Raw genomic sequence first — 72,089 nt, 5'->3', positions numbered from 1 at the left:
GCTCTGTGAGATGTCTCTCATGATTGCGGCTCAGCAGCGCCAGGTGTATCCTCATTACTACCCTAATCCTGAGCTGTGCAGGTCTCTATCTAAAATTTTTTTCCAGATCTCTACATGTTACATATATATATATATATATATATATATATATATATATATATATATATAGAGAGAGAGAGAGAGAGAGAGAGAGAGACACTGATGTAGTCATTTTCTACAATGGATTCGATATGACATTCAGACAATTGATTGCTAAAACCTGGAGAGAAACTGTGCATCAGGAAAAGAATTGTCCAAAGTAGTAAAACCTCAAAATCATTAGCTATATGCAGCTCCAACAGGACAGAGCAAAAAAGGCTTGAGAAGGAACTCATCAAGGAGACTCTCCACATGGACAGGCACCACAAGATTCCTAGTCTGGCAACAGACACAGGGCAGCTGGTAGTTCCCAGTGCAAGCCTCAGGGCAAAAACATCTCAATCTTTGAGATATTGTGGACCACTCCTGTTTTAGAACGGGCGACCCTTCTATGACAGTCAAGATTGGCAATATTCCTTTTAAATTTTTGATTGACACGGGGGCAGAAAAGACGATTTTAAGGCAAGAAGAGGTTCCCCAAGATTGGGAACTTATCCTTGGACCCAGTTTACATGGAATAGGAGGGATGACCAGAGCATTTTACACACGAGACTCGCTCATGTGGGAAGACTCAGAAGGTTCTACCGGACACTTCCCCCATTTGGTAGCTAATATTAGCACCAACTTACTGGGCAGGGAACTTCTGGAATGTCTTAATGTTAGGATATCCACAGACACCTCTGCAGAGCTTAAAACTCATTCCCGTGATACCAGGTCTATTCAGAACCCCCAATACTAAATGCCACTGTTCGTAGCCAAACACCCCGCTTAAGCTGGCTTTCTAATGAGCCTGTCTGGGTGGAACAGTGGCCTTTACCTAGGGATAACCTAAAAATTTTAAAAAAGCTTGTCCGAGAGCAGTTCTCCTTGGGACACATATATCCCATGAGGCACTTGGAAAAGACTTTTCACAGCCATCAAAACACCCTCTTTCAGAACCCTGGAAGCTTCCGTTTTGCATGGAAAATCTGGACACTGGTGTGGCCATCAGTACCACAGATCCTTTACATTTGTCCCAATACAGGGAAAGCACAATGTGTGTGCCAGGGGGATAGAGTTCCACTTCTCTTGATCTGGGCTCTCATGGAATAAGGACAAGGTTGCTGTGCAGGAAATTGAGGAGGGCTGCATTAAGGCTGAGTGTCAGCCTCAGAGCCCTGGAGAATGGGAGTCAAGCACAAAGGGCCTTGACAGCTGCAGCTGGTGATGGAAATATGTCTGTTACCTGCAGCTGGATCACTGTCTCCTCAGTTCCCCAATGTACTACGCCATATGCAGGAGACCTAATAATCCAAAGGGCAAAGAAAGGGAAATTTCAACACCAGGAAGTCCGAGATCAGGATGCATGCACTGACTTCCATAAGGGCCCAGTGAAGAAGGCACGTAGAGAAAGTCAGAGAGACAGAATGACAGTGACAGAAAAGGACTGAAAATCTGTGTTGACTAGTGCCAGAGCACTGAAGACAAACCCTCCATGACCATGCATACTTCTTACAAGTGGCATTGTTATTTTATGTTTGTGAGGAAAGGTTACACTTAGAACATCTAGGTCTTAGCCCACTCTGAGAAGCAACACTTGGCCTGCAGCCCACTCTCCAAAACTGACCTCGCCTCTCCAATTTGGAAGTAGTCTTAGTGATGCTCCAGCCAAGATTTAGGCTGGCGTATTGCACTCTCTCATCCAGGCACAGACTGTTCTGTGTGCAGGGAACTGCACTATGTCTATTTCTTCTTTGATTTAAAGTTTTGTGATAGGACTCAGTGGACAAAAAGAGCAAGAGGGAAGTAGATTATTTGGCACCGGTAGTTTCTGCTGAGAGAGATTTGTAGAGTGATAAGAGGTATACAAATGGCTCTGTGAGATGTCTCTCATGACTGTGGCTCAGAAGGGCCAAGTGTATCCGCATTCTTACCCTAATACAGAGCTGTGCAGGTCTCTAGCTAAAAAATATTTTCATACCTCTACATGTTACACACACACACACACACACATATATATATATATATATATATATATATATATATATATATATATATAGAGAGAGAGAGAGAGAGAGAGAGAGAGAGAGAGACACTGATGTAGTCATTTTCTACAAAGGATTCGATATGACATTGAGACAATTGATTGGTGAAACCTGGAGAGAAACTGTGCATCAGGAAAAGCATTGTCCAAAAAAGTAAAGTCTCAAAATCATTAGCTATATGTAACTCAACAGGACAGAGCGAAAAAGACTTGAGACAGAAATCATCAAGGAGTCTCTCCAAATGGACAGGCACCACAAGATTCCTAGTATGGCAACAGACACAAAGAAGGTGGTAGTTCCCAGTGCAAGCCTCAGGGCAAAAACCTCTCCCTCTTCAGTGTTTTTACATCTGAAAAGAAGCAAAGTGACCAAGGGCCAAAGAGAGCTACAATGGTGTCAATACTGAGCTGTAAATCAGAATTTACCAAGTGTTTTGCAAAAACTCACTTTATTATAAACTCTGAGTGAAACTGGCAAGGAAATGAGGAGATAGAATATGGCTTGTGTCAGAAAGACTTACAAACTGAGGCTCCAGTAGCCTAGGTGAAATCACCAACACAACAAGCCAGAGCTCAGCAGTGCTCTGGTAACTCTCTTTGTATATCTGTTCATGTCAGTAAAATAAGTATATAAGTAAAATATAATTGAGTGAAGACAGAGTGTGTGAGAGCATGTGAGAATTAGAGACAGAGAAGGCGAGAGAGAAATAGATTAGTTGGAAAGAGACCAGAATTCAAAAACTTCCTACACTGTCTTCATTGATGACAGGTTTAAACCTGGCTTGCAGAGATTGTAAGGCAGCAGCTCTCATTCCCACAGACCCCAGAGAGCCCCAGTCTTCACCATATGCTGTACTACCAGACCTGACAGTAATGTTTGTATGTGTGTGTGTCTGTCTGTCTGTCAGTTTGTGTCTGTGTGTGCTTAGAACTCACCTATGGTAGTCTCAGAGCATGGGTGGCAAGGTAGCCAGCCTCACCTGAAACTTATGTACAGCTATGTACAGCGAACCTAGCTGGTTAGGGAAAGCCAGCAGGCCAAGATTCTGGCTAAGCAAGAATGCATATGCAAAGGGACTCTCATGTCTAGCTCTCCTGAGATCCAGATTCAATCTCATGCCTCACTATCATGCAAACACTGCCAATGGGGAAAGCTGGGGCACCCGTCAAAATTCAGGGGCAGGACCCTGTCCAGTGTTTCCAGTGGAAACACCTGTTACCACTTGGGGCCTGAGGACATACTCAGAAATCCCTCCAGAAGCTAGCAGGCTGGTAGACCTCCTGACGTCAGGATATCTGTGCTCCTAGTTGGGAGGGCATTCTGGCCAGAGGTGAGAATATTCCCTAGATACAAGAATGAATTTCAGGTTTCAAAAGGATTTGAAACCCAGGAGGCACTTGGAAAAGACATTTCACAGCCATCAAGACACCCTCTTTCTGAACCCTGGAAGCTTCCGTTTTTCATGGAAAATCTGGACACTGGTGTGGCCATCAGTACCACAGATCCTATACATTCGGCCCAATAGAGGGAAAACACAATGTTTGTGCGAGGGTGGTAGAGTTACACTTCTTTGACCTGGGCTCTCATGGAATAAGGACAAGGATGTGGTGCAGGAAATGGAGGAGGGCTGCATTTAGGCTGAGTGTCAGCTTCAGGGCCCTGGAGAATGGGAGTCAAGCACAGAGGGCCTGGACAGCTGCACCTGGCAATGGACATATGCCTGTTACCTGCAGCAGGATCGCTGTCTCCTCAGTTCCCCAATGTACTACGCCATATGAAGGAGACTGAATAATCCAAAGGGCAAAGAAATGAAAAATTCAACACTAGTAAGTCCGAGTTCATGATGCATGCACTGACTTCCATAAGGGTCTAGTGAAGAAGGCACGTAGAGACAGTCAGAGAGACAGGATGACAGAGACAGAAAAGGACTGAAATTCTGGCACTGTGTTGATCAGTGCCAGAGAAATGAAGACAAATCCTCCATGCCCATGCATACTTCTTACAAGTGGCATTGTTATTTTATGTTTGTGAGGAAAGGTTACACTTAAAACATCTAGGTCTTAGCCCACTCAGGGAAGCAACACGTGGCCTGCAGCCCACTCTCCAAAACAGTCCTCGACTCTCCATTTTGGAACTAGTCTTAGTGATGCTCCAGCCAAGATGCAGGCTGGCGTATTGCATCTCCCTGGTCCAGCCTCAGACTGTCCTGTGTGCAGGGAACAGCACTATGTCTATTTCTTCTTTGATTTACAGTTTTGGGATAGGACTCAGTGGACAAAAAGAGCAAGAGGGAAGTAGATGATTTGCCAGCGGTAGTATGTCCTGAAAAAGATTTGTAGAGTGATAAGAGGTATATGTATGGCTCTGTGAGATGTCTCTCATGATTGCGGCTCAGCAGCGCCAGGTGTATCCTCATTACTACCCTAATCCTGAGCTGTGCAGGTCTCTATCTAAAATTTTTTTCCAGATCTCTACATGTTACATATATATATATATATATATATATATATATATATAGAGAGAGAGAGAGAGAGAGAGAGAGAGAGACACTGATGTAGTCATTTTCTACAATGGATTCGATATGACATTCAGACAATTGATTGCTAAAACCAGGAGAGAAACTGTGCATCAGGAAAAGAATTGTCTAAAGTAGTAAAATCTCAAACTCATTAGCTATATGCAGCTCCAACTGGACAGAGCGAAAAAGGCTTGAGAAGGAACTCATCAAGGAGACTCTCCACATGGACAGGCACCACAAGATTCCTAGTCTGGCAACAGACACAGGGCAGCTGGTAGTTCCCAGTGGAAGCCTCAGGGCAAACACCTCTCCCTCTTCAGTGTTTTTAAATCTGAAAAGAAGCAAAGTGACCAAGGGACAAAGAGAGCTATGATAGTGTCAATATTGAGCTGTAAATCAGAATGTACCATTTTTTTTGCAAAAAAAAACACTTTATTATAAACTCTGAGTGATACTGGCATGGAAATGAGGACACAGAATATGGCTTGTTTCAGAAACTTACAAACTGAGGCTCAAGTAGCCTAGGTGAAATCGCCAACACAACAAGCCAGAGCTCAGCAGTGCTCTGGTAATTCTCTTTGTATATCTGGGCCTGTGATTAAAATAATTATATAAGTAAGTTATTAATGAGAGAAGACAGAGTGTGTGAGAGCATGTGAGAGTTAGAGACAGAGAAGGCGAGAAGAGAAATAGATGAGTTGGAAAGAGACCAGAATTCAAAAACCTCCTACACTGTGTTCATTAATGACAGGTTAAAACCTGGCTTGTAGAGATTGTAAGGCAGCAGCTCTCATGCCCACAGACCCTAGACTGCCCCAGCCTTCACCATATTCTGTACTACCAGACCTGATGGTAATGTGTGTGTGTGTGTGTGTTTGTGTTTGTGTGTCTGTGTGTGTGTGTCTCTGTGTGGTCAGAACATACCTATAGTAGTCTCAGAGCATGGGTGGAAAGGTAGCAAGCCTCACCTGCCACTTATGTACAGAGAACCTAGATGCTCAGGGCAAGCCACGTAGCCCATTCTGGCTAAGCAAGAATGCATATGTAAAGGGACTCTCATGTGTCGCTCTCCTGAGTTCCCCATTCAATCCCATGCCTCACTATCATCCAAACACTGCCAATAGGGGAAGCTGGGGCACCCCTCAGAATTCAGGGGCAGGACCCTGTCCAGTCATGTTTGGCTGCCTACTCAGACTCCAGGATCTCTGTCCACGGATCAGGGCAGCAGATTACAAGCCCAGAAAAAACCCAGAAAGAGCTCTGTCTCAACATAAATGGGAAATGTGTTCGACAAAACAATAGTTAATGAACCCGGCCCCTTACACCTACTGCTAATAAAGGCAATTGGAAACACCTGTTACCACTTGGGACCTGAGGACATACTCAGGAATCCCTCCAGTAGCTAGCAGGCTGGCAGACCTCCAGACCCCAGGATAGCTGTGCTCCTAGTTGGGAGGGCATTCTGGCCATAGGTGACAATATTCCCTAGATACAAGAAAGAACTTCAGGTTTCAAAAGTATTTGAACCCCATGAGACACTTGGAAAAGACATTTCACAGCCATCAAAAAACCCTCTTTCTGAACACTGGAAGCTTCTGTTTTGCGTGGAAAATCTGGACACTGGTGTGGCCATCAGTACCACAAATCCTTTACATTAGGCCCAATAGAGGGAAAGCACAATGTGTGTGCCAGGGGGATAGAGTTTCACTTCTCTGGACCTGGGCTCTCAAGGAATAAGGACAAGATGCGGTGCAGGAAATTGAAGAGGGCTGCATTTAGGCTGAGTGACAGCCTCAGGGCCCTGGAGAATGGGAGCCAAGCACAGAGGGCCTGGACAGCTGCACCTGGAGATGGACATATGCCTGTTAATGGCAGCAGGATCGCTGTCTCCTCAGTTCCCCAATGTACTAAGCCATATGCACGAGACTAACTAAATCAAAGGGAAAAGAAAGATAAATTTCAACACCAGGAATTCCGAGTTCAGGATGCATGCAATGACTTCCATAAGGGCCCAATGAAGAAGGCACGTACAGACAGTCAGAGAGACAGGATGACAGAGACAGAAAAGGACTGAACTAATTTTCCTGTGTTGATCAGTGCCAGAGCACTGAAGACAAACCCTCCATGCCCGTGCGTACTTCTTACAAGTGGCATTGTTATTTTATGTTTGTGAGGAAAGGTTACACTTAGAACATCTAGGTCTTAGCCCACTCTGAGAAGCAACACTTGGCCTGCAGCCCACTCTCCAAAACTGCCCTTGCCTCTCCAATTTGGAAGTAGTCTTAGTGATGATCCAGCCAAGATGCAGGCTGGCGTATTGCATCTCCCTGGTCCAGCCTCAGACTGTCCTGTGTGCAGGGAACTGCACTATGTGTATTTCTTCTTTGATTTACAGTTTTGGGATAGGACTCGGTGGACAAAAAGAGCAAGAGGGAAGTAGTTGATTTGGTAGCAGTAGTTTGTGCTGAGAGAGATTTGTAGAGTGATAAGAGGTATACGAATGGCTCTGTGAGATGTCTCTCATGACTGTGGCTCAGAAGGGCCAGGTGTATCCACATTAATACCCTAATCCAGAGCTGTGCAGGTCTCTACCTAAAAATATTTTCAGAACTCTACATGTTACATATATATATATATATATATAGAGAGAGAGAGAGATAGAGAGAGAGAGAGACAGAGAGAAAGCGAGACACTGATTTAGTCATTTTCTACAATGGATGCGATATGACATTCAGACAATTGATTGCTAAAACCTGGAGAGAAACTGTGCATCAGGAAAAGAATTGTCAAAAGGAGTAAAATCTCCAAATCATTATTTATATGCAGATCCAACGGGAACTAGCTTAAAAGGCTGGAGAAGGAACTCATCCAGGAGACTCTCTACATGGACACGCACCACAAGTTTCCTAGTTTGGCAAAACACACAGGGCAGCTGCTAATTCCCAGTGCAAGCCTCAGGGCAAATGCCTCTTCCTCTTCAGTGTCTTAACATCTGAAAAGAAGAAAAGTGACCAAGGGCCAAGGAGAGCTACAATGGTGTCAATACTGAGCTGTAAATCAGAATGTGCCAAGTGTTTTGCACAAAATCAAGTGTTTGTGCCACAGTGATTCTGTTGTTCTCTCTCTCTCTCTCTCCCTCACTCACACACACACACAAACACATACTCTCACAGTTACACACACGCACACATCCACAGAGGAACAGGCACAAACGGAGTTATAGACATGCACACTGGACAGCTTCTGCAAGGCAGGGCCCTGGATGAACCCTGCTTCACACTTCCTTGAAGCACGCCCAGCCTTTTAAGGCCAGTTCTGAGCTCCCATTGTCAGGCTTACTTCAGAAGGCCCGCAGAGAGGCACCAGCCATTCTCTGATATACCAGAGGCCTAGGACACACCCAGGACCCCTGCCAAATATCATTGGCCTGTGTGCTTGGACATGCCCAGGAGTGTCAAGGCCTCTAGTCAGTGATTGGTCAGCAACCTTGAGCACCCCCCACACGGCCCTGCAGCATGCTCTTTGGGCAGCCTCTGAAAGGCCCGCCCACCAGCCACTTCTGCTGGAAAGAGATGAGAATTCAAAAACCTCCTACACTGTGTTCATTGATGACAGGTTCAAAGATGGCTTGTAGAGATTGTAAGGCAGCAGCTCTCATGCCCACAGACCACAGACAGCCCCAGCCTTCACCATATGCTGTACTACCAGACCTGACAGTAATGTGTGTGTGTGTGTGTGTGTGTCTGTCTATCTGTCTGTGTCTGTGTGTGCTCAGAGATCACCTATAGTAGTCTCAGAGCATGGGTGGGAAGGTAGCCAGCCTCACCTGCAACTTATGTACAGAGAACCTAGCTGGTCAGGGCATGCCAGCTAGCCCTGATTCTGGCTAAGCAAGAATGCACATGCAATGGGACTCTCATGTCTCCCTCTCCTGAGTTCCCGATTCAATCTCATGACTCACTATCATCCAAACACTGTCAACGGGGTAAGCTGGGTCACCCCTCAGAATTCAGGGACAGGAGCCTGTCCAGTCACATTTGGCTGCCTACTCAGCCCCCAGACTCTCAGTCCACTGCTCAGGGCAGCAGATTACAAGCCCAGAATGAACCCAGGAAGAGCTGTGTTTCAACATAGATGGGAACTGTGTTTGACCAAACAATAGTGGATGAACCCGTCCCCTTACACCTACCCTTTGGTTCCGGCTAAGGCAATTGCTCCTGTGGCCTCACAATCCCTGATCATGGTATACTGGTGTCCACACATCACACTCAGAGAGATTCCCAGAAGTAGGCATGCATGAGTGTTCCATACAAAGTCGCTCTGCTTGCAGGAAGCACAAACTCCCCGGGCCCTTTCTATGGAGAGTCAAAAGAAAGATGTATGCCTCCATTGGCTGAATTAGGAGCTTCCAGTGGAGATCACAGACCCGCACCTCCACTGAGGGCCTGGCTGCTGCTAATAAAGGCAATTGGAAACACCTGTTACCACTTGGGGCCTGAGGACATACTCAGGAATCCCTCCAGGAGCTAGCAGGCTGGCAGACCTCCTGACCCCAGGATAGTTGTGCTCCTAGTTGGGAGGGCCTTCTGGACAGAGGTGAGAATATTCCCTAGATACGAGAACGAACTTCAGGTTTCAAAAGGATTTGAAACCCCATGAGGCACCTGGAAAAGAAATTTCACAGCCATCAAAACACCCTCTTTCTGAACCCTGGAAGCTTCCTTTTTGCATGGAAAATCTGGACACTGGTGTGGCCATCAGTACCACAGATCCTTTCCATTCACCCCAAAATAGGGAAAGCACAATGTGTGTGCAAGAGTGGTAGAGTTTCACTTCTCTTGACCTGGGCTCTCATGGAATAAGAACAAGGATGTGGTGCAAGAAATTGAGGAGGGCTGCATTTAGGCCTAGTGTCAGCCACAGGGCCCTGGAGAATGGAAGTCAAGCACAGAGGGCCTGGACAGCTGCAGGTGGAGATGGGCATATGCCTGTTAACTGCAGCAGGAATGCTGTCTCCTAAGTTCTCCTCTGTACTACGCCATATGCATGAGACAAACTAAACCAAAGGGCAAAGAAAGGAAAATTTCATCACCAGGAAGACCAAGTTCACGATGCATGCACTGACCTCCACGAAGGGTCCATGGAAGAAGGCACGTAGAGACAATCAGAGAGACAGAATGACAGTGACTGAAAAGGACAAATTCTGGCCCTGTGTTGATCAGTGCCAGAGCACTGAAGACAAACCCTCCATGCCCATGCATACTTCTAACAAGTGGCATTGTTATTTTATGTTTGTGAGGAAAGGTTACACTTAGAACATCTAGGTCTTAGCCCACTCTGAGAAGCAACACTTGGCATGCAGCCCACTCTCCAAAACTGCCATCGCCTCTCCAATTTCGAAGTAGTCTTAGTGATGCTCCAGCCAAGATGCAGACTGGCGTATTTCATCTCCCTGGTCAAGCCTCAGACTGTCCTGTGTGCAGGGAACTGCACTATGTCTATTTCATCTTTGATTTACAGTTTTGAGAATGGACTCTGTGGAAAAAAGAGCACGAGGGAAGTAGATGATTTGCCAGTGGTAGTTTGCGCTGAGAAAGTTTTGTGGAGTGATAAGAGGTATATGAATGGCTCTGTGAGATGTCTCTCAAGATTGTGGCTCAGAGGGCCAGGTTTATCCTCATTACTACCCTATTCCAGAGCTGTGCAGGTCTCTAGCTAAAAAATATTTTCAGATCTCTACATGTTTCATATATATATATGGAGAGATTGAGAGAGGGAGAGAGAGACACTGATGTAGTCATTTTCTACAATGGATTCGATATGACTTTCAGACAATTGATTGCTAAAACCTGGAGAGAAACTGTGCATCAGGAAAAGAATTCTCCAAAGGAGTAAAATCTCAAAATCATTAGCTATATGCAGCTCCAACGGGACAGAGCGAAAAAGGCTTGAGAAGGAACTCATCCAGGAGACTTTCCACAAGAAAGGCACCACAAGTTTCCTAGTCTGGCAACAGACACAGTGCATCTGGTAGTTCCCAGTGCAAGCCTCAGGGCAAAAACCTATCCCTCTTCAGTGTTTTTACGTCTGAAAAGAAGAAAAGTGACCAAGGGCCAAAGAGAGCTACATTGGTGTCAATATGGAGTTTTAATTCAGAATGTACCAAGTGTTTTGCAAAAAAAATCACTTTATTATAAACTGTGAGTGATACTGGCATGGAAATGAGGAGACAGAATATGGCTTGTGTCAGAAAGACTTACAAACTGAGGCTCCAGTAGCCTAGGTGAAATCACCAACACAACAAGCCAGAGCTCAGTAGTGCTCTGGTAACTCTCTTTGTGTATATATGCCTGTCAGTAAAATAAGTATATAAGTAAAATATTAATGAGTGAAGACAGAGTGTGTGAGAGCATGTGAGAGTTAGAGACAGAGAAGGCGAGAAGAGAAATAGATGAGTTGGAAGGAGACCAGAATTCAATAACCTCCTACACTGTGTTCATTGATGACAGGTTAAAACCTGGCTTGTAGAGATTGTAAGGCAGCAGCTCTCATTCCCACAGACCCCATACAGCCTGAGCCTTCACCATATGCTGTACTACCAGACCTGACAGTAATGTGTGTGTGTGTGTGTGTCTGTCAGTGTGTGTCTGTGTGTGCTCATAACTCACCTATAGTAGTCTCAGGGCATGGGTGGCAAGGTAGCCAGCCTCACATGCAACTTGTCTACAGAGAACCTAGCTGGTTAGGGAAAGCCAGCTAGCGCAGATTCTGGCTCAACAAGAATGCATATGCAAAGAGACTCTCATGGCTCGCTCTCCTGAGTTCCCGATTCAATCTCATGCCTCACTATCATTCAAACACTACCAACAGGGGAAGCTGGGGAACCCCCTCAGAATTCAGGTGCAGGACCCTGTCCAGTCACGTTTGGCTGCATACTCAGCCTCCAGCCTCCGAGTCCACTTCTCAGGGCAGCAGATTACAAGCCCAGTAAGAACCCAGAAAGAGTTCCAACATAGATGGGAACTGTGTTTGACCAAACAATAGTGGATGAACCGGCCCCTTACACCTTCCCTTTGGTTCTGGGTAAGGCAATTGCTCCTGTGGCCTCACAATCCCTGATCACGGTGTCCTGGTGTCCACACATCACACTCAGAGAGATTCCCAGAAGTAGGCATCCATGAGTGTCCCATACAAAGTCGCTCTGCTTGCAAGAACCCCAAACTCCCCGGGCCCTTGCTATGGAGAGACAAAAGGAAGATGGATGCCTCCATTGGCTGAATTAGGAGTTTCCAGTGGAGATCACATCCCCCCCCTCACCTGAGGGCCTGGCTGCTCAAATAAATGCAATTGGAAACACCTGTTACCACTTGGGACCTGAGGACATAATTCTCAGGAATCACTCCAGGAGCTAGCAGGCTGGCAGATGTCCTGACCCCAGGATAGCCGTGCTCCTTTTGGGCGGGCCTTTGGCCAGAAGTGAGAATATTCCCTAGATACAAGAATGGACTTCAGGTTTCAAAAGAATTTGAAACCCCATGAGGCACTTGGAAAAGACATTTCACAGCCATCAAACACCCTCTTTCAGAACCCTGGAAGTTTCCGTTTTGCGTCGAAAATCTGGACTCTGATGTAGCCATCAGTACCACAGAACCTTTACATTCGGCCCAATAGAGGGAAAGCACAATGTGTGTGCCAGTGGGATAGAGTTTCACTTCTCTTGACCTGGGATCTCATGGAATAAGGACAAGTATGCTGTGCAGGAAATTGAGGAGGGCTGCATTTAGGCTGAGTGTCAGCCTCAGGGCCCTGGAGAATGGGAGTCAAGCACAGAGGGCCTGGACAGCTACAGCTGGAGATGGACATATGCCTGTTATATGCAGCAGGATCGCTGTCTCGTCAGTTCCCCAATGTACTACGACATATGCAGGATACTAAATAATCCAAAGGGCAAAGAAAGGAAAATTTCAACACCAGGAAGTCCGAGATCACGATGTGCCCCGACCAGCAGGGCGGTGAACAGGGGTTAGGAACCCAATGAGACCTGAAATAAAGGAACATGAGACACGAAGAATGACAGCAAGTCAAGTTTCTGATCAAGCTGTAAAATTTTATTGTGAATACAGGCATTATAATTCTTTGGGGAAGGAGAGGGAATGCTGGAAGAGCGGGAGGGGTAGCAAACTTCAAAGAGGAATGTTCCTTGCAACAAATGGCAGGAACCAAACTGTGTGTTGACTCACTTGTGTTTACTCACTTGATTAGTGATAAATGGTTTACCTAAGGGGAAATGGCCTGTCCAGGAGTCAATTAACACTTGTCTTGAGGGGTTCCATTGTTTCAAAGCTTATCATCTATCAAGCAGAGAAATGGCTCCTGGTATATCCTCCCTTTGTTATAATTTTAAATTGAGGCAGGCAATGGGGGTGAGGAGCAGAGACCCTAACAGCAGGTTTGCTGGGAGTGACCAGAGGAGGGATGTATTGACCTGATTCCTCCTGCGGAGTGGGTGGAAAACCAACATTTCCGCATCTTATAAGGGTCTTGGTGTCTTTTTGGGAGGGGAGGCAGAGCCACAGTTTCTAGGGAAACAATTTTTGTTGCTGACACCAACCTCCATGCAAATCAGGTTTGCTTCATGGGGGACTCAGAGGCGGACTATAGGGTCCTCCCCCTGCAGTGCTTTGCCTTGCACCCCTTACTGGCGTCCTTGCCCTGCCATGTTTGGATGTCTCAATGCATAATTCTGAGTTTTATGCCATCCGAAAAGGGGGTCTGTCATCCTCAGGTTCAGCCAGGCCTCTGTCAGCCAAATCAAGTCTGTGATAATGTATTTGCAAAGGTTTTGATGCCAAGGAGTCAATCTGCCATTTTATAAAATCAGTAATATTATTAAAAATAAAGGGTCTTAAGGTAATCATTAACAAAATACTAATAAGGGTCTCATAAGGGGCTCTGTAGTGATTCAAGACTATTTGTGGTGGAGTCTATAACCTGTTGTGATCTGTCAAAAAATTCATGGGATGAATATATAGAGTGTCCTAGCGTGCCACCAGCAAGTCTAAGGGAAGCAGTCAGTGGATGTGATGTCCAGGGGAAGAAACACAGCACGTCTGGTCTTCTGGTCAGTGCCAACTGATGAAATTTTTCTTCTTCATAGAGGGTCAGCTGTGGAACAAGCAAAACTAGGAGGCAAGGACCAGGTAGAGAAGAATTGACATGAAAATATAGGATGGTGTTTACCAAAACACAGAGGAGGTACATACACATTAGAAGTCAAGGTGAGGTTCCTTGAACATCGAGGAATATTTTGAGAAAAGTGAGCAGTCAATAAACATGCAAAGATGAAGTCAGCAGTGGTAGGTCAGCAGAAAGAAAAGACTTGGATAAGCTGGTGAGGTTAGCTGGACTATATACTGCCGTGGTATACTTTGTTGTAAGAACTTACCAACAGGGACTCTGTGGATTTTGCAAGAGCAATGTCATCCACCATAATAAAAGGAAAACAAACATGAACATCCAGTGTTGAAAAAAGAGAAAAGGGAAATATGTCTCTAACTGTAAAAGTGGGTGGCTTTGTCAATGAGATATAATAAATTGGACAATTGAAATTTTTGTAAATATTAAAAAGGTTTAGTATGTTACTTCATTGACACTTTAGCCAACTGAATACTGGGGGGTGCATTCCCCCTTTTTTAAATTAATTAAGCTTAAGGGTTTTAGTTTTTCTTGTTTGAGCTGTTGCCCACATAAATTTAGAAAAAATATCAACTGAGAGATTAAAAGTTTTTGTTTACTAAACATGGGCAGGTGAATTACATCAATCTGTCAGAGAGCATTGGCTTTTATCAATGGAGATTAATCTTAAAAGTCTGAATAGCAAGATCTTAATTAAATAATGCAGGAGCCAGTAAAGTGCTCTCACTATGGCTGGTCGAGCGTTAAAATTTTAAGAGGCTTGTAAAAAAAATGAGAAAAATTTTAGGATACAAGTGACTTTAGGAGTCATCACACACCCATAAATAAAAAATTAAAAATGTTAAGTTTTAAATCTTACCATATGAGCAGTCAGTTCTTCATGTGCAGATGTACCTATAATTATTTACTTAGGGAGAGAACTTGTACCAAGTTAATTGATGATCTAATGGTTAGAATTGACTTGTTTTTGTTCTATGATTTTTGAAGGTTCTTTATTAGAATATACCAATATGTTATAGAAAGTCAATACCTAATGTGTTGACATGATGAAATGTTTACCTGTTTTTGCCATTATTTTAAACTGATTAGACAGTTTAAGCACACTATTATACCTTTAGTTTATTAAGATCTTTACTCATCACAAGGCTATCATGAGTAAGCATAGATATAAATAGATTTTACTCTTTATAACTCTAATATGGCAACTTAAAAGGCTAAAATAAAACCTCATAGTTTAAGTGTTCAAAATATTAATTTTGTTAAATCAGGATTTGCCAAAACAAATCTTCTATCAGACCAAAAACACATTGTATTACCTTAATTTATCAAGAATAAACCTCTGGCAGTGTCTTAAACCAGATAATTTTTAAAAGCAGAAAGATATAAAGAGGAAAACCAGCGCAAGAGCCTCTGGCATGTAAATGATTAACATAACTATTGTGTTATCTTTTACTAACCCAAGCCAGTCTTAAAAACAATTTTAAGTAAAATGTTATACTTTGTTTGCTAGGACCTTTGTTTATCACAAAGCTATCACACCCTTAGGGCAGCTATGAACAAGGGTGGGTACACAACTTAATTGATCTTTCACTTTGATTTGGATAGGTAACTTAAAAAGCTAAGATAAACCTTATAGCTGAAATGTTAAAATAAATTTTTACTGTTAACATTTTTTTAGATGACCATTTTACACTAAATAATTTTGTTGAATCACATCTGTTGAATAAAATTTGTTTATCAGGCCAGGAATAGCACGTTTAACCCTTTTTTTCCTGGCAAGGCCACTGCTCTACACTGACTGGGTTATTAGAAAGTCAGTTCAAGCATGGAATTAAATTAACAAACAGTGGCAGTTGATATTGGGGTGCTGGTAATATCTACAATTTTCACAAGAGTGAGAGAGACTACAGAGGCATTTTACCATGCCTAGATATCTCAGAAAATCTTTTTAACTAATGAATTGATGCTGATATTAGCTATCAGAAGGACAAAACTCTCCTATATTTTACTCTGGTAAAGGTGTGCCAACTCTATGAGTCTGGATATTTAAAAACACATTTAACTTAACTGAATCTTATTTAAAACTTAAAACAACCTTTAGTTACGTAGGGGTTAACACACATTAATGAAAACAAGGTTAGCACAGACCTAAAACATACATTTTTGGTGAAGAGAAAAATTTTCCCTTTGAAAAACCACTTTGGTTTTTGGATTCCTAACTCACAGCCTATCTAAGCAGGAGGGGCATTATTGGCTAGGGAATGATTGACTGCAGTCTTTGCCAGTCTGTGGAGCAGGGGCTCTGTGCCGTGATTGGCTGTGAGGGGGGAACAGGCGGGCTTAGTTTACTCTCTCTACCTCCCTTCCCTCTCAATTCCTGTCTATTTATTCCAGTGAATAATCAAAAAATAGAAAGTAAAAAAAGAAAAAGGTAAAGGAAATATTCCACGACTTCAAATGGGCTACTCAGGACAATGCTTTCCTTGTTAAGATCCGCACAGCATTCCATATGCAGAAAGGCAAAGACGCCATGTATTTTTTAACCCAGTTTTTATATTTATCTATTTATTTAGGTGCGTATTCATTTTTGTTATTGATGAATAAATGTTTTACATTTGACATTGACTAAGGATCTGACACCAGCGGTCTCCAGTACCCCTATATGGTACTCTGCCTCTACAAAACCGATCCATTGACCTGTCCATTCATCCATCCATCCACCCATACATCTATCCATCCATTCATCCATCCATTCATCCATCCATCCATCCATCCATCCACCAGTCAACCAAGCTAAGTACAAAAGGAGATCTGTCCTTAATGGTGAGGAGAAACAACGATGCATAGGTAGGTTGCAAAGGCCCAGTTTGGCTGAATAGGGCAGAGTGGCTGAACCAGGGAATGTGTTGGGGCGTGTGGGTTTGGGTGGGGTGAGCCGGAGACCCTGTGAGCTGGGTCACATTAGGGGCAGGCAGGGGGTGGAAGGGTTTGCGAACAGCTGTCACTGGAGAAAAATCACAAGTGCTGGAACTGCTGAGCAGGGCACCAGGAAGAGAGGACAGACAAAGGAGAGAAGCAAAGTGCGGAGGAGAGGAGAGGGGAGAGGTTGGTGAGGACAGGAGAGGACAGGATTGAGAAACCTACCTGGACAAAAGCAGCATACAGACATCCAGGAAGGCAGGCAGGCATGCAGGCAGCTCTGGCCTGGGCTCCCAGGATCCCGGGCGCAACTCCACCTGTATTCTCTTGGCTGCCAGCCCTGAGGTCCCTCGTCAGTCAGCACTGTCTTCCCATCCTTCCGTCCCTCTGTGCCAGGGCCCAGGCGTCTGGGCGCTGTTGCCTGACCTAGTGGCAGGGCAGTTGGGCTGCCCAGTGCCAGTGTGGCCAGCACAGATTGCCAGGGGCTAGGACATCACAGAGGGCTCCTGTGGTTGCTAGGCCACGGGGACCCCGCCCATCCAGTTGACCAGCAGCCATGACCCCCATGCTGAACTTGACCTGAGGGGTGGTGGCCAGCCACCAGAGCCAGAGCCCCAGGCCAAAGCAGGTGCTGGTCGGCCGGGCCAAGGGGCTATGGGCAGATTGGTGTGTGTCTGTGCATGGGGCTGGCATCTGACAGTCCAGGGCAGGGGACCAAGGTCCGCCAGGCCCCTGTCCCACCATGTGCACTGACACACAGTCTTGCTGATTGACTGACAGTCCCCGCCCCAGAGATACCCACCCCAGGGCCCTGGGTGCCCTGAGCTGCCCCTGAGGGTTGGTGGGTGCCTGCCTGGACACATGCCTCCGTAATGGAGGCCTCCATTAATCCCGTTGCCTATTGACAGCTGCCCTCCTGCCCCTCCTCCTCCTCCTCCGCCTCCTCCTCCTCCTTTTCTTCCTCCTCCTCTTCCTCCTCTTCCTCCTGCTCTTCCTCCTCCTCCTCCTCCACCCCCTCCACCTCTTCCTCATCCTCAGAGGGACTTACTCAGGGCCCTTGGCCTAGGCAAGCCAGGGCTGCTGCTCTGGCTTCTGCAGCTTCTATCCAGTGGGGGGGTTTAGGAATCTGTTCCTGTCAGTCCCTGATTCCTGGGAACTTCCATGCCTCCAGCTGCCACCACTCTCTAGTCCTGACCCCTCCTCAAGGATGCCCCCTTTCCCCTTACCCTCTGTCCCCCAGCTCCCAACTAACACCTACTGTGTTCCTCCCTGAGCTACTTTACTGCCACCCTGCTTCTGCCCTTCAGCCATGAGGGCCCAAGGCCAGCCCAGCAGCCATCTCACCATCCAGCAGGGGGACCTGCCCTAACCCCCTGCACCACACCCACACACACACAGCCCTGCACACACTCCTGGGCTCCCCTGCCTGCAGCCTGCCTCTCAAACAGTCTCCTTCTGCCCCCTAGCCCCCTTACAGCCTCTGCCACGGACCCCCACAGACACCTGTGCATGAGCAGTGCAGACATGCAAACAGCTCCCCTCGCCCCCACTCCAGTTGCTCCAAGGTTGTCAAGAGTCTTTTTTCATGCTGTATGGGAGGGAGTTGAGACAGTCCAATGTCCTGGGGAGCAAGAACTGCAAACAGTCCATCTACAATGTAACATTTGGGTCTCAGGCCGCCCAATCCCTAGTGCGCTGTGCAGACCTTTGACTGGCAAAAACACCCCATCTGAGTGTGAGATCTGGCTGGGCTAGTGGCTCTTTCTGTGGACTAAGAGACAGACGGACAGAGTTTTCAGGTTCAAAACCTATACTTCCCAAAATATGGTCATTCACTTCGGTAAAAAAAAAAAAAAAAAAAAAAAAGGCTTTTTATTTTTTTCCCCTGCCTGGGTAACCTGTCTGCTGCCTGTTTCAAAGTGAAAAAGGGAAAAATCTTTTTTGTAGGGAAAAGGACCAAAATGCAGGCAGGTGGACTCCGTGGATGGTGCATGGGGAGTTGCTCCTGCCCTGGCACTAGAGCCCCAGCTGCTGTTCCACGTGCTCTCTGATAACAGAGATCTCCTTGTGTCGTGTCATGACACTGTCATCAGGACTGACCCTCAGGATAATGAGGATTCAAAACGAGGCAGGTGATACTGCCTTCAAAAGTAAATCCAGGGAGGTTTGGCGGTATGTCAGAGGGTTAAGGGCTTGTGGCGCTCATGAATAGAGGGGACAGGTGGAGGGATTTGGGGTCTGGCCCCCAGACAGCCACCTGCAGGGGAGTCGCTTTACAGGGGGTGAAGCAGGTCTTTAGGAGCTCTATCTTTCTCTCCCACCCTGTATTTCCTCTGCTCTCTCCTTTTGTGTCTGTCAGATGCAAGGTCAGTAACAACAACAACAACAAAAACAATAACCACCACAGTGACCAAGCAACAAGGGCAGCGAAAGGGGAACAAATGGAGTGCAGGAGCTGTGGATTATTCCTGGCGTAGGCACTCAGCTGTGGCAATAACCCCTTGAGGCAATCAATCCATACATGAAGAAGTAATACAGGTATCAGAGACGTATATGTCCCTGTGTGTTTCCACTGAGTTAATGTAAATGCACTTTTATTTACTTCTTCATTTATTTATTACCTAGCCACGAGAATTTCTTTTCATTGCTAAAAAAAAGTGTCCCATCAAGGGTACCAGGTGGTGCCACACCCAGTTAAGCACTCATGTTACAATGCCGGAGGACTGGGCTTCAACACCCTGGTTCCCACCTGCCAGGGGAAATCTTTACAAGTGGTGCGGAAGTGCTGCAGTTGTCTCTCTCTGTGTCTCAAACTCTCTCTACATCCCTTCCCTCTCAATTCCTGTCTATTTATTCCAGTGAATAAGCAAGAAAATAGAAAGTAAAAAAAGAAAAAGGAAAAGGAAATATTCCACACTTCAAATGGGCTACTCAGGACAATGCTTTCCTTGTTAAAATCCGCACAGCATTCCATATGCAGAAAGGCAAAGACGCCATGTATTTTTTAACCCAGTTTTTATATTTATCTATTGATTTAGGTGCTTATTCATTTTTGTTATTGATTAATGTTTTACATTTGACATTGACTAAGGATCTGACACCAGCGGTCTCCAGTACCCCTATATGGTACTCTGCCTCTACAAAACCGATCCATTGACCTGTCCATCCAACCATCCATCCACCCATACATCTATCCATCCATTCATCCATCCATCCATCCATTGATCCATCCACCAGTCAACCAAGCTAAGTACAAAAGGAGATCTCTCCTTAATGGTGAGGAGAAACAACGATGCATAGGTAGGTTGCAAAAGCCCAGTTTGGCTGAATAGGGCAGAGGGGCTGAACCAGCGAATGTGTTGGGGCGTGTGGGTTTGGGTGGGGTGAGCCGGAGACCCTGTGAGCTGGGTCACATTAGGGGCAGGCAGGGGGTGGAAGGGTTTGCGAACAGCTGTCACTGGAGAAAAATCACAAGTGCTGGAACTGCTGAGCAGGGCACCAGGAAGAGAGGACAGACAAAGGAGAGAAGCAAAGTGCGGAGGAGAGGAGAGGGGAGAGGTTGGTGAGGACAGGAGAGGACAGGATTGAGAAACCTACCTGGACAAAAGCAGCATACAGACATCCAGGAAGGCAGGCAGGCATGCAGGCAGCTCTGGCCTGGGCTCCCTGGATCCCGGGCGCACCTCCACCTGTCTTCTCTTGGCTGCCAGCCCTGAGGTCCCTCGTCGGTCAGCACTGTCTTGCCATCCTTCTGTCCCTCTGTGCCAGGGCCCAGGCGTCTGGGCGCTGTTGCCTGACCTAGTGGCAGGGCAGTTGGGCTGCCCAGAGCCAGTGTGGCCAGCACAGATTGCCAGGGGCTAGGACATCACAGAGGGCTCCTGTGGTTGCTAGGCCACGGGGACCCCGCCCATCCAGTTGACCAGAAGCCATGACCCCCTCGCTGAACTTGACATGAGGGGTGGTGGCCAGCCACCAGAGCCAGAGCCCCAGGCCAAAGCAGGTGCTGGTCGGCCGGGCCAAGGGGCTATGGGCAGATTGGTGTGTGTCTGTGCATGGGGCTGGCATCTGACAGTCCAGGGCGGGGGACCAAGGTCCGCCAGGCCCCTGTCCCACCATGTGCACTGACACACAGTCTTGCTGATTGACTGACAGTCCCCGCCCCAGAGATACCCACCCCAGGGCCCTGGGTGCCCTGAGCTGCCCCTGAGGGTTGGTGGGTGCCTGCCTGGACACATGCCTCCGTAATGGAGGCCTCCATTAATCCCGTTGCCTATTGACAGCTGCCCTCCTGCCCCTCCTCCTCCTCCTCCGCCTCCTCCTCCTCCTCTTCTTCCTCCTCCTCTTCCTCCTCTTCCTCCTGCTCTTCCTCCTCCTCCTCCTCCACCCCCTCCACCTCTTCCTCATCCTCAGAGGGACTCACTGAGGGCCCTTGGCCTAGGCAAGCCAGGGCTGCTGCTCTGGCTTCTGCAGCTTCTATCCAGTGGGGGGGTGTAGGAATCTGTTCCTGTCAGTCCCTGATTCCTGGGACCTTCCATGCCTCCAGCTGCCCCCACTCTCTAGTCCTGACCCCTCCTCAAGGATGCCCCCTTTCCCCTTACCCTCTGTCCCCCAGCTCCCAACTAACATCTACTGTGTTCCTCCCTGCGCTACTTTACTGCCACCCTGCTTCTGCCCTTCAGCCATGAGGGCTCAGGGCCAGCCCAGCTGCCATCTCACCATCCAGCAGGGGGACCTGCCCTAACCCCCTGCCACCACACCCACACACACAGCCCTGCACACACTCCTGGGCTCGCCTGCCTGCAGCCTGCCTCTCAAACAGTCTCCTTCTGCCCCCTAGCCCCCTTACAGCCTCTGCCACGGACCCCCACAGACACCTGGGCATGAGCAGTGCAGACATGCAAACAGCTCCCATCGCCCCCACTCCAGTTGCTCCAAGGTTGTCAAGAGTCTTTTTTTCATGCTGTAGGGGAGGGAGTTGAGACAGTCCAATGTCCTGGGGAGCAAGAACTGCAAACAGTCCATCTACAATGTAACATTTGGGTCTCAGGCCGCCCAAATCCTAGTGCGCTGTGCAGACCTTTGACTGGCAAAAACACCCCATCTGAGTGTGAGATCTGGCTGGGCTAGTGGCTCTTTCTGTGGACTAAGAGACAGACAGACAGAGTTTTCAGGTTCAAAACCTATACTTGCCAAAAGATGGTCATTCACTTCGGTTAAAAAAAAAAAAAAAAAAAGGCTTTTTATTTTTTTCCCCTGCCTGGGTAACCTGTCTGCTGCCTGTTTCAAAGTGAAAAAAGGGAAAAATCTTTTTTGGAGGGAAAAGGACCAAAATGCAGGCAGGTGGACTCCGTGGAGGGTGCATGGGGAGTTGCTCCTGCCCTGGCACTAGAGCCCCAGCTGCTGTTCCAGGTGCTCTCTGATAACAGAGATCTCCGTGTGTCTTGTCATGACACTGTCATCAGGACTGACCCTCAGGATAATGAGGATTCAAAACGAGGCAGGTGATACTGCCTTCAAAAGTAAATCCAGGGAGGTTTGGCGGTATGTCAGAGGGTTAAGGGCTTGTGGGGCTCACAAATAGAGGGGACAGGTGGAGGGATTTGGGGTCTGGCCCCCAGACCGCCACCTGCAGGGGAGTCGCTTTACAGGGGGTGAAGCAGGTCTTTAGGAGCTCTATCTTTCTCTCCCACCCTGTATTTCCTCTGCTCTCTCCTTTTGTGTCTGTCAGATGCAGGGTCAGTAACAACAACAACAACAAAAACAATAACCACCACAGTGACCAAGCAACAAGGGCAGCGAAAGGGGAACAAATGGAGTGCAGGAGCTGTGGATTATTCCTGGCGTAGGCACTCAGCTGTGGCAATCACCCCTTGAGGCAATCAATCCATACATGAAGAAGTAATAAAGGTAACAGAGACGTATATGTCCCTGTGTGTTTCCACTGAGTTAATGTAAATGCACTTTTATTTACTTCCTCATTTATTGATTACCTTGCCACGAGAATTTCTTTTCATTGCTAAAAAAAAGTGTCCCATCAAGGGTACCAGGTGGTACCCTTGTTAAGGTACACACCCAGTTAAGCACTCATGTTACAATGCAGGAGGACTGGGCTTCAACACCCTGGTTCCCACCTGCCAGGGGAAATCTTTACAAGTGGTGCGGAAGTGCTGCAGTTGTCTCTCTCTGTGTCTCAAACTCTCTCTACCTCCCTTCCCTCTCAATTCATGCCTATTTATTCCAGTGAATAATCAAGAAAATAGAACGTAAAAAAAGTAAAAGGCAAAGGAAATATTCCACGACTTCAAATGGGCTACTCAGGACAATGCTTTCCTTGTTAAGATCCGCACAGCATTCCATATGCAGAAAGGCAAAGACACCATGTATTTTTTAACCCAGTTTTTATATTTATCTATTTATTTAGGTGCTTATTCATTTTTGTTATTGATGAATTAATGTTTCACATTTGACATTGACTAAGGATCTGACACCAGCGGTCTCCAGTACCCCTATATGGTACTCTGCCTCTACAAAACCGATCCATTGACCTGTCCATCCATCCATCCATCCATCCACCCATACATCTATCCATCCATTCATCCATCCTTTCATCCATCCATCCATCCATCCATCCACCAGTCAACCAAGCTAAGTACAAAAGGAGATCTCTCCTTAATGGTGAGGAGAAACAACGATGCATAGGTAGGTTGCAAAGGCCCAGTTTGGCTGAATAGGGCAGAGGGTCTGAACCAGGGAATGTGTTGGGGCGTGTGGGTTTGGGTGGGGTGAGCCGGAGACCCTGTGAGCTGGGTCACATTAGGGGCAGGCAGGGGGTGGAAGGGGTTGCGAACAGCTGTCACTGGAGAACCATCACAAGTGCTGGAGCTGGTGCGCAGGGCACATGGAAGAGAGGACAGACTAAGGAGAGAAGCAAAGTGCGGAGGAGAGGAGAGGGGAGAGGATGCTGAGGACTGGAGAGGACAGGAGAGGACAGGATTGGAGGGGACCTGAGAAACCTACCTGGACAAAGGCAGCATACAGACATCCAGGAAGGCAGGCAGGCATGAGGCAGCTCTGGCCTGGGCTCCCTGGATCCCGGGCGCACCTCCACCTGTCTTCACTTGGCTGCCAGCCCTGAGGTCCCTCGTTGGTCAGCACTGTCTTCCCATTCTTCCGTCCCTCTGTGCCAGGGCCCAGGCATCTGGATGCTGTTGCCTGACCTAGTGGCAGGGCAGTTGGGCTGCCCAGTGCCAGTGTGGCCAGCACAGATTGCCAGGGGTTAGGACATCACAGAGGGCTCCTGTGGTTGCTAGGCCACGGGGACCCCGCCCATCCAGTTGACCAGCAGCCATGACCCCCACGCTGAACATGACATGAGGGGTGGTGGCCAGCCACCAGAGCCAGAGCCCCAGGACAAAGCAGGTGCTGGTCGGCCGGGCCAAGGGGCTATGGGCAGATTGGTGTGTGTCTGGGCATGGGGCTGGCATCTGACAGTCCAGGGCGGGGGACCAAGGTCCGCCAGGCCCCTGTTCCACCATGTGCACTGACACACAGTCTTGCTGACTGACTAACAGTCCCCGCGCCAGAGATACCCACACCAAGTCCCTGGGTGCACTGATCTGCCCCTGAGGGTTGGTGGGTGCCTGCCTGGACACATGCCTCCATAATCGAGGCCTCTTTTAATCCCGTTGCCTATTGACAGCTGCCCTCCTGCCCCTCCTCCTCCTCCTCCGCCTCCTCCTCCTCCTCCTCTTCTTCCTCCTCCTCTTCCTCCTCTTCCTCCTGCTCTTCCTCCTCCTCCTCCTCCACCCCCTCCACCTCTTCCTCATCCTCAGAGGGACTCACTGAGGGCCCTTGGCCTAGGCAAGCCAGGGCTGCTGCTCTGGTTTCTGCAGCTTCTATCAAGTGGGGGGGTGTAGGAATCTGTTCCTGTCAGTCCCTGATTCCTGGGACCTTCCATGCCTCCAGCTGCCCCCACTCTCTAGTCCTGACCCCTCCTTAAGGAAGCCCCCTTTCCCCTTACCCTCTGTCCCCCAGCTCCCAACTAACATCTACTGTGTTCCTCCCTGCGCTACTTTACTGCCACCCTGCTTCTGCCCTTCAGCCATGAGGGCCCAGGGCCAGCCCAGCTGCCATCTCACCATCCAGCAGGGGGACTTGCCCTAACCCCCTGCCACCACACCCACACACACAGCCCTGCACACACTCCTGGGCTCGCCTGCCTACAGCCTGCCTCTCAAACAGTCTCCTTCTGCCCCCTAGCCCCCTTACAGCCTCTGCCACGGACCCCCAGAGACACCTGGGCATGAGCAGTGCAGACATGCAAACAGCTCCCCTCGCCCCCATTCCAGTTGCTCCAAGGTTGTCAAGAGTCTTTTTTTCATGCTGTAGGGGAGGGAGTTGAGACAGTCCAATGTCCTGGGGAGCAAGAACTGCAAACAGTCCATCTACAATGTAACATTTGGGTCTCAGGCCGCCCAATCCTTAGTGCGCTGTGCAGACTTTTGACTGGCAAAAACACCCCATCTGAGCATGAGATCTGGCTGGGCTAGAGGCTCTTTCTGTGTACTAGGACACAGACAGACAGAGTTTTCAGGTTCAAAACCTGTACTTCCCAGAAGATGGTCATTCGCTACGGTTAAAAAAAAAAAAAAAAAAGGCTTTTTATTTATTTTTTTTCCCCCTGCCTGGGTAACCTGTCTGCTGCTTGTTTCTCAGTGAAAAAAGGGAAAGATCTTTTTTGGAGGGAAAAGGACCAAAATGCAGGCAGGTGGACTCCGTGGACGGTGGATGCGTTGTTGCTCCTGCCCTGGCACTAGAGCCCCAGCTGCTGTTCCAGGTGCTCTCTGATACCAGTGATCTCCGTGTGTCGTGTCATGACACTGTCTCCAGGACTGACCCTCAGATAATGAGATTCAAAACGAGGCAGGTCATATTGCCTTCAAAAGTAAATCCAGGGAGGTTTGGCGGTATGTCAGAGGGTTAAGGCCTTGTGGCGCTCACGAAAAGAGGGGACAGGTGGAAGGGTCTGGGGTCTGGCGCCCAGACCCCCACCTGCAGGGGAGTCGCTTTACAGGGTGTGAAGCAGGTCTTTAGGGGCTCTATCTTTCTCTCCCACTCTGTATTTCCCCTGCTCTCTCCTTTTCTCTCTGTCTGATGCAAGGTCAAAACAAATACGACAACCACAACAATAACCACCACAGTGACCAAGCAACAAGGGCAGTGAAAGGGGAATAAAAGGAGTGCAGGGGCTGTGGATTATTCGTGACGCAGGCACTGAGCTGAGGCAATAACCCCTTGAGGCAATCAATCAATCAATCAATCAATCAATCAACGAATAAGTAATACAGGTAACAGAGATGTATATGTCCCTGTGTGTTTCCAGAGTTAATGTAAATGCACTTTTGTTTATTTCTTCATTTATTTATTACCTTGCCACGAGAATTTCTTTTCATTGCTAAAAAAAAAGTGTCCCATCAAGGGTACCAGGTGGTGCCACACCCAGTTAAGCACTCATGTTACAATGCAGGGGGACTGGGCTTCAAGACCCTGGTCCCCACCTGCCGGGGGAAGTCTTTACAAGTGGTGCAGAAATGCTACAGGTGACTCTCTCTGTGTCACAAACTCTCTATCCCTCCCTTCCCTCTCAATTCCTGTCTATTTATTCCAGTGAATAATCAAGAAAATTGAAAGTAAAAAAAGAAAAAGGAAAAGGAAATATTCCACTACTTCAATGGGGCTACTCAGGACAATGCTTTCCTTGTTAAGATCCTCACAGCATACCATATGCAGAAAGGCAAAGACACCATGTATTTTTTAACCCAGTTTTTATATTTATTTATTTATTTATTTATTTAGGTGCTTATTCATTTTTGTGAATGCCTTGTGGCGCTCACGAAAAGCGGGGACAAGTGGAAGGGTCTGGGGTCTGACGCCCAGACCCCCTCCTGCAGAGGAGTCGCTTTACAGGTTGTCAAGAGTCTTTTTTTTGCTGTAGGGGAGGGAGTTGAGAAAGTCCATTGTCCTGGGGAGCAAGAACTGCAAACAGTCCATCTACAATGTAACATTTGGGTCTCAGGCCGTCCAATCGCTAGTGCGCTGTGCAGACTGTTGACTGGCAAAAACACCCCATCTGAGCGTGGTTCAGAAGGGCCATGTGTATCCTCATTACTACCCTAATCCTGAGCTGTGCAGGTCTCTAGCTAAAAAATACTTTCAGATCTCTACATGTTATATATATATATATATATATATATATATATATAGAGAGAGAGAGAGAGAGAGAGAGAGAGAGAGACACTGCTGTAGTCATTTTCACCACAAGATTCCTAGTCTGGCAACAGACACAGGGCAGCTGGTAGGTCCCAGTGCAAGCCTCCGGGCAAAAACATCTCCCTCTTCGAAATATTTTGGACCACTCCTGTTTTAGAATGGGGCGACCCTTCTATGACAGTAAAGATTCGCAATATTCCTTTTACATTTTTGATTGACATTGGCGCAGAAAAGACGATTTTAAGGCATGAAGAGTTTCCCCACGATTGGGAACTTATCCCTGGACCCAGTTTACATGGAATAGGAGGGATGACCAGAGCATTTTACACACGAGACTCGCTCATGTGGGAAGACTCAGAAGGTTCTACCGGACACTTCCGCCCTTTGGTAGCTAATATTAGCACCAACTTACAGGGCAGGGATCTTCTGGAATGTCTTAATGTTAGGATACCCACAGACGCCTCTGCAGAGCTTAAAACTCATTCCCGTGATACCAGGTCTATTCAGCACCTCCAATACTAAATGTCACTGTTCTTAGCCAAACACCCCGCTTAAGCTGGCTTTCTAATGAGCCTGTCTGTGTGGAACAGTGGCCTTTACCTAGGGATAAGCTAAAAAATTTAAAAGAGCTCGTCCGAGGGCAGTTCTCCTTGGGACACATATACCCCATGAGGCACTTGAAAAAGACTTTTCACAGCCATCAAAACACCCTCTTTCACAACCCTGGAAGCTTCCGTTTTGCATGGAAAATCTGGACACTGGTGTGGCCATCAGTACCACAGATCCTTTACATTCGGCCCAATAGAGGGAAAGCACAATGTTTGTGCCAGGGGGATAGAGTTCCACTTCTCTTGACCTGGGCTCTCATGGAATAAGGACAAGGTTGCCGTGCAGGAAATTTAGGAGGGCTACATTTAGGCTGAGTGTCAGCCTCAGAGCCCTGGAGAATGGGAGTCAAGAACAAAGGGCCTGGACAGCTGCAGCTGGAGATGGAAATATGCCTGTTACCTGAAGCTGGATCACTGTCTCCTCAGTTCCCCAATGTACTACGCCATATGCAGGAGACTTAATAATCCAAAGGGCAAAGAAAGGGAAATTTCAACACCAGGAAGTCCGAGATCAGGATGCATGCACTGACTTCCATAAGGGCCCAGTGAAGAAGGCACGTAGAGAAAGTCAGAGAGACAGAATGACAGTGACAGAAAAGGACTGAAAATCTGGCTCTGTGTTGATCAGTGCCAGAGCACTGAAGACAAACCCTCCATGCGCATGCATACTTCTTACAAGTGGCATTGTTATTTTATGTTTGTGAGGAAAGGTTACACTTAGAACATCTAGGTCTTAGCCCACTCTGAGAAGCAACACTTGGCCTGCAGCTCACTCTCCAAAACTGCCCTTGCCTCTCCATTTGGAAGTAGTCTTAGTGATGCTCCAGCCAAGATGTAGCCTGGCGTATTGCACTCCCTCATCCAGGCACAGACTGTCCTGTGTGCAGGGAAATGCACTATGTCTATTTCTTCTTTGATTTAAAGTTTTGGGATAGGACTCAGTGGACAAAAAGAGCAAGAGGGATGTAGATTATTTGGCAGCAGTAGTTTGTGCTGAGAGAGATTTGTAGAGTGATAAGAGGTATACGAATGGCTCTGTGAGATGTCTCTCATGACTGTGGCTCAGAAGGGCCAAGTGTATCCGCATTCTTACCCTAATACAGAGCTGTGCAGGTCTCTAGCTAAAAAATATTTTCATATCTATACATGTTACATATATATATATATATATATATATATATATAGAGAGAGAGAGAGAGAGAGAGAGAGAGAGAGAGACTGATGTAGTCATTTTCTACAAAGGATTCGATATGACATTCAGACAATTGATTGCTAAAACCTGGAGAGAAACTGTGCATCAGGAAAAGAATTGTCCAAAAAAGTAAAGTCTCAAAATCATTAGCTATATGTAGCTCCAACGGAACAGAGTGAAAAAGACTTGAGAAAGAAATCATCAAGGAGTCTCTCCAAATGGACAGGCACCACAAGATTCCTAGTCTGGCAACAGACACAGGGAAGGTGGTAGTTCTCAGTGCAAGCCTCAGGGCAAAAACCTCTCCCTCTTCAGTGTTTCTACATCTGAAAAGAAGCAAAGTGACCAAGGGCCAAAGAGAGCTACAATGGTGTCAATATTGAGCTGTAAATCAGAATTTACCAAGTGTTTTGCAAAAACTCACTTTATTATAAACTCTGAGTGAAACTGGCAAGGAAATGAGGAGATAGAATATGGCTTGTGTCAGAAAGACTTACAAACTGAGGCTCCAGTAGCCTAGCTGAAATCACCAACACAACAAGCCAGAGCTCAGCAGTGCTTTGGTAACTGTCTTTGTATATCTGGGCATGTCAGTAAAATAAGTATATAAGTAAAATATTAATGAGTGAAGACTGAGTATGTGAGAGCATGTGAGAATAAGAGACAGAGAAGGCGAGAGAGAAATAGATTAGTTTGAAAGAGACCAGAATTAAAAAACCTCCTACACTGTGTTCATTGATGACAGGTTTAAACCTGGCTTGCAGAGATTGTAAGGCAGCAGCTCTCATGCGCATAGACCCCAGAGAGCCCCAGTCTTCACCATATGCTGTACTACCAGACCTGACAGTAATGTTTGTATGTGTGTGTGTCTGTCTGTCAGTTTGTGTCTGTGTTTGCTCTGAATTCACCTATGGTAGTCTCAGAGCATGGGTGGCAAGGTAGCCAGCCTCACCTGAAACTTATGTACAGAGAACCTAGCTGGTTAGGGAAAGCCAGCAGGCCCAGATTCTGGCTAAGCAAGAATGCATATGCAAAGGGACTCTCATGTCTCGCTCTCCTGAGTTCCAGATTCAATCTCATGCCTCACTATCATGCAAACACTGCCAATGGGGAAAGTTGGGGCACCTGTCAAAATTCAGGGGCAGGACCCTGTCCAGTGTTTCCAGTGGAAACACCTGTTACCACTTGGGGCCTGAGGACATACTCAGAAATCCCTCCAGAAGCTAGCAGGCTGGCAGATCTCCTGACCCAGGATAGCTGTGCTCCTAGTTGGGAGGGCATTCTGGCCAGAGGTGAGAGTATTCCCTAGATACAAGAATGAACTTCAGGTTTCAAAAGGATTTGAAACCCAGGAGGCACTTGGAAAAGACATTTCACAGCCATCAAGACACCCTCTTTCTGAATCCTGGAAGCTTCCGGTTTGCATGGAAAATCTGGACACTGGTGTGGCCATCAGTACCACAGATCCTTTACATACTGCCCAATAGAGGGAAAGCACAATGTGTGTGCCAGGGTGATAGAGTTACACTTCTTTGACCTGGGCTCTCATGGTATAAGGACAAGGATGTGGTGCAGGAAATTGAGGAGGGCTGCATTTAGGCTGAGTGTCAGCCTCAGGGCCCTGGAGAATGGGAGTCAAGCACAGAGTGCCTGGACAGCTGCAGCTGGAAATGGACATATGCCTGTTACCAGCAGCAGGATCGCTGTCTCCTCAGTTCCCCGATGTACTACGCCATATGCAGGAGACTGAATAATCCAAAGGGCAAAGAAAGGAAAAATTCAACACCAGGAAGTCCGAGTTCATGATGCATGCACTGACTTCCATAAGGGTCTAGTGAAGAAGGCTCGTAGAGACAGTCAGAGAGACAGGATGACAGAGACAGAAAAGGACTGAAATTCTGGCACTGTGTTGATCAGTGCCAGAGAAATGAAGACAAATCCTCCATGCCCATGCATACTTCTTACAAGTGGCATTGTTATTTTGTTTGTGAGCAAAGGTTACACTCAAAACATCTAGGTCTTAGCCCACTCAGGGAAGCAACACTTGGCCTTCAGCCCACTCTCCAAAACTGCCCTCGCCTCTCCAATTTGGAACTAGTCTTAGTGATGCTCCAGCCAAGATGCAGGCTGGCGTATTGCATCTCCCTGGTCCAGCCTCAGACTGTCCTGTGTGCAGGGAACAGCACTATGTCTATTTCTTCTTTGATTTACAGTTTTGGGATAGGACTCGGTGGACAAAAAGAGCAAGAGGGAAGTAGATGATTTCCCAGCGGTAGTTTGTGCTGAGAAAGATTTGTAGAGTGATAAGAGGTATATGCATGGCTCTGTGAGATGTCTCTCATGACTGCGGCTCAGCAGGGCCAGGTGTATCCTCATTACTACCCTAATCCTCATCTGTGCATGTCTCTATCTAAAATAAAATTTTCAGATCTCTACATGTTACATATATATATATATATATATATATATATAGAGAGAGAGAGAGAGAGAGAGAGAGAGAGAGAGAGGGAGAGACACTGATGTAGTCATTTTCTACAATGGATTCGATATGACATTCAGACAATTGATTGCTAAAACCTGGAGAGAAACTGTGCATCAGGAAAAGAATTGTCTAAAGTAGTAAAATCACAAAATCATTGGCTATATGCAGCTCCAACTGGACAGAGCGAAAAAGGCTTGAGAAGGAACTTATCAAGGAGACTCTCCACATGGACAGGCACCACAAGATTCCTAGTCTGGCAACAGACACAGGGCAGCTGGTAGTTCCCAGTGGAAGCCTCAGGGTAAACACCTCTCCCTCTTCAGTGTTTTTAAATCTGAAAAGAAGCAAAGTGACCAAGCGCCAAAGAGAGCTACGACGGTGTCAATATTGAGCTGTAAATCAGAATGTACCATTTTTTTTGCAAAAAAAACACTTTATTATAAACTCTGAGTGATACTGGCATGGAAATGAGGAGACAGAATATGGCTTCTTTCAGAAACTTACAAACTGAGGCTCAAGTAGCCTAGGTGAAATCGCCAACACAACAAGCCAGAGCTCAGCAGTGCTCTGGTAACTCTCTTTGTATATCTGGGCCTGTGATTAAAATAATTATATAAGTAAATTATTAATGAGAGAAGACAGAGTGTGTGAGAGCATGTGAGATTTAGAGACAGAGAAGGCGAGAAGAGAAAGAGATGGGTTGGAAGAGACCAGAATTCAAAAACCTCCTACACTGTGTTCATTGATGACAGGTTCAAACCTGGCTTGTAGAAATTGTAAGGCAGCAGCTCTCTTGCCCACAGACCCTAGACTGCCCCAGCCTTCACCATATGCTTTACTACCAGACCTGACAGTAATGTGTGTGTGTGCGTTTGTGTTTGTGTGTCTGTCTGTGTGTGTCTCTGTGTGGTCAGAACTCACCTATAGTAGTCTCAGAGCATGGGTGGAAAGGTAGCCAGCCTCACCTGCCACTTATGTACAGAGAACCTAGATGCTCAGGGCAAGCCACGTAGCCCATTCTGGCTAAGCAAGAATACATATGCAAAGGGAATCTCATGTGTGGCTCTCCCGAGTTCCCCATTCAATCCCATGCCTCACTATCATCCAAACACTGCCAATGGGGGAAGCTGGGGCACCCCTCAGAATTCAGGGGCAGGACCCTGTCCAGTCACGTTTGGCTGCCTACTCAGACTCGAGGCTCTCAGTCCACTGATCAGGGCAGCAGATTACAAGCCCAGAAAGAACCCAGAAAGAGCTGTGTCTCAACATAGATGGGAAATGTGTTCGACCAAACAATAGTGGATGAACCCAGCCCCTTACACCTACCCTTTGGGTCTGGCTAAGGCAACTGCTTTTTTGGCCTCACAATCCCTGATCATGGTGTCCTGGTGTCCACACATCACACTCAGAGAGATTCCCAGAAGTAGGCATGCATGAGTGTCCCATACAAAGTCACTCTGCTTGCAGGAAGCACAAACTTCCTGGGCCCTTGCTATGGAGAGACAAAAGGAAGATGGATGCCTCCATTGGCTGAATTAGGAGATTCCAGTGGAGATCACATCCCCGCCCCTCACCTGAGGGCATGGCTGCTGCTAATAAAGGCAATTGGAAACACCTGTTACCACTTGGGACCTGAGGACATACTCAGGAATCCCTCCAGGAGCTAGCAGGGTGGCAGACCTCCAAACCCCAGGATGCTGTGCTCCTAGTTGGGAGGGCATTCTGGCCAGGGGTGAGAATATTCCCTAGATACAAGAAAGAACTTAGGTTTCAAAAAGATTTGAAACCCCATGAGGCACTTGGAAAAGACATTTCACAGCCATCAAAAAACCCTCTTTCTGAATACTGGAAGCTTCCGTTTTGCGTGGAAAATCTGGACACTGGTGTGGCCATCAGTACCACAAATCCTTTACTTAAGGCCCAATAGAGGGAAAACATAATGTGTGTGCCAGGGGGATATAGTTTCACTTCTCTTGACCTGGGCTCTCATGGAATAAGGACAAGATGTGGTGGAGGAAATTGAGGAGGGCTGCATTTAGGCTGATTTTCAGCCACAGGGCCCTGGAGAATGGGAGTCAAGCACAGAGGACCTGGACAGCTGCACCTGGAAATGGACATATGCCTGTTAATTGCAGCAGGATCGCTGTCTCCTCAGTTCCCCAATGTACTACGCCATATGCACGAGACTAACTAAACCAAAGGGCAAAGAAAGATAAATTTCAACACCAGGAAGTCCGAGTTCAGGATGCATGCAATGACTTCCATAAGGGCCCAATGAAGAAGGCACGTACAGACAGTCAGAGAGACAGGATGACAGAGACAGAAAAGGACTGAAATAATTGCCCTGTGTTGATCAGTGCCAGATCACTGAAGACAAACCCTCCATGCCCATGCATACTTCTTACAAGTGGCATTGTTATTTTATGTTTTTGAGGAAAGGTTACACATAGAACATCTAGGTCTTAGCCCACTCTGAGAAGCAACACTTGGCCTGCAGTACACTCTCCAAAACTGCCCTCGCCTCTCCAATTTGGAAGTAGTCTTAGTGATGCTCCAGCCAAGATGCAGGCTGGCGTATTGCATCTCCCGGTCCAGCCTCAGACTTTCCTGTGTGCAGGGAACAGCACTATGTCTATTTCTTCTTTGATTTACAGTTTGGTGACAGGACTCAGTGGACAAAAAGAGCAAGAGGTAAGTAGATGATTTGGTAGCAGTAGATTGTGCTGAGAGAGATTTGTAGAGTGATAAGAGGTATACGAATGGCTCTGTGAGATGTCTCTCATCACTGTGGCTCAGAAGGGCCAGGTGTATCCACATTAATACCCTAATCCAGAGCTGTGCAGGTCTCTACCTAAAAATATTTTCAGAACTCTACATGTTACATATATATATAGAGAGAGAGAAAGAGACCGAGAGAGAGAGTGAGACACTGATGTAGTCATTTTCTACAATGGATTCGATATGACATTCAGACAATTGATTGCTACAACTTGAAGAGAAACTATGCATTAGGAAAAGAATTGTCCAAAGGAGTAAAATCTCAAAATCATCAGCTATATGCACCTCCAACGTGACATAGCGAAAAAGGCTTAAGAAGGAACTCATCAAGGAGACTCTCCACATGGACAGGTACCACAAGTTTCCTAGTCTGGCAAGAGACACAGTGCATCTGGTAGTTCCCAGTGCAAGCGTCAGGGCAAAAACTTCTCCCTCTTCAGTGTTTTTACATCTGAAAAGAAGAAAAGTGACCAAGGGACAAAGAGAGCTACAATGCTATCAATATTGAGCTGTAAATCTGAATGTACCAAGTCTTTTGCAAAAAAAAAAACACTTAATTATAAACTCTGAGTGATACTGGCATGGAAATGAGGAGACAAAATTTGGCTTGTCTCAGAAAGACTTACAAACTGAGGCTCCAGTAACCTAGGTGAAATCGCCAACACAACAAGCCGGAGCTCAGCAGTGCTCTGGTAACTCTATTTGGATATCTGGGCCAGTCAATAAAATAAATATATAAGTAAAATATTAATGAGTGAAGACAGAGTGTGTGAGAGCATGTGATAGTTAGAGACAGAGAAGGCGAGAAGAGAAATAGATGATTTGGAAAGAAAACAGAATTCAAAAACCGCCTACACTGTGTTCATTGATGACAGGTCAAATCTGGCTTGTAGAGATTGTTAGGCAGCAGCTCTCATGCCCACAGACCCCAGAAATCCCCAGCCTTCACCATATGCTGTACTACAAGACCTGACAGTAATGTGTGTGTGTGTGTGTGTGTGTGTGTGTGTATGTGTGTCTGTCTGTCTGTCTGTGTGTGTCTGTGTGTGCTCAGAACTCACCTATAGTAGTCTCAGAGCATGGGTGGCAAGGTAGCCAGCCTCACCAGCAAGTTATGTACAGAGAACCTAGCTGGTTAGTGAAAGCCAGCTATAACAGATTCTGGCTAAGAAAGAATGCATATGCAAAGGGACTCTAATGTGTTGCTCTCCTGAGTTCCTGATTCAATCTCATGCCTCACTATCATCCAAACACTGCCAATGGGGGAAGCTGGGGCACTCCTCAGAATTCAGGGGCAGGACCCTGTCCAGTCACGTTTGGCTGCCTACTCAGACTCAAGGTTCTCAGTCCACGGATCAGGGCAGCAGATTACAAGCCCAGAAAGAACCCAGAAAGAGCTGTGTCTCAACATAGATGGGAAATGTGTTCGACCAAACAACAGTGGATGAACCCGGCCCCTTACACCTACCCTTTGGGTCTGGCTAAGGCAACTGCTTTTTTGGCTTCACAATCCCTGATCATGGTGTCCTGGTGTCCACACATCACACTCAGAGAGATTCCCAGAAGTAGGCATGCATGAGTGTCCCATACAAAGTCACTCTGCTTGCAGGAAGCACAAACTCCCTGGGCCCTTCCTATGGAGAGACAAAAGGAAGATGGATGCCTCCATTGGCTGAATTAGGAGCTTCCAGTGGAGATCACAGCCACTCACCTCACCTGAGGGCCCGGCTGCTGCTAATAAAGGCAATTGGAAACACCTGTTACCACTTGGGACCTGAGACATACTCAGGAATCCCTCCAGGAGCTAGCAGGCTGGCAGACCTCCAGACCCCAGGATAGCTGTGCTCCTAGTTGGGAGGGCATTCTGGCCATAGGTGAGAATATTCCCTAGATACAAGAAAGAACTTCAGGTTTCAAAAAGATTTGAAACCCCATGAGGCACTTGGAAAAGACATTTCACAGCCATCAAAAAACCCTCTTTCTTAACACTGGAAGCTTCCGTTTTGCGTGGAAAATCTGGACACTGGCCATCAGTACCACAGATCCTTTACATTCTGCCCAATAGAGGGAAAGCACAATGTGTGTGCCAGGGGGATAGAGTTTCACTTCTCTTGACCTGGGCTCTCATGGAATAAGGACAAGGATGTGGTGCAGGAAATTGAGGAGGGTTGCATTTAGGCTGAGTGTCAGCCTCAAGGCCCTGGAGAATGGGAGTCAAGCACAGAGGGCCTGGACAGCTGCAGCTGGAGATGGACATATGTCTCTTCCATGCAGCAGGATCGCTGTCTCCTCAGTTCCTCAATGTACTACATCATATGCAGGAGACTAAATAATCCAAAGGGCAAAGAAAGGAAAATTTCAACACCAGGAAGTCCGAGTTCACGATGCATGCACTGAATTCCATAAGGGCCAAGTGAAGAAGGCAAGTAGAGACAGTCAGAGAGACAGGAAGACAGACAGAAAAGTACTGAAATTCTGGCCCTGTGTTGATCAGTGCCAGAGCACTGAAGACAAATCCTCCATGCCCATGCATACTTCTAACAAGTGGCATTGTTATTTTATGTTTGTGAGGAAAGGTTATACTTAGAACATCTAGGTCTTAGCCCACTCTGAGAAGCAACACTTGGCCTGCAGCCCACTCACCAAAACTGCCTTTGTCTCTCCAATTTGGAAATAGTCTTAGTGATGCTCCAGCCAAGATGTAGGCTGTTGTATTGCATCTCCCTGGTCCAGCCTCAGACTGTCCTGTGTGCAGGGAACTTCACTATATCTATTTCTTCTTTGATTTACAGTTTTGGGATAGGAATCGGTGGACAAAATGAGCAAGTGGGAATTAGATGATTTGGCAGCAGTAGTTTGTGCTGAGAGAGATTTGTAGTGACAAGAGGTATACGAATGTCTCTGTGAGATGTCTCTCATGACTGTGGCTCAGAAGGGCCAGGTGTATCCACATTTCTACTCTAATCCAGAGCTATGCAGGTCTCTAGCTAAAAAATATTTTCAGTTAAATGTTACATATATATATATATATATACATATATATATATATATATATAGAGAGAGAGAGAGAGAGAAAGAGAGAGAGAGACACTATGCAGTCATTTTCTACAATGGATTCAATATGACATTCAGACAATTGATTGCTAAAACTTGGAGAGAAACTGTGCATCAGGAAAATAATTGTCCAAAGGAGTAACATCTCAAAATCATTAGCTATATGCAGCTCCAACTGGACAGAGCGAAAAAGGCTTCAGAAGGAATTTCATCAAGGAGACTCTCCACATGGACAGGCACCACAAGTTTCCTAGTCTGGCAACACAGTACATCTGGTAGTTCCCAGTACAAGCCTCAGGGCAAAACATCTCCCTCTTCAGTCTTTTACATCTGAAAAGAAGAAAAGTGACCAAGGGCCAAAGAGAGCTATAATGGTGTCAATATTGAGCTGTAAATCCGAATGTACCAAGTGTTTTGTAAAAAATCACTTTATTATAAACTGTGAGTGATATTGGCATGGAAATGAGGAGATAGAATATGGTTTGTGTCAGAAAGACTTACAAACTGTGGCTCCAGTAGCCTAGGTGAAATCGCCAACACAACAAGCCAGAGCTCAGCAGTGCTCTGGTAACTCTATTTGGATATCTGTGCCTGTCAGTAAAATAAGTATATAAGTAAAATATTAATTATTGAAGACAGAGTGTGTGAGAGCATGTGAGAGTTAGAGACAGAGAAGGCGAGAAGAGAAATAGATGAATTGGAAAGAGACCAAAATTCAAAAACCTCCTACACTGTGTTCATTGATGACAAGTTCAAACCTGGCTTGTAGAGATTGTAATGTAGCAGCTCTCTGCCCACAGACCCCAGACAGCCCCAGCCTTCACCATATGCTGTACTACCAGACCTGACAGTAATGTTTCTGTGTGTGTGTGTGTCTGTCTGTGTGTGTCTCTGTGTGCCCAGAACTCACCGATAGTAGTCTCAGAGCATGGGTGGCAAGGTAGCCAGCCTCACCTGCAACTTATCTACAGAGATCCTAGATGCTCAGGGTAAGCCAGGTAGCCCATTCCGCCTAAGCCAAAATGCATATGCAAAGGGACTCTCATGTGTCACACTCCTGAGTTCCCCATTCAGTCCCATGCCTCACTATCATCCTAACACTGCCAATGGGGAATGCTGGGGCACCCCTCTCAATTCATGGGCATGAGCCTGTCCAGTCACGTTTGGCTGCCTACTCAGCCTCCAGGCTCTTAGTCCAGTGCTCAGGGCAGCAGATTACAAGCCCAGAATGAACCCAGAAAGAGCTGTGTTTCAACATAGATGGGAACTGTGTCGACCAAACAATGGTGGATGAACCCGGCCCCTTACACCTACCCTTTGGGTCCTTTTATGGCATATGCTCCTGTGGCCTCACAATCCCTGATCATGGTGTACTGGTGTCCACACATAACACTCAGAGAGATTCCCAGAAGTAGGCAACCATGAGTGTCCCATATAAAGTCGCTCTGCTTGAAGGAAGCACAAACTCCCCTGGCCCTTGCTATGGAGAGACAAAAGGAAGATGGATGCCTCCATTGGCTGAATTAGGAGTTTCCAGTGGAGATCACACTTACTGGAAGCGTGCCCAGCCTTTTAAGGCCATCTCTGAGCTCTCACAGACGGGCTTCCATCAGAAGGCCCCCCACAAGGCGCCAGCCATGCTCTGATAGGCCAGAGTCCTAGGCCACACCCAGAATCCCTGCCAGCAATCTCATTGGCCAGTGTGCTTGGACACGCCCAGGAGGGTCAGGGCCCCTAATCAGTGATAGGCCAGCAGCTTTGAGTACCATGAGAGAAGACAGAGTGTGTGAGAGCATGTGAGAGTTAGGGACAGAGAAGGCAAGAAGAGAAATAGATGAGTTGGAAAGAGACCAGAATTCAGAAACCTCCTACACTGCGTTAATTGATGACAAGTTCAAACCAGGCTTGTACAGATTGTAAGGCAGCAGCTCTCATGCCCACAGACCCCAAAAAGCCCCAGCTTTCACCTAATTCTGTACCACCAGATCTGACAGTAATGTGTGTGTGTGTGTGTGTGTGTGTCGGTCTCTCTGTGTGTGTGTGTGTCTGTGTGTGTTCAGAGCTCACCTGTAGTAGTCTCAGAGCATGGGTGTCAAGGTAGCCAACCCCAACTGCAACTTATGTACAGAGAACCTAGGTGGTCAGGGCAAGCAAGCTAGCCCAGATTCTGGCTAAGGAAGAATGCCAGAGAACTATGAGGAAGCCCAGGACCCCATTTTGAGCCCCTGGTCACCACTTACCCAGCTAGGGAAAAGCTGGGCTAGTGGAAAATCAGAGCTGGAGCTGTCTCTCTGTCTCTCTTCCTGCTTGGGCCCTGCTCTCTCAATTTATGACTGTTTCCTTCTCCTCAATAAGAAAGTTACAAATGATGTACAGAAATACAGGGAAATTGGGAAAAATCACCCCCGTAGCCACTATTACATGTAACTGTTGACTGTAAACCATTCATCCCCCAAGAAAGAACAGAATAAATATTTGGGAGGTTAGAAACATTGTAGGTTAAATAGTGAGCATTCTCTAGAGCCATGCGATACTAATCCATTGTGCATTGGATGTCACTGTCAAAAACAGTGCAGTAGTAGTTGTAGTAGTTTGTAGATTCTGCAAAAGGAAATGTATTGTGTGTCAGAAGTTCCCTTCAATTATAAGAGAAAATCTATCAGGCAGAAGAAATGACCCCTCATGTGATATTGGACTAAATAAATAAATAAATATGCAAATAAATGGGGATGATCTAGGAGGATTTGAAAAAAAATAAAAAATAAAAACAAAGACCACAGGAAGACCTGATTACAGCAGAAATATAGAAAACGTCTGCTGAGAAACAGAGGGCTGCTTCAAAAATTCCCTGACACTTCAGGGTCCAGGCATATTAAGAATTCCCGAGAATGGAAAGAAATGCATACGTATTGAAGCTTACACTAGAAAATGGAGGCAAGTTCTGTGCTATGATAATTACAATAAGGATACTGATAGAAAGGCTATTGGAAATGGTCCTGGAAGGATTCTAATTTAAAATTGTAGTGAATCCTGCTCCAACTATGTGACCAATTATTTATGAATAAGGAGGCTGTTATAAATGTTGTAATTCTGCGTTAAGATCAAATAAAAAGGTCAACAATTCTAAAAACAACTGATATATATATATATATGTATATATATGTACATATATGTATGTGTATCTTTATTATCAACTATGAGGGATACTGGCATGGCTATGAGGAGACAGAGTATAGCTTGTGCCAGAGAGACTTACAAAGCTGAGGCTCCAGAAACCTAGGTGAAATCGCCAACAAAACAAGACAGAGCTCAGCAGTGCCCTGGTGACTCCCTTTGTATATATGGGTCTGTTAGTAAAATAATATATAAGTAAAATATTAATGAGTGCAGACAGAGTGAGTGAGAGCCTATGAGAGTCAGAGACAGAGAAGGCAAGAAGAGATATAGAAGAGTTGGAAAGAGACCAGAAGTCCAAAACCTCTCACACTGTTTTCATACATGACAGGTTCAATCCTGGGTTGTAGAGATTGTAAGGCAGCAGTCTCATGTCCACTGACGCCAGACAACCCCAGCCTTCACCATATGTGTGTAGTATTTACCACAGGAAATGTATTGTGAGTGTAAACTTCCCTTCAATTATAAGAGAAAAATCTCTCAAGCAGAAGAAATGACCCCCCATGCTGGTTGCATGTCTGTGCTGCTCAAGCCCAGGTGTCTGTGGGGGGCCGTGGAAGAGGCTTTAAGGGGGCTAGGGGCCAGACGGAGACTGAGAGGCAGGCTGCAGGCAGGGGATCCCGTGAGTGTGTGCAGGGCTGTGTGTGTGGGTGTGGTGGCAGAGGGTTAGGGCAGGTCCTCCTGCTGGATGGTGAGAGGGCAGCTGGGCTGGCCCTGGGCCCCCAGGGCTGAAGGGCAGAAGCAGGGTGGCAGTAAAGTAGCACAGGGAGGCACACAGTAGATGTTAGTTGGGGAGCTGGGGGACAGAGGGCAAGGGGAAAGGGGGCATCCTTGAGGAGGGGTCTGGACTAGAGAGTGGGGGAGCAGGAGGCATGGAAGATCCCAGGAACCAGGGACTGACAGGAACAGATTCCTGGACCCACCCACTGGATAGAAGCTGCAACAGCCAGAGCAGCAGCCCTGGCTTGCCTAGGCCAAGGGCCCTGAGTGAGTCCCTCTGAGGATGAGGAAGAGGAGGAGGAAGAAGAGGAGGAGGAGGAGGAGGAGGGGCAGGAGGGCAGCAGTCAGTATGCAATGGGATTAATAGAGGCCTCCATTACAGAGGCATGTGTCCAGGCAGGTACCCACCAACCCTCACAGACAGCTCAGGGCACCCAGGGACCTGGTGTGGGTATCTCAGGGCAGTCACTGTCAGTCAGTCAGCAAGACTGTGTCAGTGCACATGGTGGGACAGGGGCCTGGCGGAACTTGGTCCCAAGCCCTGGGCTGTCAGGTGCCAGCCCCTGGAGCAGACACACACCAATCTGCCCATAGCCCCTTGGCCCGGCCGACAGGCACCTGCTTTGGCCTGGGGCTCTGGCTCTGGTGGCTGGCCACCACCCCTCAGGTCAAGTTCAGGGTGGGGGTCATGGCTGCTGGTCAACTGGATGGGTGGGGTCCCCATGGCCTAGCAACCACAGGAGCCCTCTGTGATGTCCTAGCCCCTGGAAATCTGTGCTGGCCACACTGGCACTGGGCAGCCCAACTGCCCTGCCACTCGGTCAGTCAGCAGCGCCCAGACGCCTGGGCCCAGCACAGAGGGACGGAAGGATGGGAAGACAGTGCTGACCGACCTGGGATCTCAGGGCTGGCAACCAAGAGAAGACAGGTGGAGGTGTGCCCTGGATCCTGGGAGCCCAGGCCAGAGCTGCCTGCATGCCTGCCTGCCTTCCTGGATGTCTGTATGCTGCCTTTGTCCAGGTAGGTTTCTCAGGTCCCCTCCACTCCTGTCCTCTTTGTCCTCTCCTGTCCTCACCATCCACTCCCCTCTCCTCTCCTCTGCACTTTGCTTCTCTCCTTTGTTGTCCTCTCTTGCAGGTGCCCTGCTCACCAGCTCCAGCACTTGTGATGGTTCTCCAGTGACAGCTGTTCGCAACCCCTTCCACCCCATCCCTGCCCCTAACGTGACCCAGCTCACAGGGTCTCCGGCTCTCCCACCCACACCCACACCCCCCAACACATTTCCTGGTTCAGCCCCTCTGCCCTATTCAGCCGAACTGGCCCCTTTGCAACCTACCTATGCATCGTTGTTTGTCTTCACCATTCAAGGAGAGATCTCCTTTTGTACTTAGCTTGGTTGACTGGTGGATGGATGGATCGATGGATGGATGGATAGCTAGATGGATAGCTGGATGGATGGATAGGTCAATGGATTGGTTTTGTAGAGGCAGAGTACCATCTAGGGGTACTTGAGACCGTTGCTGTCAGAGCCCTAGTCTATGTCAAATGTAAAACATGAATTCATCAATAACAAAAATGAATAAGCACCTAAATAAATAAATAAATAAATATAAAAACCGGGTTAAAAATACATGGCGTCTTTGCCTTTCTGCATATGGTATGCTGTGAGGATCTTAACAAGGAAAGCATTGTCCTGAGTAGCCCCTTTGAAGTAGTGGAATATTTCCTTTTCCTTTTTCTTTTTTGACTTTCTATTTTCTTGATTATTTACTGGAATAAATAGACAGGAATTGAGAGGAAGGGAGGGATAGAGAGATTGAGACACAGAGAGAGACACCTCTTTCACTTCTGCACATTTTAAAGATTTCCCCCGGCAGGTGGGGACCAGGGTCTTGAAGCCCAGTCCTCCTGCATTGTAACATGAGTGCTTAACTGGGTGTGGCACCACCGAGAAAGGAGAAATCTACAGGGCCATGGTGGGGGTAAATAGCATAATGGTTATAGAAAGAGACTCTCATGCCTGAGGTTTCAAAAGTCTCAGGTTCAAACACTCAACACCATATCCCCCCCAACCACCATCTGGTGACAGAGAGAGATTGAGAGAGAGAGAGAGAGAGAGAGAGAAATCTACACACAGAGACCAACCAGAGCACTACTCAGCTCTGGTTTGTGGCCTATTGAGGAATGAATCTGGCTGGCACTTTGAGGCCTCAGGGGAAAAAGTGAAGGTCTTTTGTATAACCAAATGTTATAAGACTTCTTTTGTATAAACCGAACCCCACCCCTGCCCCCCTTTCCTTCTCCCCCCCATCAGGGTCTTGTTTTTTTCCATAAAACAACAAGAGCTGAGACAGCATTGACAAGAATAACATTAACAACAACAACAACAACGGTAACAACAAGGGCAAAAAAATGGGAAAAACAACCTCCAGGAGCAGTGGATTTGTAGTGCAAGCAGGCACTGAGCGCCAAACATAATACAAACAAACAGGCAAAAAAAGAAGAAAAAAAAAAAAGAAGAAAGAGAAAAGTAAAGAAAACAAGAGCTAAGCAGTGCTCTGGTAAAAATTAAAACATAACATTAGTGGGAGTCCGGCAATAGCGCAGCAGGTTAAGCAAGCTTGATGCAAAGCTCAAGGACGGGAGGAAGGATCCCGGTTTGAGCCTCTGGATCTCCACCTGCAGGGGAGTCGCTTCACAGGAGGTGAACACCCTCCTAGAATGGCAACAACAGCAACAGCAACAGCAACAACAACAGCAGTGCATGGGGAGTGTTCTAGGAAAGGAAAAGTAGACCTAAGCATTCTTCCTCTTCCCCCCGCCCCCCACCCAGGTTTATGTCTGTGGTTCCTTGCCTACAGTAAGAATCCACTGCTCCTAGAGGCCATCCCCGCCCCCCCTGCTTTGTATGGCCCTGGTTGTTCATCATTACCTTTGTTATTATTGCGGGTGGGGGTTGGGGGAGGCTCGAAGAAGCTGTGAAGAGGGTCTGCAGGTCTGCTCCCTGCCATGTGTACTTAACCCTCTGCACTACCACCCGGGCCTCCCCAGTCCCAGTCCCTCCATTCTTTCCAGAGCGAGAGAGAGAGAGACAGAGACAGAGAGAGACAGAGACAGAGTACAGGGTGTGAGAAAGACATGAAAACAACACACCACTGCCTTTGGAGTTCCATCTCTTTTTTTTAATATTTATTTTATTTATTTATTCCCTTTTGTTGTCCTTGTTGTTTTATTGGTGTAGTTATTATTGTTGTTGTCGTTGTTGGATAGGACAGAGAGAAATGGAGAGAGGAGGGGAAGACAGAGAGGAGGAGAGAAAGATAGACACCTGCAGACCTGCTTCACCGCCTGTGAAGCGACTCCCCTGCAGGTGGGGAGCCGGGGTTCGAACCGGGATCCTTATGCTGATCCGTGTGCTTTGAACCACCTGTCCTTAACCCTCTGCGCTACAGCCCGACTCCCAGTTCCATCTCTTCTCATCCTCAGTGGTTCTCAATGTGGTTTCTTAGATTTCTTCCTATGAAATGAAAAGTTACATTGTGGTGGTCCAGAAGGTTGCGTGGTGGATAAATAAAGTATTGGACCTTCAATGAAGAGGAGGTCCTGAGTTAGACCCCTGGCAGCACATGTACCAGAGTGATGTCTGGCTCTTTCTCTGTCTCCCGTCATATCTTTCTGCTTCAGAAATAAGTACAGTCTTAAATAAAATAAAATTAAATGAAAATAAAGTGACAAACCTTTGTGTCCTGAACCCTATCACTATGTAAATGGATAGTTTTAGTGATGCCTCCATCAGAGGGCATGTGTCACATGGTGAGGGGACTCAAGACAAGAAGGGAGAGAGTGAGAAAATAAATAATTTAAAAAGGGATGGTAGTGGTGGTGGTAGAGGAGGAGGAGGAGGAGCAGGAGGAGGAAGGGGCACACAGTCAATGAATTAAAGTGAGGCAGTCAATTAATTAATTACTCAAAAATCTATTTTTCAAGCACATGGCTCCCCACCTGCAGGGGAGTTAGTTGCTTCACAAGCAAGCAGTGGTGAAGCAGGTCTGTCTGCAGATGTCTATCTCTCTGTCTTCCCCTCCTCTCTGTCCTATCCAACAATGGTGATGAAAATAAACCAAAGACAACAAAATGGAATAAATAAGTAAATAAATAAAATATTTTAAAAGATAATTTGTTTATCTTGAGAGAGAGAGAGATGCACAGCCTTCTCTTCTCCCCTGATGCCCCACCCCCCCAACACACACACACACACACACACACAAAATCTGTTAAGCTCTCTCAGGCATGTAATAGACAATGAATATACTAAAATAGAATCAGACACGAGAGAAAGGGACCCTGGTGATACCAAGATTATGCAAAAGACTTTCATGTGTTGGACTCCTCTGAGGTTACAACTTCAGTCAGTCCCTGGTGCCTTCACAAAACCTGTACGTGCAAGACAGGGAATCCTGTTCCTCAGTAGCTCTTGAGATGAACAACAGCCGAAATAAGGCTTTGTGACACACAACCCCCAGCTTTATTCATTCATACATTCAGCAAGCAAGCAAGCAAGCAATGTGTGTTGTTCCCCTCCCCCAGTTTTATTTGCTAAAGGAATGTGTGTGTGGTCTTGGACAGACATGATACATATTATATACAGACATTTCTTTTCTGCTCCATATAGATATATAAATCCAGTGAATAAAAAATGGCGGGGGGGTGAGGGAAAGGAAATTGGGGGCAGTGGCTACCTACCAGGTACCCTTTCTCTGAGGAATCCACCAACACTCTGCTCACCACCACCCTTCACAATTCACTTCACTCCACTCCACTCCACCCCAACCCACCCACTCATTTACAATGCAAATTTCTGGCCAGAAAGATACAAAGTGTTGCCTAGCAGGGGTAGAGAGGATAATGGTTATGCTAAGAGACCCTCATTCCTGAGACTCCACAACCAAGTCCAGGAAGCCTGTGGCGATGCAAGGAGCCAGGGAGCAACATCATTCAGACTTCCATTCCAACTCACAAATTCTTCTGCCAGAGACTAAGTCCCAGGGGAGTGCTGGTCAACCCGCCAGCTCCACAAGGCGGCAGTCCAGGAAACGGTGGGGTGGCGGGGTGGTGGGGTGGTGGGCTCCTGGGATCCTGAGATGCCAACGCGGACTTAATCCAGCTATTAAGTCCCAAGGGAGTTCGGGTCGACCCGCCGGCTCCACAACGAAGGCAGTCTGAGATTCGGGATCCGGGGTCCAGGGGTGCCACGGCAGACTTCATCCAGACGCCAGGTCGACCCGCGAGCCACTACACCAGCGACCAAGTCCCAAGGGAGTGCTGGTCGACCTGCTAGCTGCTCCGGCAGTGACCAAGTCCCAAGGGACTGCTGGTCAACCCACTGGCTCCACAAAGAAGGTGGTCCAGGGTCTGGGGGTGCCACGGCGGACTTCATCCAGAAGTCAGTAAAATAAGTATATAAGTAAAATATTAATGATTAAAGACAGAGTGTGTGAGAGCATGTGAGAGAGACAGAGAAGGCGAGAAGAGAAATAGATGAGTTGGAAAGACTCCAAAATTCAAAAACCTCCTACACTGTGTTCATTGATGACAAGTTCAAAGCTGGCTTGTAGAGATTGTAAGGCAGCAGCTCTCATACCCACACACCCCAGACAGCCCCAGCCTTCACCATATGCTGTACTACCAGACCTGACAGTAATGTGTGTATGTGTGTCTGTATGTCTCTCTGTGTGTGTCTGTGTGTGCTCATAACTCACCTATAGTAGTCTCAGAGCATGGGTGGGAAGGTAGCCAGCCTCACCTGCAACTTATATACAGAGAACCTAGCTGGTCAGGGCAAGCCAGCTAGCCCAGTTTCTGGCTAAGCAAGAAGGCACATGCAAAGGGACTCTCATGTCTCCCTCTCCCGAGTTCCTGATTCAATCTCATGCCTCACTATCATCCAAACACTGTCAAAGGGGTAAGCTGGGTCACGCCTCAGAATTCAGGGACAGGCGCCAGTATAGTCACGTTTCGCTACCTACTCAGCCTCCAGACTCTCAGTCCACTGCTCAGGGCAGCAGATTACAAGCCCAGAATGAACACAGAAATAGCTGTGTTTCAACATAGATGGGAACTGTGTTTGACCAAACAATAGTGGATGAACCCGGCCCCTTACACCTACCCTTTGGGTCCGGCTAAGGTAATTGCTCCTGTGGCCTTACAATCCCTGATCATGGTGTCCTTGTGTCCACGCATCACACTCAGAGAGTTTCCCAGAAGTAGGCATCCATGAGTGTCCCATACAAAGTCGCTCTGCTTGCAGGAAGCACAAAATCCCTGGGCCCATGCTATGGAGAGACAAAAGGAAGATGGATGCCTCCATTGGCTGAATTAGGAGCTTCCAGTGGAGATCACAGCCTCGCCCCTCACCTGAGGGCCTGGCTGCTGCTAATAAAGGCAATTGAAAACAACTGTTACCACTTGGGGCCTGAGGACATTCTCAGGAATCCCTCCAGGAGCTAGCAGCCTGGCAGACCTCTTGATCCCGGGATAGCTGTGCTCCTAGATGGGAGGGCCTTCGGGCCAGAGGTGAGAATATTCCCTAGATACAAGAAAGAACTTCAGGTTTCAAAGGGATTTGAAACTCCAGGAGGCACTTGGAAAAGACATTTCACAGCCATCAAGACACCCTCTTTCTGAACCCTGGAAGCTTCCGTTGTGCATGGAAAATCTGGACACTGGTGTGGCCATCAGTACCACAGATACTTTATATTCGGCCCAATAGAGGGAAAGCACAATGTGTGTGCCAGGGTGGTAGAGTTTCACTTCTCTTGACCTGGGCTCTCATGGAATAAGGACAAGGATGTGGTGTAGGAAATGGAGGACGGCTGCATTTAGGCTGACTGTCAGCCACAGGACCCTGGAGAATGGGAGTCAAGCACAGAGGGCCTAGAAAGCTGCAGCTGGAGTTGGACATATGCCTATTACCTGCAGCAAGAACGCTGACTTCTAAGTTCTCCTCTGTACTACGCCGTATGCACGAGACTAAGTAATCCAAAGGGCAAAGAAAGGAAAATTTCAACACCAGGAAGACCGAGTTCACGATGCATGCACTGACTTCCACGAAGGGTCCTGGGAAGAAGGCACATAGAGACAGTCAGAGAGACAGAATGACAGTGACAGAAAAGGACAAATTCTGTCCCTGTGTTGATCAGTGCCAGAGCACTGAAGATAAAACCTCCATTCCCATGCATACTTCTTACAAGTGGCATTGTGATTTTATGTTTGTGAGGAAAGGTTACACTTAGAACATCTAGGTCTTAGCCCTCTCTTAGAAGCAACACTTGGCCTGCAGCCCACTCTCCAAAACTGCCCTTCCCTCTCCAAATTGGAAGTAGTCTTAGTGATGCTCCAGCCAAATGCAGGCTGGCGTATTTCATCTCCCCGGGCCTACCTCACCCTGTCCTGTGTGCAGGGTACGGAACTATGTCTATTTCTTCTTTGATTTACAGTTTTGGGATAGGACTCAGTGGAAAAAAAGAGCAAGAGTGAAGTAGATGATTTGGCAGCTGTAGTTTGTGCTGAGAGAGATTTGTAGAGTGACAAGAGGTAAACGAATGGCTCTGTGAGATGTCTCTCATGACTCTGGCTCAGAAGGGCCAGGTGTATCCGCATTACTAACCTAATACAGAGCTGTGCAGGTCTCTAGCTAAAATATATTTTTTCAGAACTCTACATGATATATATATATATATATATAGAGAGAGAGAGAGACACTGATGTAGTCATTTTCTACAATGGATGCGATATGACATTCAGACAATTGATTGCTAAAACCTGGAGAGAAACTGTGCATCAGGAAAAGAATTGTCCAAAGGAGTAAAATCTCAAAATCATTAGCTATATGCAGATCCAACGGGAACTAGCTATAAAGGCTCGAGAAGGAACTCATCCAGGAGACTCTCCACATGGACACGCACCACAAGTTTCCTAGTTTGGCAACACACACAGGGCAGCTGCTAGTTCCCAGTGCAAGCCTCAGGGCAAAAAACTCTCCCTCTTCAGTGTCTTTACATCTGAAAAGAAGAAAAGTGACCAAGGGCCAAGGAGAGCTACAATGGTGTCAATATTGAGCTGTAAATCAGAATGTGCCAAGTGTTTTGCACAAAATCACCTGTGCCACAGTGATTCTGTTGTTCTCTATCCCTCCCTCACACACACACACACACACTCTCACAGTTACACGCACACATCCAAAGAGGCACAGGCACAAACGGAGTTATACACGTGCACACTGGACAGCTTCTGCAAGGCAGGACCCTGGGTGAACCCTGCTTCGCACTTTCTGGAAGCACGAACAGCCTTTTAAGGCCAGCTCTGAGCTCCCATTGTCGGGCTTACTGCAGAAAGCCTGCAGACAGGGCACCAGCCATGATCTGATATGCCAGAGGCCTAGGCCACGCCCAGAACCCCTGCCAGATATATCACTGGCCAGTGTGCTAGGAAACGCCCAGGAGTGTCAAGGCCCCTTGTTGATTGGCCAACAACCTTGAGCAACGCCCACACGGCCCTGCAGCACGCTCATTGGCAGGCTCTGGAAGGCCTGCCCACCAGCCACTTCTGCTGGAAAGAGATGAGAATTCAAAAACCTCCTACACTGTATTCATTGATGACAGGTTCAAAGCTGGCTTGTAGAGACTGTAAGGCAGCAGCTCTCATGTCCACACACCCCAGACAACCCCAGCCTTCACCAATTGCTGTACTACCAGACCTGACAGTAATGTCTGTGTGTGTGTGTGTGTGTCTGTCTTTCTGTCTGTCTGTGTCTGTGTGTGCTCAGAGCTCACCTATAGTAGTCTCAGAGCATGGGTGGGAAGGTAGCCAGCCTAACCTGCAACTTATGTACAGAGAACCTAGCTGGTCAGGGCAAGCCAACTAGCCCAGATTCTGGCTAAGCAAGAAGGCACATGCAAAGGGACTCTCATGTCTCCCTCTCCTGAGTTTCTGATTCAATCTCATGCCTCACTATCATCCAAACACTGTCAAAGGGGTAAGCTGGGGCACGCCTCAGAATTCAGGGGCAGGAGCCTGTCCAGTCACGTTTGGCTGCCTACTCAGCCTCCAGACTCTCAGTCCACTGCTCAGGGCAGCAGATTACAAGCCCAGAATGAACACAGAAATAGCTGTGTTTCAACATAGATGGGAACTGTGTTTGACCCAAACAATAGTGGATGAACCCAGCCCCTTACACCTACCCTTTGGGTCCGGCTAAGGCAATTGCTCCTGTGGCCTCACAATCCCTGATCATGGTGTCCTGGTGTCCACACATCACACTCAGAGAGTTTCCCAGAAATAGGCATGCATGAGTGTCCCATACAAAGTCGCTTTGCTTGCAGGAAGCAGAAACTTCCCGGGCCCTTGCTATGGAGAGACAAAAGGAAGATGGATGCCTCCATTGGCTGAATTAGGAGCTTCCAGTGGAGATCACAGCCCCGCCCCTCACTGAGGGCCCGGCTGCTGCTAATAAAGGCAATTGGAAACACCTGTTACCACTTGGGGCCTGAGTACATACTCAGGAATCCCTCCAGAAGCTAGAAGCCTGGCAGACCTCCTGACCCCAGGATAGCTGTGCTCCTAGTTGGGAGGGCCTTCGGGCCAGAGATGAGAATATTCCCTAGATACAAGAACGAACTTCAGGTTTCAAAAGGATTTGAAAACCCCATGAGGCACTTAGAAAAGACATTTCACAGCCATCAAGACACCCTCTTTCTGAACCCTGGAAGCTTCCGTTTTGCATGGAAAATCTGGACACTGGTGTGGCCATCAGTACCACAGATCCTTTACATTCAGCCCAATAGAGGGAAAGCACAATGTGTGCCAGGGTGGTAAAGTTTCACTTCTCTTGACCTGGGCTCTCATGGAATAAGGACAAGGATGTGGTGCAGGAAATGGAGGAGGGGTGCATATAGGCTGAGTGTCAGCCACAGGGCCCTGGAGAATGTGAGTCAAGCACAGACGGCCTGGACAGCTGCAGCTGTAGTTGAACATATGCCTATTACCTGCATCAGGAACGCTGTCTCTTAAGTTTTCTTCTGTACTACGCCATATGCACGAGACTAAGTAATCCAAAGGGCAAAGAAAGGAAAATTTCAACACCAGGAAGACCGAGTTAACGATGCATGCACTGACTTCCAGGAAGGGTCCAGGAAGAAGGCACATAGAGACAGTCAGAGAGACAGAATGACGGTGACTGAAAAGGACTGAAATTCTGTCCCTGTGTTGATCAGTGCCAGAGCACTGAAGACAAACCCTCTATGCCCATGCATACTTCTAACAAGTGGCATTCTTATTTTATGTTTGTGAGGAAAGAATACACTTAGAACATCTAGGTCTTAGCCCACTCTGAGACGCAACACGTGGCCTGAAGCCCACTCTCCAAAACTGCCCTTGCCTCTCCAATTTCGAAGTAGTCTTAGTGATGCTCCAGCCAAGATGCAGGATGGTGTATTGCATCTCCCTGGTCCAGCCTCACACTGTCCTGTGTGCAGGGAACTGCACTATGTCTATTTCTTCTTTGATTTACAGTTTTGAGAATGGACTCTGTGGACAAAAAGAGCAAGAGGGAAGTAGATGATTTGCCAGCGGTAGTTTGTGCTGAGAAAGTTTTGTAGAGTGATAAGAGGTATATGAATGGCTCTGTGAGATGTCCCTCATGACTGTGGCTCAGAGGGCCAGGTTTATCCTCATTACTACCCTAATCAAGAACTGTGCAGGTCTCTAGCTAAAAAATATTTTCAGATCTCTACATGTTACATATATATATATATATATATATATATATATATATATATATATATGGAGAGAGAGAGAGAGAGGTAGAGTGAGACACTGATGTAGTCATTTTCTACAATGGATTCGATATGACATTCAGACAATTGATTGCTAAAACTTGGAGAGAAACTGTGCATCAGGAAAAGAATTGTCCAAAGGAGTAAAATCTCAAAATCATTAGCTATATGCAGCTCCAAGGGGACATAGCAAAAAAGGCTTGAGAAGGAACTCATCCAGGAGACTCTCCACAAGAAAGGCACCACAAGTTTCCTAGTCTGGCAACAGACAAAGTGCATCTGGTAGTTCTCATTGCAAGCCTCAGGGCAAAAACCTATCCCTCTTCAGTGTTTTTATGTCTGAAAAGTAGAAAAGTGACCAAGGGCCAAAAAGAGCTACATTGGTGTCAATATGGAGTTGTGATTCAGAATGTACCAAGTGTTTTGCAAAAAAAATACTTTATTATAAACTGTGAGTGATACTGGCATGGAAATGAGGAGACAGAATATGGCTTGTGTCAGAAAGACATACAAACTGAGACTCCAGTAGCCTAGGTGAAATCGCCAACTCAACAAGCCAGAGCTCAGCAGTGCTCTGGTAACTCTCTTTGTATATATTTGCCTGTCAGTAAAATACGTATATAAGTAAAATATTAATGAGTGAAGACATAGTGTGTGAGAGCATGTGAGAGTTAGAGACAGAGAAGGCGAGAAGAGAAATAGATGAGTTGGAAGGAGACCAGAATTCAAAAACCTCCTACACTGTGTTCATTGATGACTGGTTCAAACCTGGCTTGTAGAGATTGTAAGGCAGCTGCTCTCATTCCACAGAACCCAGACAGCCTGAGCCTTCACCATACGCTGTACTACCACACCTGACAGTAATGTGTGTGTGTGTGTGTGTGTGTGTGTGTGTGTGTGTCTGTCAGTGTGTTTCTGTGTGTGCTCAGAACTCACCTATAGTAGTCTCAGAGCATGGGTGGCAAGGTAGCCAGCCTCACATGCAACTTGTCTACAGAGAACCTAGCTTGTTAGGGAAAGCCAGCTAGCCCAGATTCTGGCTCAACAAGAATGCATATGCAAAGAGACTCTCATGGCTTGCTCTCCTGAGTTCCCGATTCAATCTCAGGCCTCAATATCATCCAAACACTGCCAACAGGGGAAGCTGGGGCACACCCTCAGAATTCAGGGGCAGGACCCTGTCCAGTCACGTTTGGCTGCATACTCAGCCTCCAGGCTCCCAGTCCACTTCTCAGGGCAGCAGAGTACAAGCCCAGTAAGAACCGAGAAAGAGTTCCAACATAGATGGGAACTGTGTTTGACCAAACAATAGTGGATGAACCCGGCCCCTTACACCTTCCCTTTGGTTCTGGGTAAGGCAATTGCTCCTGTGGCCTCACAATCCCTGATCACGGTGTCCTGGTGTCCACACATCACACTCAGAGAGATTCCCAGAAGTAGGCATCCATGAGTGTCCCATACAAAGTCGCTCTGCTTGCAGGAAGCACAAACTCCCCAGGCCCTTGCTATGGAGAGACAAAAGGAAGATGGATGCCTCCATTGGCTGAATTAGGAGTTTCCAGTGGAGATCACATCCCCCCCCCTCACCTGAGGGCCTGGCTGCTTTAATAAAGGCAATTGGAAACACCTGTTACCACTTGGGACCTGAGGACATAATTCTCAGGAATCACTCCAGGAGCTAGCAGGCTGGCAGATGTCCTGACCCCACGATAGCCATGCTCCTTTTGGGCGGGCCTTTGGCCAGAAGTGAGAATATTACCTAGATACAAGAAAGAACTTCAGGATTCAAAAGTATTTGAAACCCCATGAGGCACTTGGAAAAGACTTTTCATAGCCATCAAAAACCCTCCTTCAAAACCCTGGACATTTCCGTTTTGCGTCGAAAATCTCAACTCTGATGTGGCCATCAGTACCACAGATCCTTTACATTTGGCCCAATAGAGGGAAAGCACAATGTGTGTGCCAGTGGGATAGAGTTTCATTTGTCTTGACCTGGGATCTCATGGAATAAGGACAAGTATGCGGTGCAGGAAATTGAGGAGGGCTGCATTTAGGCTGAGTGTCAGCCTCAGGGCCCTGGAGAATGGGAGTCAAACACAGAGGGCCTGGACAGCTACAGCTGGAGATGGACATATGCCTGTTATATGCAGCAGGATCGCTGTCTCGTCAGTTCCCCAATGTACTACGACATATGCAGGATACTAAATAATCCAAAGGGCAATGAAAGGAAAATTTCAACACCAGGAAGTCCGAGATCAAGATGTGCCCCGACCAGCAGGGTGGTGAACAGGGGTTAGGAACCCAATGAGACCTGAAATCAAGGAACATGGGACACGAAGAATGACAGCAAGTCAAGTTTCTGATCAAGCTGTAAAATTTTATTGTGAATACAGGCATTATAATTCTTTGGGGAAGTAGAGGGAATGCTGGAGGAGCGGGGAGGGGTATCAAACTTCAAAGAGGAATGTTCCTTGCAACAAATGGCAGGAACCAAACTGTGTGTTGACTCACTTGTGTTGACTCACTTGATTACTGATAAAACTGATAAATGGTTTACCTAAGGGGAAATGGCCTGCCCAGGGGTCAATTAACACTTGTCTTGAGGGGTTCCATTGTTTCAAAGCTTATCATCTATCAAGCAGAGAAATGCTCCTGGCATATCCTCCCTTTGTTATAATTTTAAATTGAGGCAGGCAATGGGGGTGAGGAGCAGAGACCCTAACAGCAGGTTTGATGGGAGTAACCAGAGGAGGGATGTATTGACCTGATTCTTCCTGCGGAGTGGGTGGAAAACCAACATTTCCGCATCTTATAAGGGTCTTGTTGTCTTTTTGGGGAGGGGAGGCAGAGCCACAGTTTCTAGGGAAACAATTTTTGTTGCTGACACCAACCTCCATGAAAATCAGGTTTGCTTCACGGGGGACTTAGAGGTGGACGATAGGGTCCTCTCCCTGCAGTGCTTTGCCTTGCACCCCTTACTGGTGTCCTTGCCCTGCCATGGTTGGATGTCTCAATGCATAATTCTGAGTTTTATGCCATCCGAAAAGGGGGTCTGTCATCCTCAGGTTCAGCCAGGCCTCTGTCAGCCAAATCAAGTCTGTGATAATGTATTTGCAAAGGTTTTGATGCCAAGGAGTCAATCTGCCGTTTTATAAAATTAGTAATATTATTAAAAATAAAGGGTCTTAAGGTAATCATTAACAAAATACTAATAAGGGTCTCATAAGGGGCTCTGTAGTGACTCAAGACTATTTGTGGTGGAGTCTATAACCTGTTGTGATCTGTCAAAAAATTCATGGGAAGAATATATAGAGTGTCCTAGCATGCCACCAGCAAGTCTAAGGGAAGCAGTCAGTGGATGTGATGTCCAGGGGAAGAAACACAGCACGTCTGGTCTTCTGGTCAGTGCCAACTGATGAAATTTTTCTTCTTCATAGAGGGTCAGCTGTGGAACAAGCAAAACTAGGAGGCAAGGACCAGGTAGAGAAGAACTGACATGAAAATATAGGATGGTGTTGTACCAAAACACAGAGGAGGTACATACACATTAGAAGTCAAGGTGAGGTTCCTTAAACATCGAGGAATATTTTGAGAAAAGTGAGCAGTCAATAAACATGCAGAGATGAAGTCAGCAGTGGTAGGTCAGTAGAAAGAGAAGACTTGGATAAGCTGGTGAGGTTAGCTGGACTATATACTGCCGTGGCATACTTTGTGGTAAGGACTTACCAACAGGAACTCTGTGGATTTTGCAAGAGCAATGTCATCCACCATAATAAAAGGAAAATAAACATGAACATTCAGTGTTGAAAAAAGAGAAAAGGGAAATATGTCTCTAACTGTAAAAGTGGGTGGCTTTGTCAATGAGATATAATAAATGGACAATTCAAATTTTTGTAAATATTAAAAAGGTTTAGTATGTTACTTCATTGACACTTTAGCCAACTGAATACTGGGGGGTGCATTCCCCCCATTTTTTTACTTAATTAAGCTTAAGGGTTTTAGTTTTTCTTGTTTGAGCTGTAGCCCACATAAATTTAGAAAAAATATCAACTGAGAGAAAAAAAGTTTTTGTTTACTAAACATGGGCAGGTGAATTACATCAATCTGTCAGAGAGTATTGGCTTTTATCAATGGAGATTAATCTTAAAAGTCTGAATAGCAAGATCTTAATTAAATAATGCAGGAGCCAGTAAAGTGCTCTCACTATGGCAGGTCAAGCGTTAAAATTTTAAGAGGTTTGTAAAAAAAAATGAGAAAAATGTTAGGATATGAGTGACTTTAGGAGTCATCACACACCCATAAATAAAAAATTAAAAATGTTTAGTTTTAAATCTTACCATATGAGCAGTCAGTTCTTCATGTGCAGATGTACCTATAATTATTTACTTAGGGAGAGAACTTGTACCAAGTTAATTGATGATCTAATGGTTAGAATTGACTTGTTTTTTTCTATGATTTTAGAAGGCTCTTTAATAGAATATACCAATATGTTACAGAAAGTCAATACCTAATGTGTTGACATGATGAAATGTTTACCTGTTTTTTTGGCATTATTTTAAACTGATTAGACAGTTTAAGCACACTATTATAGCTTTAGTTTATTAAGATCTTTACTCATCACAAGGCTATCATGAGTAAGCATAGATATAAATAGATTTTATTCTTTAGAACTCTAATATGGCAACTTAAAAGGCTAAAATAAAACCTCATAGTTTAAATTTTCAAAATATTAATTTTGTTAAATCAGGATTTGCCAAAACAAATCTTCTATCAGACCAAAAACACATTGTATTACCTTAATTTATCAAGAATAAACCTCTGGCAGTGTCTTAAAACAAACCAGATAATTTTTAAAAGCAGAAAGATATAAAGAGGAAAACCAGCGCAAGAGCCTCTGGCATGTAAATGATTTACATAACTATTGTGTTATCTTTTACTAACCCAAACCAGTCTTAAAAACAATTTTAAGTAAAATGTTAAACTTTGTTTGCTAGGACCTTTGTTTATCACAAAGATTTCACACCCTTAGGGCAGCTATGAACAAGGGTGGGTACACAACTTAATTGATCTTTCACTTTGATTTGGATAGGTAACTTAAAAAGCTAAGATAAACCTTATAGCTGAAATGTTAAAATAAATTTTTACTGTTAACATTTTTTAGATGACCATTTTACACTAAATAATTTTGTTGAATCACACCTGTTGAATAAAAATTTGTTTATCAGGCCAGGAATAGCACGTTTAACCCTTTTTTTCCTGGCAAGGCCACTGCTCTACACTGACTGGGTTATTAGAAAGTCAGTTCAAGCATGGAATTAAATTAACAAAGAGTGGCAGTTGATATTGGGGTGCTGGTAATATCTTCAATTTTCACAAGAGTGAGAGAGACTACAGAGGCATTTTACCATGCCTAGATATCTCAGAAATTCTTTTTAACTAATGAATTGATGCTGATATTAGCTATCAGAAGGACAAAACTCTCCTATATTTTACTCTGGTAAAGGTGTGCCAACTCTGAGTCTGGATATTTAAAACCACATTTAGCTTAACTAAATCTTATTTAAAACTTAAAACAACCTTTAGTTACTTAGGGGTTAACACACATTAATGAAAACAAGGTTAGCACAGACCTAAAACATACATTTTTGGTGAAGAGAAAAATTTTCCCTTTGAAAAACCGCTTTGGTTTTTGGATTCCTAACTCACAGCCTATCTACGCAGGAGGGGCGTTAGTGGCTAGGGAATGATTGACTGCAGTCTTTTCCAATCTGTGGAGCAGGGGCTCTGTGCCGTGATTGGCTGTGAGGGCGGAACAGGCGGGCTTAGTTTACCGCTGCACCGCCATGCAGAGAAAAATCTTTGAAAATTTTTTTCTGGGCTAAGGTACATTTTACAGTTTTAAAGAAAGTGGTCTAATCAGTATTATTGGCCAAGTAAAGGACCGGAGCACAAAACGGAGGGGCGGTGGTGTAGGGAGGCAGTCTGGACAAGGAAGAGCATAGGGGTTAGGGTTAGCCAGTTTGAGTCTGGCTCCAAGTAACAGGGAAAGCCAAAACCGGGTTTGATTTGGATGGTTTAGTTTTAGTTTTAGTTTTAGGGATTGGTTTTTTTGGTGAGGCTAAAAATGTAAGCTCTTCTGTAACTGCAGCTATTTCTTTCATTAATTGAAGCTGCTCTCTCCGGTCAGCAAGGACCTTGCGGAGGGTGGAAATTCCTGTAAGGGCTCCTGAGCGTGCCCACCTGACAGAAGGATTGTCAAGGAGAGGGTCAGGCTGGAGAGCAGGGGAACGGATATAGGGAGGGGAATTAAGGGGAGGAGGACACCAATCAGGATTGTAGTATCTGGCAGCCTCTTTTTCTAGCAAAGCCTCATTCTCCATGGGAAGTGCTTCAGGAGAGGGAGCGTTTCGTAAAACTGGATAGAGGCGGGGGAAAGAATGCTGGGTTTCATTCTCATGTGAATTAGCAATAGGAGAGTCAATTGAGGGAACTTTAGTAAGTGCAGTGGGACCTGTAGGGAGGGGAATAGGGCTTTTACTTTCATCAGGTGCTGGGAGGCTTTTATTTTGACTGGGTACTGGAGGATCAAGATCAATAATCACAGAAGGGCATGGGGATGGGGACTTTGTCCTGGACGGTGGAGTAGAAAGTTGCAGGAGGACCTTTTCACCCTCTGAAATAAGGTTTTTAATATCAGGGCGGTTATTATAGATTTTTAAGATATCATTAATTAAATTCCAGTATCAAAAGGCAGAAACAGGTACACGTTCAGGACCAAAAGACTGATAGTGATCCTTAAGACAGTCACCAATTCTCCTCCAACGCTTCTCATCTATAGTGCCTTCCTGGGGGAACCAGGGGCAAATATTTCCAATGTAATCTAAAAACTTCTTTAATTCTTTCTTTTTAACCCTATTTCTTTGTGTCTTGAGTGACTCCTTGAGTCCTTTAATGAATAAATAGTTTGCTGAATTCATGTCCCATGGTATTGCTTACCTCAGCCTCTGTGACACTGTCCTCCAGGTGCGACTCATGGTGGGGTATCTCCGTGGTGATCTATGCGAAATTTGGCGTTACCCCCTCGGGCCGCGGTAACTCAGTGAATTCGGGTAGGCCTATCCTCTTGATCAGCGGAGTTTCTAGGTCCAGAAGGCTTATTCACCCCAAGTTCCGGGCGCCAGAATGCCCCGACCAGCAGGGCGGTGAACAGGGGCTAGGAACTCAATGAAACCTCAAATGAGGGAACATGAGACACGAAGAATGACAGCAAGTTAAGTTTCTGATCAAGCTGTAAAATTTTATTTTGAATACAGGCATTATAAGGCTTTGGGGAAGGAGAGGGAATGCTGGAGGGGGGAGGAGGGTGAGCAAAATTCAAAGAGGAGTGTTCCTTGCAACAAATGGCAGGAACCAAACTGTGTGTTGACTCACTTGAATACTGATAAATGCTATACCTAAGGGGAAATGGCCTGCCCAGGGGGGAATTAACACTTGTCTTGAGGGGTTTCATTGATTCAAAGCTTATCATATATCAAGCAGAGAAATGGCTCCTGGCAGGACCCAAAGGGAAGGTGTAAGGGGAGGGGTTAATCCACTATTGTTTGGTCAAACACAGTTCCCATCTATGTTGAGATACAGCTCTTTCTGGGTTCTTTCTGGGAATGTAATCTGCTGTCCACTGAGAAGTGGACTGGGAGCCAGGAGGCTGAGTATGCAGCCAAAAGTGACTGGACAGGGTCCTGCCCCTGAATTCTGAGGGGTGCCTCAGCTTCCCCTGATGGCAGTGTTTGGATGATAGTGAGGCATGAGATTGAATCAGGAACTCAGGGAGGGAGACATGAGAGTCCCTTTGCATATGCATTCTTGCTTAGCCAGAATCTGGGCTAGCTGGCTTTCTGAGACACTGCATTACTACCCTAATCCAGAGCTGTGCAGTTCTCTAGCTAAAAATATTTTCAGATCTCTACATGTTACATATATATATATATATATATAGAGAGAGAGAGAGAGAGAGGAGAGAATGATGTAATCATTTTCTACAATGGATTCCATATGACATTCAGACAATTGATTGCTAAAACTTGGAGAGAAATGTGCATCAGGAAAAGAATTGTCCAAAGGAGTAAAATCTCAAAATCATTAGCTATATGCAGCTCCAATGGGACATAGCGAAAAAGGCATGAGAAGGAACTCATCAAGGAGACTCTCCACATGGACAGACACCACAAGTTTCCTAGTCTGCCAACAGACACAGTGTATCTGGTAGTTCCCAGTGCAAGCCTCAGGGCAAAAACCTCTCCCTCTTCAGTGTTTTTACATCTGAAAAGAGGAAAAGTGACCAAGGGCCAAAGAGAGCTACAATGGTGTCAATATTGATCGGTAAATCAGAATGTACCAAGTGTTTTGCAAAAAAAATCACTTTATTATAAACTGTGAGTGATACTGGCATGGAAATGAGGAGAAAGAATATGGCTTGTGTCAGAAAGACTTACAAACTGAGACTCCTGTAGCCTAGGTGAAATCGCCAACACAACAAACCAGAGATAAGCAGTGCTCTGCTAACTCTCTTTGTATATCCGGGCCTGTCAGTAAAATAAGTATATAAGTAAAATGTAAATGAGTGAAGACAGAGTGTGTGAGAGCATGTAAGAGTTAGAGACAGAGAAGGCGAGAAGAGAAATAGATGAGTTGGAAAGAGACCAGAATTCAAAAACCTCCTGTACTGTGTTCATTGATGACAGGTTAAAACCTGGCTTGTAGAGATTGTAAGGCAGCAGCTCTCATGCCCACAGACCCCAGACAGCCCCAGCCTTCACCATATGGTGTACTACCAGACCTGACCGTAATGTTTGTGTGTGTGTGTGTCTGTCTGTCTGTCTGTGTGTGCTCAGAACTCACCTGTAGCAGTATAAGAGCATGGGTGGCAAAGTAGCCAGCCTCACCAGCAACATATGTACAGAGAACCTAGCTGGTTAGGGACAGCCAGCTAGTCCAGATTCTGGTTAAGCAAGAATGCATATGCAAAGGGACTCTCATGTCTTGCTCTACTGAGTTCCCGATTCAATCTCATGCCTCACTATCATCCAAACACTGCCAAAGGGGGAAACTGGGGCACCCCTCAGAATTCAGGGGCAGGACCCTGTCCAGTCACGTTTGTATGCATACTCAGCCTCCAGGCTGCCAGTCCACTTCTCAGTGGACAGCAGATTACAAGCCCAGAAGGAACCCAGAAAGAGCTGTGTCTCAATATAGATGGGAACTGTGTTTGTCCAAACAATAGCGGATGAACCCGGCCCCTTACACCTCCCCTTTGGGTCCTGCTAAGGAAATTGCTCCTGTGGCCTCACAATCCCTGATCACAGTGTCCTGGTGTCCACACATCACACTCAGAGAGATTCCCAGAAGTAGGCATCCATGTGTGTCCCATACTAAGTCGCTCTGCTTGCAGGAAGCACAAACTCCTTGGCCCTTGCTATGGAGAGACAAAAGGAAGATGGATGCCTCCATTTGCTAAATTAGGAGTTTCCAGTGGAGATCACAGACCCGCCCCTCAACTGAGGGCCTGGATGCTGCTAATACAGGTAATTGGAAACACCTGTTACCACTTGAGACCTGAGGACATACTCAGGAATCCCTCCAGGAGCAAGCAGGCTGGCAGACCTCCTGAACCCAGGATAGCTGTGCTCCTAGTTGGGAGGGCATTCTGGCCAGAGGTGAGAATATTCCCTAGATACAAGAAAGAACTTCAGGTTTAAAAAGGATTTGAAACCCCCTGAGGCACTTGAAAAAGACATTTCACAGCCATCAAAAAACCCTCTTTTTGAACCCTGGAAGCTTCCGTTTTGCTTGAAAAATCTGGACACTGGTGTGGCCATCACTACCACAGATCCTTTACATTTGGCCCAATAGAGGGAAAGCACAATGTGTGTGCCAGGGGGATAGAGTTTCACTTCTCTTGACCTGGGCTCTCATGGAATAAGGACAAGGATGCGGTGCAGGAAATTGAGGAGGGCTGCATTTAGGCTGAGTGTCAGCCTCAGGGCCCTGGAGAATGGGAGTCAAGCACAGAGGGCCTGGACAGCTGCAGCTGGAGATGGACATATGCCTGTTACCTGCAGCAGGATCGCTGTCTCCTCAGTTCCCCAATGTACTATGCCATATGCAGGAGACTGAATAATCCAAAGGACAAAGAAAGGAAAATTTCAACACCAGGAAGTCCGAGTTCACGATGCATGCACTACCTTCCATAAGGGCCCAGTGAAGAAGGCACATAGAGACAGTCAGAGAGACAGGATGACAGATACAGAAAAGGACTGAAATTCTGGCCCTGTGTTGATCAGTGCCAGAGCACTGAAGACAAACCCTCCATGCCCATGCATACTTCTAACAAGTGGCATTCTTATTTTATGTTTGTGAGGAAAGGTTACACTTAGAACATCTAGGTCTTAGCCCACTCTGAGAAGCAACACTTGGCCTGCAGCCCACTCTCCAAAACTGCCCTCGCCTCTCCAATTTCGAAGTAGTCTTAGTAATGTTCCAGCCAAGATGCAGGCTGGCGTATTGCATCTCCCTGGTCCAGCCTCAGACTGTCCTGTGTGCAGGGAAATGCACTATGTCTATTTCTTCTTTGATTACAATTTTGGGATAGGACTCGGTGGACAAAAATAGCAAGAGGGAAGTAGATGATTTGGCAGCGGTAGTTTGTGCTGAGAGAGATTTGTGGAGTGATAAGAGGTATACGAATGGTTCTGTGAGATATCTCTCATGACTGTGGCTCAGAAGGGCCAGGTGTATCTGCATTACTACCCTAATCCAGAGCTGTGAAGGTCTCTAGCTAAAAAACATTTTCAGATCTCTACATGTTACATATAGATATATATTTAGAAATAGAGAGACAGAGAGAGAGAGAGTGAGACACTGATGTAGTCGATTTCTACAATGCATTCGATATGACATTCAGACAATTGATTGCTAAAACCTGGAGAGAAACTGTGCATCAGGAAAATAATTGTCCAAAGGAGTAAACTCTCAAAATCATTAGCTATATGCAGCTCCAACGGGACAGAGTGAAAAAGCTTGAGAAGGAACTCATCAAGGAGACTCTCCACATGCACAGGCACCACAAGGTTCCTAGTCTGGCAACAGACACAGGGCAGCTGTTAGTTCCCAGTGCAAGCCTCAGGGCAAAAACCTCTCCCTCTTCAGTGTTTTTACATCTGAAAAGAGGAAAAGTGACCAAGGGCCAAAGAGAGCTACAATGGTGTCAATATTGAGCTGTAAATCAGAATATACCAAGTGTTTTGCAAAAAAATCTCTTTATTATAAACTGTCTGTCTGTCTGTCAGTGTGTGTCTGTATGTGCTCAGAACTCACCTATAGTAGTCTCAGAGCATGGGTAGCAAGGTAGCCAGCCTCACCTGCAACTTATGTAAAGAGAACATAGCTGGTTAGGAAAAGCCAGCTAGACCATATTCTGGCTAAGCAAGAATGCATATGCAAAGGGACTCTCATGTCTCCCTCCCTGAGTTCCTGATTCAATCTCATGCCTCACTATCATCCAAACACTGCCAACGGGGGAAGCTAGGGTACCCCTCAGAATTCAGGGGCAGGACCCTGTCCAGTCACGTTTGGCTGCATACTCAGCCTCCAGGCTCCCAGTCCACTTCTCAGGGCAGCAGATCACATCCCAGAAAGAACCCAGAAAGAATTCCAACATAGATGGGAACTGTGTTTGACCAAACAATAGTGGATGAACCCGGCCCCTTACACCTCCCCTTTGGGTCCTGCTAAGGAAATTGCTCCAGTGGCCTCACAATCCCAGATCACGGTGTCCTGGTGTCCACACATCACACTCAGAGAGATTCCCAGAAGTAGGCATCCATGTGTGCCCCATACAAAGTCGCTCTGCTTGCAGGAAACACAAATTCCCAAGGCCCTTGCTATAGAGAGAGAAAAGGAAGATGGTTGCCTCCATTGGCTGAATTAGGAGTTTCCAGTGGAGATCACAGCCCCGCCCCTCACCTGAGGGCCTGGCTGCTGCTAATAAAGCAATTGGAAACACCTGTTACCACTTGGGCCCTGAGGACATACTCAGGAATCCCTCCAGGAGCTAGCAGGCTGGCAGACCTCCTGAACCCAGGATAGCTGTGCTCCTAGTTGGGAAGGCCTTTCCGGCCAGAGGTGAGAATATTCCCTAGATACAAGAAAGAACTTCAGGTTTCAAAAGGATTTGAAACCCCATGAGGCACTTGGAAAAGACATTTCACAGTCATCAAAACACCCTCTTTCAGAACCCTGTAAGCTTCCGTTTTGCGTGGAAAATCTGGACACTGGTGTGGCCATCAGTACCACAGATCCTTTACATTCGGCCCAATAGAGGGAAAGCACAATGTGTGTGCCAGGCGGATAGAGTTTCACTTCTCTTGACCTGGGCTCTCATGGAATAAGGACCAGGATGCGGTGCAAGAAATTGAGGAGGGCTGCATTTAGACTGAGTGTCAGCCTCAGGGCCCTGAAGAATGGGAGTCAAGCACAGAGGGCCTGGACAGCTACAGCTGGAGATGGACATATGCCTGTTCCCTGCAGCAGGGTCGCTGTATCCTCAGTTCCCCAATGTACTACGCCATATGCAGGAGACTAAATAATCCAAAGGGCAAAGAAAGGAAAATTTCAACACCAGGAAGCCCGAGTTCTCGATTCATGTACTGACTTCCAGTAAGGGCCCAGTGAAGAAGGCATGTAGAGACAGTCAGAGAGACAGGATGACAGATACAGAAAAGGACTGAAATGCTGGGCCTGTGTTGATCAGTGACAGAGCACTGAAGACAAACCCTCCATGCCCATGCATACTTCTAACAAGTGGCATTGCTATTTTATGTTTGTGAGGAAAGGTAACACTTAGAACATCTAGGTCTTTGCCCACTCAGAGAAGCAACACTTGGCCTGCAGCTCACTCTCCAAAACTACCCTCGCCTCACCAATTTGGTAGTAGTCTTAGTGATGCTCCAGCCAAGATACAGGCTGGCGTATTGCATCTCCCTGGCCCAGCCTCTGACTGTCCTGTGTGCAGGGAACTGCACTATGTCTATTTTCATTGATTTACAGTTTTGGGATAGGACTTGGTGGACAACAAAAGCAAGAGGGAAGTACATGATTTGGCAGCGGTAGTTTGTGCTGAGGGAGATGTGTAGAGTGATAAGAGGTATACAAATGACTCTGTGAGATGTCTCTAATGACTGTGGCTCAGAAGGGCCAGGTGTATCCACATTACTACCCTAATCCAGAGCTGTTCAGGTCTTTAGCTAAAAATATTTTCAGACCTCTACATGTTACATATATATATATATATATATATATATATATATATATATATATCGAGAGAGAGAGAGAGACTGATGTAGCTGATGTAGTCATTTTCTACAATGGATTCGATATGACATTAAAACAATTGATTGCTAAAACCTAGAGAGAAGCTGTGCATCAGGGAAAGAATTGTCCAAAGGAGTAAAATCTCCAAATCATTAGCTATATGCAGCTCCAACGAGACCGAGCGAAAAAGGCTCGAGAAGGTTCTCATCCAGGAGACTCTCCACATGGACAGGCACCACAAGTTTCCTAGTCAGGCAACACACATGGTAGCTGCTACTTCCCAGTAAAAGCCTCAGGTCAAAAACCTCTCCCTCTTCAGTGTCTTTAGATCTGAAAAGAAGAAATGCGACCAAGGGCCAAGGAGGGCTACAATGGTGTCAATATTGAGCTGTAAATCAGAATGTGCCATGTGTTTTGCACAAAATCACTTGTTCCACAGTGATTCTGTTATTCTTTCCCTCTCTCCCTCCCGCACACACTCACACACACATAAACACACACAAACACACACTGTCACAGTCACAGACATATCCATCAAGGCACTGGCATGATATATATATAATGAATGATATATATATATATATATGTATGTACATATATGTATGTGTTTATTTATTAAAAACTATGAGGTATAATGGCATGGCTATGAGGAGACAGAGTATGGCTTGTGCCAGAGAGACTTACAAAGCTTAGGCTCCAGAAACCTAGGTGAAATCGCCAACAAAACAAGCCAGAGCTCAGCAGTGGCCTGATGACTCACTTTGTATATCTGGGCCTGTCATTAAAATAATATATAAGTAAAATATTAATGAGTGCAGACAGAGTGAGGTAGAGCCTGTGAGAGTCAGAGACAGAAAAGGCAAGAAGAGAAAAAGAAGAGTTGGAAAGAGACCAGAAGTCAAAAACCTCCCACACTGTATTCATACATGACACTTTCAATCCTGGGTTGTAGAGATTGTAAGGCAGCAGTCTCATGTCCACAGACCCCAGACAACCCCAGCTTTCACCATATGTGTGTAGTATTTATGACAGGAAATGTATTGTGAATGTAAACTTCCCTTCAATTATAAGAGAAAAATCTATCAAGCAGAAGAAATGACCTCTCATGGAATTTAGGACTAAATAAATTAATAAATATGCAAATAAATGGGGATGATCGAGGAGGATTTGAAAAAAAATAAATAAAGCACAAGAAGACCTGATTACAGCAGAAACATAGAAACCATATGCTGGGAAACAGAGGGCTGCTTCAAAAATTCTGAGACACTTCAGAGTCCAGGGAAATTAAGATTTCAGGATAATGAAAAGAAACACATATGTATTGAAGCTTACACTTGAGAAATGAGGCAAGTTCTGTACTATGATAATTTCAATAAGGATGGTGATAGAAATGCTATTAGAAATGCTACTGGAGGAGGATTCGACTTCCGGAGGCGGAGCTACCAGCAGCAGATCGCTTTCTCTCCTCTCCTCTCCTGGATCAACTAGGAATACCAGAGGAGACCTCCCGGACCGAAACAAGACAGGACTAGAATGACCACATAAACCCAGTCAATCACCCGTGAGTACAAACACGCGTGGCTGGTGACAGAGAGGAGAGAGGGGCCTAAGGAGAGATTAAGTGACTGCTAACAGTTCAACAGTTTGTCAGTGGAGACACCACCACCAGTCTGCTCCACCAACAAGGGGACAGCTGAAGGGAGGAAAGGACTCCCCAGAGACTCACCAAGTGCAACTCTGAGTCTCCATTGCTACTACCCTCAGAATCTGGAGCAGCAACAGGGAGGGAAACCAGGGTACAGAGATCTAACCAGGAAACTCAGGAGAAGACCTATACCTTGGTGGCATAGCTGAGGGGCTGTGAAAGTCTCTTTGCATAACCACTGGATTATCTCTGCCACACCCTGCTTTATCTTTTGGTCAGGAGTCAGTGATTAAGCTAAGAAGCCTATTGATAGTTTAAAAGCCCTCAGGCTCCCATAGCCTACAGGGGAATAAAAGGCTTTTACACCACTGAACTCCAACTCAGGGATGGAAAAAACTGTTAACTTATATAAAATGGTTAAAACAACAAGAAAAAATATTGGAGACTCGAACCAGGACAAGAGTCCAGCTAAAAGTCCTCCAGAGGGTGAAGCACAAAACAACGAGTTCAACATCCAAACGTTAGCCAAGGAAATAATAACAGGAGTGAGTAAAGAATTTGAAAAAATTGTAATCAGAAATGCAGGAACAACAAATGAGAATATAGAAGAAAATTCTAGTTATCTCATGGTTATTAGAGAGCTGAAAGCTGAAATCACTGAGCTAAGAAGGCAACTAGCTGAACAAGCTAAAACAGTATCAGAGCAGGGCAACAAAATAGATGAACTCCAGAAAGCAGTAGACGGCAGAGAGAATGGAATCAATGAGGCTGAAGACAGAATTAGAAAGATTGAGGATGAATTAGAGACAACTAAAAAAGACGTAAGAGATCTCAAAAAGAGATCAAGAGATGCTGAAAACAACAACAGAGTCCTATGGGATGACTTCAAAAGAAACAATATACGCATTATTGGCCTACCAGAGGAAGAAAGAGAAGGGGAGGAAGAAAGCGTTCTCCAGGCCATAATAGCTGAAAATTTCTCTAGTCTAGACAACACCAAAGACATAAAGATTCAAGAAGCCCAGAGGGTCCCAAACAGAATTAACCCAGACCTAAAGACACCAAGACATGTCATACTTAGATTGGAAAGGAATAAGGATAAAGAAAGGATCCTCAAAGCTGCAAGAGAAAAACAAAGAGTCACCTACAAAGGAAAACCCATAAGATTAGCAGCAGACTTCTCCATACAAACACTACAGGCCAGAAGAGAATGACAAGATATCTATCGAGTGCTCAATGAGAAAGGCTTTCAGCCAAGAATACTATATCCTGCTAGATTGTCATTCAGACTAGATGGAAGCATCAAAACCTTCTCAGACAAACAACAGTTGAAGGAAGCAACCATCACCAAGCCTTTCCTGAAAGAAGTTCTGAAAGGTCTCCTATAAACAACCAGACCACCACAAATAGGACATATATCAAAACACTCTAAAACTCTACAAGAATGGCATTAAAATATCTTCAATCTTTGATATCAATAAATGTCAATGGCCTGAATTCACCTATTAAAAGACACAGAGTAGGAAGATGGATCAGAAAACACAAGCCAACAATATGTTGTCTACAGGAAACTCACCTAACACAACAAGACAAACACAGACTTAAAGTGAAAGGATGGAAAACTATCATTCAAGCCAATGGCCCACAAAAAAGTGCAGGAACAGCTATTCTCATATCTGACATGACATACTTTAAAATAGATAAGATTAAAAAAGATAGGAATGGACACTACTTAATGCTCAGAGGATCAATCAATCAAGAGGACTTAACAATTATTAATATCTATTCATCCAATGAGAAGCCATCTAAATACATCAAACTTCTACTGAAAGAGCTACAGCAATATATTAACAGTAACACAATCATAGTAGGGGACTTCAACACCCCACTATCTCAACTTGACAGATCATCCAGGCAGAAAATCAGTAAAGACATAAGGGAGCTAAATGAAGAGATAGATAAACTAGAACTATTGGACATTTTCAGAGTCATTCATCCCAAGAAACTGGAATACACATTTTACTCAAATCCACATGGATCATTCTCAAGGATAGACCATATATTAGGCCACAAAGACAGCATCAGCCTATTCAAGAGCACTGAAATCATCCCGAGCATCTTCTCAGACCACAGTGGAATCAAACTAACACTTAACAATCAACAAAAGATTAGTAACAGTGCCAAAATGTGGAAGCTCAACAGTACACTTCTTAACAACTTCTGGGTCAAAGAGGAAATCTAGGAAGAAATCAAAATGTTTGAAGAGTTCAATGAAAATGAAGACACAAGCTATCAAAATATTTGGGACACAGCTAAAGCAGTCCTAAGAGGGAAGTTCATAGCTATACAAGCACACATTAGGAAACAAGAAAAGGCACAAATAAACAGCCTGATTGCACATCTTAAAGACCTAGAAGAAGAACAACAAAGGAATCCTAAAGAAACCAGAAGGACAGAAATTACTAAAGTTAGGGCAGAAATAAATAACATTGAGAATAGGAAAACCATACAAAAGATCAATGAAAGTAAATGTTGGTTCTTCAAAAGAGTAAACAAAATCGACAAACCTTTAGCCAGACTCACAAAACAAAAAAGGGAGAAGACCCAAATAAATCGGATAGTAAATGAAAGAGGAGAAATCACAACAGACATTGCAGAAATTCAACATATCATGCGAGGCTTCTATGAACAACTATATGCCACCAAGCTAGAGAACCTGGAAGAAATGAATGATTTCCTAGATACCTACCAACTTCCAAAACTAAGTAAAGAGGAAGTGGATAACATGAACAGGCCCATCACAGCTAATGAAATTGAAACAGTTATCAAAAATCTTCCCAAAAATAAAAGTCCTGGACCAGATGGTTTTACAAATGAATTCTACAAAACTTTCAAAGAAGAACTAATACCTCTATTTTTAAAAGTCTTCCAGAAGATTGAAGACACTGGAATAATCCCTGCCAGCTTCTATGAAGCCAACATCACCCTGATACCAAAAGCAGACAGGGACACAACCAAAAAAGAAAACTACAGACCAATATCTCTGAAGAACATAGATGCGAAAATATTGAACAAAATTCTAGCCAACCGGATACAGCAGTGTATCAAAAAAATTGTTCATCATGACCAAGTGGGGTTTATCCCAGGCATGCAAGGTTGGTTTAATATACGTAAATCAATCAATGTGATCCACCACATCAACAAAAGCAAGACCAAAAACCACATGGTCATATCAATAGATGCAGAGAAAGCCTTTGACAAAATACAACATCCCTTTATGATCAAAACACTACAAAAAATAGGAATAGATGGAAAATTCCTGAAGATAGTGGAGTCTATATATAGCAAACCTACAGCCAACATCATACTCAATGGTGAAAAACTGGAAGCATTTCCCCTCAGATCAGGTACTAGACAGGGCTGCCCACTATCACCATTACTATTCAACATAGTGTTGGAAGTTCTTGCCATAGCAATCAGGCAGGAGCAAGGAATTAAAGGCATACAGATTGGAAGAGAAGAAGTCAAACTCTCCTTATTTGCAGATGACATAATAGTATACATGGAAAAACCTAAGGAATCCAGCAAGAAGCTTTTGGAAATCATCAGGCAATACAGTAATGTGTCAGGCTATAAAATTAACATTCAAAAGTCAGTGGCATTCCTCTATGCAAACACTAATTTAGAAGAAATTGAAATCCAGAAATCAGTTCCTTTTTCTATAGCAACAAAAACAATAAAATATCTAGGAATAAACCTACCCAAAGAAGTGAAAGACTTGTATACTGAAAATTATGAGTCACTACTCAAAGAAATTGAAAAAGACACAAAGAAGTGGAAAGATATTCCATGTTCATGGATTGGAAGAATTAACATCATCAAAATGAATATATTACCCAGAGCCATCTACAAATTTAATGCTATCCCCATCAAGATCCCAAGCACATTTTTTAGGAGAATAGAACAAATGCTACAAATGTTTATCTGGAACCATAAAAGACCTAGAATTTCCAAAACAATCTTTAGAAAAAAGAACAGAACTGGAGGCATCACACTGCCAGATCTCAAACTGTATTGTAGGGCCATTGTCATCAAAACTGCTTGGTACTGGAACATGAACAGACACACTGACCAGTGGAATAGAATTGAGAGCCCAGAAATGAGGCCCCACACGTATGGACATCTAATCTTTGACAAAGGGGCCCAGACTATTATATGGGGGAAGCAGAGTCTATTCAACAAATGGTGTTGGAAACAATGGGTTGAAACATGCAGAAGAATGAAAGTGAATCACTGTATTTCACCAAATACAAAAGTAAATTCCAAGTGGATCAAGGACTTGGATGTTAGACCAGAAACTATCAGATACTTAGAGGAAAATATTGGAAGAACTTTTTTCCGCATAAATTTTAAAGACATTTTCAATGAAACGAATCCAATTACAAGGAAGACTAAGGAAAGTATAAACCTATGGGACTACATCAAATTAAAAAGCTTCTTCACAACAAAAGAAACCACTACCCAAATCAAGAGACCCCTCACAGAATGGGAGAAGATCTTTACATGCCATACATCAGATAAGAGTTTAATAACCAACATATATAAAGAGCTTGCCAGACTCAACAACAAGACAACAAATAACCCCATCCAAAAATGGGGGGAGGACTTGGACAGAATATTCACCACAGAAGAGATCCAAAAGGCTGAGAAACACATGAAAAAATGCTCCAAGTCTCTGATTGTCAGAGAAATGCAAATCAAGACAACAATGAGATATCACTTCACTCCTGTGAGATTGTCACACATCAGAAAAGGTAACAGCAGCAAATGCTGGAGAGGGTGTGGGGTCAAAGGAACCCTCCTACACTGCTGGTGGGAATGTCAATTGGTCCAACCTCTGTGGAGAACAGTCTGGAGAACTCTCAGAAGGCTAGAAATGGACCTACCCTATGACCCTGCAATTCCCCTCCTGGGGATATATCCTAAGGAACCCAACACATCCATCCAAAAAGATCTGTGTACACATATGTTCTTGGCAGCACAATTTGTAATAGCCAAAACCTGGAAGCAACCCAGGTGTCCAACAACAGAGTGGCTGAGCAAGTTGTGGTATATATACACAATGGAATACTACTCAGCTGTAAAAAATGGTGACTTCACCGTTTTCAGCCGA

Source organism: Erinaceus europaeus (assembly GCF_950295315.1).
Source record: "Erinaceus europaeus chromosome 6 unlocalized genomic scaffold, mEriEur2.1 SUPER_6_unloc_5, whole genome shotgun sequence".
In the NCBI taxonomy this organism is placed as follows: Eukaryota; Metazoa; Chordata; class Mammalia; order Eulipotyphla; family Erinaceidae; genus Erinaceus; species Erinaceus europaeus.
The sequence above is the reverse complement of the archived record's forward strand: the minus strand, read 5'-3'. Positions refer to the sequence as shown.